At 56.4% G+C, this 71,376-nt stretch overlaps 1 protein-coding gene and 1 long non-coding RNA gene across 2 annotated transcripts; both read right to left on the bottom strand.

Moving 5' to 3' along the window:
- Positions 1-1,053: 1,053 nt before the first annotated feature.
- LOC149427397 (ATP-dependent chromatin remodeler CHD5-like) lies at positions 1,054-41,279 on the bottom strand (the record flags this gene model as incomplete). Its single annotated transcript, XM_089668080.1, has 8 exons — positions 41,163-41,279; positions 33,568-33,755; positions 32,748-32,881; positions 27,316-27,409; positions 26,259-26,450; positions 22,299-22,493; positions 5,043-5,180; positions 1,054-1,175 (listed from the first exon to the last, which is right to left on the bottom strand). Coding segments are annotated over exons 4-8 (734 nt in total), but the record flags the coding sequence as incomplete, so codon positions are not given.
- Positions 41,280-53,007: 11,728 nt separating this feature from the next.
- LOC149427398 (uncharacterized) lies at positions 53,008-56,324 on the bottom strand. The gene is made up of 2 exons (XR_016311291.1): positions 56,227-56,324; positions 53,008-53,398 (listed from the first exon to the last, which is right to left on the bottom strand). It is a non-coding gene; the product is annotated as an uncharacterized LOC149427398 (long non-coding RNA).
- Between the last annotated feature and the right edge of the window lie 15,052 nt (positions 56,325-71,376).

A 71,376-nucleotide genomic window follows, 5' to 3' on the forward strand; every position in this document is an offset into this window, starting at 1 on the left:
GCGGTCAGTTTGGAAGCCGCTAGTTGTGTGACTATGGAGCAGGAGCGGTCAGTTTGGAAGCCGCTAGTTGTGTGACTATGGAGCAGGAGCGGTCAGTTTGGAAGCCGCTAGTTGTGTGACTATGGAGCAGGAGCGGTCAGTTTGGAAGCCGCTAGTTGTGTGACTATGGTGCAGGAGCGGTCAGTTTGGAAGCCGCTAGTTGTGTGACTATGGAGCAGGAGCGGTCAGTTTGGAAGCCGCTAGTTGTGTGACTATGGAGCAGGGAGCGGTCAGTTTGGAAGCCGCTAGTTGTGTGACTATGGAGCAGGAGCGGTCAGTTTGGAAGCCGCTAGTTGTGTGACTATGGTGCAGGAGCGGTCAGTTTGGAAGCCGCTAGTTGTGTGAGTATGGTGCAGGAGCGGTCAGTTTGGAAGCCGCTAGTTGTGTGACTATGGAGCAGGAGCGGTCAGTTTGGAAGCCGCTAGTTGTGTGACTATGGTGCAGGAGCGGTCAGTTTGGAAGCCGCTAGTTGTGTGACTATGGTGCAGGAGCGGTCAGTTTGGAAGCCGCTAGTTGTGTGACTATGGTGCAGGAGCGGTCAGTTTGGAAGCCGCTAGTTGTGTGACTATGGTGCAGGAATGGTCAGTTTGGAAGCCGCTAGTTGTGTGACTATGGAGCAGGAGCGGTCAGTTTGGAAGCCGCTAGTTGTGTGACTATGGTGCAGGAGCGGTCAGTTTGGAAGCCGCTAGTTGTGTGACTATGGTGCAGGAGCGGTCAGTTTGGAAGCCGCTAGTTGTGTGACTATGGAGCAGGAGCGGTCAGTTTGGAAGCCGCTAGTTGTGTGACTATGGTGCAGGAGCGGTCAGTTTGGAAGCCGCTAGTTGTGTGACTATGGTGCAGGAGCGGTCAGTTTGGAAGCCGCTAGTTGTGTGACTATGGTGCAGGAGCGGTCAAGTTTGGAAGCCGCTAGTTGTGTGACTATGGTGCAGGAGCGGTCAGTTTGGAAGCCGCTAGTTGTGTGACTATGGTGCAGGAATGGTCAGTTTGGCAGTCAGTTAAGATGAAAGGACTCACCGGAATCTCTCGGGGTTCAGGAAGTGGAGGAGATGGAAGAGTTCCGGGAGGTTGTTCTGGAGAGGAGTTCCGGTCAGCAGAAGTTTGTAGCTGATCTTGTAGTCATTCAATACCCTAAAGAACTGAGAAAATCACATGATGGGGGGAAGTGATGGGGGGGGGGGGGTGATGGTGGGAGACGTGATGGGGGGGGGGGTGATGGAGGGAGACGTGATGGGGGGGAGTGATGGGGGGGGGGCGGTGATGGAGGGGGAAGTGATGGGGGGGAGTGATGGGGGGGGGGGGGGAGTGATGGAGGGGGAAGTGATGGGGGGGAGTGATGGGGGGGGGGGCGGTGATGGAGGGGGAAGTGATGGGGGGGGAGTGATAGAGGGGGAAGTGATGGGGGGGAGTGATGGAGGGGGGAGTGATAGAGGGGGAAGTGATGGGGGGAGTGATGGAGGGGGGAGTGATGGGGGGGGGAGTGATAGAGGGGGAAGTGATGGGGATTAATGGGGGGGGGAGTGATGGGGGGGAAGTGATGTGGGGGAGTGATGGAGGGGGAAGTGATGGGTGGGGGAGTGATGGGGGGGGGAGTGATGGAGGGGGAAGTGATGGGGGGGAGTGATGGGGGGGGGGAGTGATGGAGGGGGAAGTGATGGGGGGGGGGAGTGATGGAGGGGGAAGTGATGGGGGGGAGTGATGGGGGGGAGTGATAGAGGGGGAAGTGATGGGGGGGAGTGATGGGGGGGGGAGTGATGGAGGGGGAAGTGATGGGGGGGAGTGATGGGGGGGAGTGATAGAGGGGGAAGTGATGGGGGGGAGTGATGGAGGGGGAAGTGATGGGGGGGAGTGATGGGGGGGGAGTGATAGAGGGGGAAGTGATGGGGGGGAGTGATGGGGGGGAGTGATAGAGGGGGAAGTGATGGGGGGGAGTGATGGAGGGGGAAGTGATGGGGGGGGGGGAGTGATAGAGGGGGAAGTGATGGGGGGGGAGTGATGGGGAGTAATGGGGGGGGGAGTGATGGGGGGGAAGTGATGGGGGGGGGGAAGTGATGGGGGGGAGTGATGGGGAGTAATGGGGGGGGGGGAGTGATGGGGGGGAAGTGATGGGGGGAGGGGGAAGTGATGGGGGGGGAGTGATGGGGGGAGGGGGAAGTGATGGGGGGGAGTGATGGGGGGGAAGTGATGGGGGGGGGAAGTGATGGGGGGGAGTGATGGGGGGGGGGGGGAAGTGATGGGGGGGAGTGATGGGGAGTAATGGGGGGGGGAGTGATGGGGGGGAAGTGATGGGGGGGGGGAAGTGATGGGGGGGGGGAGTGATGGGGGGGGGGGAAGTGATGGGGGGGAGTGATGGGGAGTAATGGGGGGGGGAGTGATGGGGGGGAAGTGATGGGGGGAGGGGGAAGTGATGGGGGGGAGTGATGGGGGGGAAGTGATGGGGGGAGGGGGAAGTGATGGGGGGGAAGTGATAGAGGGGGAAGTGATGGGGGGGAGTGATGGAGGGGGAAGTGATGGGGGGGGGGAGTGATAGAGGGGGAAGTGATGGGGGGGGAGTGATGGGGAGTAATGGGGGGGGGAGTGATGGGGGGGAAGTGATGGGGGGGGGAAGTGATGGGGGGGAGTGATGGGGAGTAATGGGGGGGGGAGTGATGGGGGGGAAGTGATGGGGGGAGGGGGAAGTGATGGGGGGGAGTGATGGGGGGAGGGGGAAGTGATGGGGGGGAGTGATGGGGGGGAAGTGATGGGGGGGGAAGTGATGGGGGGGGAGTGATGGGGGGGGGGGGGGGGGGAAGTGATGGGGGGGAGTGATGGGGAGTAATGGGGGGGGGGAGTGATGGGGGGGAAGTGATGGGGGGGGGGAAGTGATGGGGGGGGGGGAGTGATGGGGGGGGGAAGTGATGGGGGGGAGTGATGGGGAGTAATGGGGGGGGGAGTGATGGGGGGGAAGTGATGGGGGGAGGGGGAAGTGATGGGGGGGAGTGATGGGGGGGAAGTGATGGGGGGGAAGTGATGGGGGGAGGGGGAAGTGATGGGGGGGAAGTGATAGAGGGGGAAGTGATGGGGGGGGGAGTGATGGGGGGGAAGTGATGGGGGGGAAGTGATGAGGGGGAAGTGATGGGGGGGGAGTGATAGGGGCCATTCTGTCTCTCAGTGTTACACCGAACTTTCGATTTTTAGACCGATCATTTCTGTGTGAGGGGCGAACATTCAGCATCGGGGGGGGGGGGGGGCAAATACACATTTCCTGCACTGTATTGGGATTGGATGTGATGGACCCAGGGGCGGACTGACCATTTGGAAACTCAGGCACTGCCCGAGGGCCCGGGGTCAGTAGGGGGCCCCATGAGATGCCCCTGGTACCTTTTTCATAGGCTTTTTTGAGTTTGGGCAAGGACACAGGGGCCCCATGATCCCCTATTGCCCGGGGGCCCCATGAGTTGTCAGTCCGCCCCTGGATGGACCGACACAAAATGGCCCATAATTGTGAAGTGGAAGGAAAATGAGAAATGGTTTCCAACATTTGTGACCAATAAATCTGTGAGATGTGTGGCGGCATTTGTATTCAGCCCCCTTTACTCTGATGACTAAAATCTAGTGGAACCAATTGACTTCACAATAGAGTCCCCCTGTGTGTCATGTGATCTCAGTATAAATCCAGCTGTTCTGTGAAGCCCTCAGAGGTTTGTTAGAGAACATTAATGAACAATCAGCATCATGAAGGCCAAGAAACACACCGGACAGGTCAGGGATAAAGTTGTGGATAAGTAGAAGGGTTAGGTTATAGAACAATCTCCCGAGCTTTGCCCATCTCACGGAGCGCTGTGTTCAATCCATCATCCGAACATGGGAGGAGTACGGCACAACTGCCAACCTACCAAGACATGGCTATCCATCTAAACTGACCGGCCGGGCAAGGAGGACATTCATCAGAGAAACAGCCAAGAGGCTCATGGGAACTGTGGAGGAGCTGCAGAGATCACAGCTCAGGGGGGGAATCTGTCCTCAGGACAACTATTAGTCATCCACAAATCTGCCTTTATGGAAGAGTGACAAGAAGAAGCCATTGTTGGAGGAAATCCATAAGAAGTCCCGTCTGCAGATTGTGAGAAGCCATGTGGGGGGGACAGCAAACATGTGGAAGAAGGGGCTCTGGTCAGAGGAGACCAACATGGGACTTTACGGCCTAAAAACAAAACGCAGAAAACTAACACTGCCCATCCCCCTGAACACACCATCCCCACCGTGAAACATGGTGGTGGCAGTATCATGTGGTGGGGATGCTTTCCTTCAGCAGGGACAGGGAAGCTGGTCAGAGTTGATGGGAAGATGGATGGAGCCAAATACAGGGCAATCTTAGAAGAAAACCTGTTAGAGTCTGCAGAAGACTTGAGACCGGGGCGGAGGTTCCCCTTCCAGCAGGACAACGACCCGAAACATCCAGCCAGACCTACAATGGAATGGTTCAGATCAAAGCCTCTTCATGTGTTAGAATGGACCAATCACAGTCCAGACCCAAATCCAATGGAGGATCTGTGGCCAGACCTGGAAATTGCTGTTCCCAGACGTCCTCCATCCAATCTGACAGCTTGAGGGATCCTGCAAAGAAGAACGGGCAGAAATGTCCCTCTCTAGATGTGCAAAGAGACATCCCCAAAAAGACTTGCAGCTGGAATGGCAGCCACAGGGGGTCCCTACAAAGTACTGACTCCGGGGGGCCGAATACAAATGTCTCCCACACTTCTCATGGATTTATTGTCACATTTCTCGTTTTCTCATTGCAGATTCTGAGCTGTGAGCTGACGCCGCCATTTCTGACACGTATGTTCCAGGCCATGACATGACCTCTGTAGTCCTTCATCCCACCATGAACAGGAAGGACGCAGTGTATGGATGGACTCTACTGGGACCAACAGACCTCCATGACGAGCCGGCGCCCCCATTACAGCCTCAGGAGGGCCTCTGGTGACCAATCCCCTTCAGTGGGCGAAGCTTCAACAATGACTTACCTTTGATTGGTTGTTCTTGAGGCGGTGAGCTTCATCCACCACCAGACACGCCCACTCGATGGAGTCCAGGGTGGCGTGGTCGATCGTAATGAGTTCGTATGATGTGAGCAGCACGTGGAATTTTATTTTAGCATCTTTCTAGAAAAAAAAAGAGGAAAATGTTAAATCCGAACGTCTCTCATTCACCACGGACTCTGTGCGATCCTTATTAGGAGGTACACCTTCCTGCATGCCTGAGCTAAGGCCAGATGGATTCTAGGAAGTAATAACTGCATGAATCATCTGACCTTACGCAAGATGGCCGCCGCCAGAAATACTAGGGGGGATCTTCTAAGTGATTTCTTAGCAAAATCAAGCATGGAGACATGGATGGATGGATGAATGGAGGGATGGATGGATGGATGAATGAATGGAGGGATGGAGGAATGGGTGGATGGAGACATGGAGGGATGGATGGATGGATGAATGGAGGGATGTATGGATGGATGAATGGAGGGATGTATGGATGGATGAATGGAGGGATGGATGGAGGAATGGGTCGATGGAGACATGGATGGATGGATGGAGACATGGAGGGATGGATGGAGACATGGAGGGATGGATGGAGGGATAGATGGTGGAATGGGTGAATGGAGGGATGGAGACATGGAGGGATGGATGGACACCTGTACAGATGGAAGGAGACATGGAGGGAGGGATAGATGGAAACATGGATGGATGGAGACATGGGGGGGTGGATGGATGGAGACATGGAGGGATGGATGGATGGAGACATGGGGGGATGGGGGAGTTTGCTTTGAATATCAAAAAATAAATAGCACTTCTGCATGTGGTGCTCGGATACAGTGTAGTTGCGTGTGGTGCTCGGATACAGTGTAGTTATGTGTGGTGCTCGGATACAGTGTAGTTATGTGTGGTGCTCGGATACAGTGTAGTTGTGTGTGGTGCTCGGATACAGTGTAGTTGTCTGTGGTGCTCGGATACAGTGTAGTTGTCTGTGGTGCTCGGATACAGTGTAGTTGTGTGTGGTGCTCTGATACAGTGTAGTTGTCTGTGGTGCTCGGATACAGTGTAGTTGTCTGTGGTGCTCGGATACAGTGTAGTGTCTGTGGTGCTCGGATACAGTGTAGTCTGTGGTGCTCGGATACAGTGTAGTTGTCTGTGGTGCTCGGATACAGTGTAGTTGTCTGTGGTGCTCGGATACAGTGTAGTTGTCTGTGGTGCTCGGATACAGTGTAGTTGCGTGTGGTGCTCTGATACAGTGTAGTTGCGTGTGGTGCTCGGATACAGTGTAGTTGCGTGTGGTGCTCGGATACAGTGTAGTTGCGTGTGGTGCTCGGATACAGTGTAGGTGTCTGTGGTGCTCGGATACAGTGCAGTTGTGTGTGGTGCTCGGATACAGTGCAGTTGTGTGTGGTGCTCGGATACAGTGCAGTTGTCTGTGGTGCTCGGATACAGTGTAGTTATGTGGGGCTCGGATACAGTGTAGTTGCGTGTGGTGCTCGGATACAGTGTAGTTGTGTGTGGTGCTCGGATACAGTGCAGTTGTGTGTGGTGCTCTGATACAGTGTAGTTGTCTGTGGTGCTCGGATACAGTGTAGTTGTGTGTGGTGCTCGGATACAGTGTAGTTGTGTGTGGTGCTCGGATACAGTGTAGTTGTCTGTGGTGCTCGGATACAGTGTAGTTGTCTGTGGTGCTCGGATACAGTGTAGTTGCGTGTGGTGCTCGGATACAGTGTAGTTGCGTGTGGTGCTCGGATACAGTGTAATTGTGTGTGGTGCTCGGATACAGTGTAGTTGCGTGTGGTGCTCGGATACAGTGCAGTTGTCTGTGGTGCTCGGATACAGTGTAGTTGTGTGTGGTGCTCGGATACAGTGTAGTTGTGTGGTGCTCGGATACAGTGCAGTTGTGTGTGGTGCTCGGATACAGTGCAGTTGTCTGTGGTGCTCGGATACAGTGTAGTTATGTGTGGTGCTCTGATACAGTGTAGTTGTGTGTGGTGCTCGGATACAGTGTAGTTATGTGTGGTGCTCTGATACAGTGCAGTTGCGTGTGGTGCTCGGATACAGTGTAGTTATGTGTGGTGCTCGGATACAGTGTAGTTGTGTGTGGTGCTCGGATACAGTGTAGTGTCTGTGGTGCTCGGATACAGTGTAGTTGCGTGTGGTGCTCGGATACAGTGTAGTTGTGTGTGGTGCTCGGATACAGTGTAGTTGCGTGTGGTGCTCGGATACAGTGTAGTTGTGTGTGGTGCTCTGATACAGTGTAGTTGTGTGTGGTGCTCGGATACAGTGTAGTTGTGTGTGGTGCTCGGATACAGTGTAGTTGTGTGTGGTGCTCGGATACAGTGTAGTTGTGTGTGGTGCTCTGATACAGTGTAGTTGCGTGTGGTGCTCGGATACAGTGTAGTTATGTGTGGTGCTCTGATACAGTGTAGTTGCGTGTGGTGCTCGGATACAGTGTAGTTATGTGTGGTGCTCGGATACAGTGTAGTTGCGTGTGGTGCTCGGATACAGTGTAGTTGCGTGTGGTGCTCGGATACAGTGTAGTTGTGTGTGGTGCTCGGATACAGTGTAGTTGTGTGTGGTGCTCGGATACAGTGTAGTTGTGTGTGGTGCTCTGATACAGTGTAGTTGTGTGTGGTGCTCGGATACAGTGTAGTTGTGTGTGGTGCTCGGATACAGTGTAGTTGTCTGTGGTGCTCGGATACAGTGTAGTTGTCTGTGGTGCTCGGATACAGTGTAGTTGTCTGTGGTGCTCGGATACAGTGTAGTTGTCTGTGGTGCTCGGATACAGTGTAGGTGTCTGTGGTGCTCGGATACAGTGTAGTTGTGTGTGGTGCTCGGATACAGTGTAGTTGTCTGTGGTGCTCGGATACAGTGTAGGTGTCTGTGGTGCTCGGATACAGTGTAGTTGTGTGTGGTGCTCGGATACAGTGTAGTTGTGTGTGGTGCTCGGATACAGTGTAGGTGTCTGTGGTGCTCGGATACAGTGTAGTTGTCTGTGGTGCTCGGATACAGTGTAGTTGTGTGTGGTGCTCGGATACAGTGTAGTTGTCTGTGGTGCTCGGATACAGTGTAGTTGTCTGTGGTGCTCGGATACAGTGTAGTTGTCTGTGGTGCTCGGATACAGTGTAGTTGTCTGTGGTGCTCGGATACAGTGTAGTTGTCTGTGGTGCTCGGATACAGTGTAGTTGTCTGTGGTGCTCGGATACAGTGTAGGTGTCTGTGGTGCTCGGATACAGTGTCAGGGATCGCGGCGTCCTGTCGGCCGGCGCATGCGCACTGGCGACGGCTCACGCCGGGACACAGGCACTAGGTCCCGGCGAGCCGTGGATGACAGGATGCCGCGCATGCGCAGTGGGACCCGCGGGAGCGCCTCGGGCGGCCAATGACAGCCGGGGGCGCGTCCCGAGCGGCCAATGACAGTGCAGGGCGCAATATTTAAAGATGCCCTGCACTGTCAGTAATCGCCGCAAGGTCTATCTGAGTTCCTGAGTCCTGTACCTGTGTTTTTGACCCTGATTACGCTGCCTACTCCTGTGTTGACCCGGATTGTCCTGACTACTCTGCCTTCTCCCATCCTGACCCTCGGCTTGTTTTGACCTCTCTACGGACTGACTTATCCTGCTGACCCTGCGTGTGACCTGACTACTCTCCGCCTGCCGATTCTGTACCTCGCCTACCCCACGGGACCCCCGCTCGTGATCCATCCTGCTAGGTCCTGCCGTCCTCCTCACATCTGGCTCTCCCGGTACCAATACATCCCCGGAGGTTGCCCCTGCCACTGGTGGGCCTGCTCGGAGGTCGTGACCTGGTCCCGGTCTGTTTCAAGTCCATCCCCACCATCAGGGGCCCTGGTGAAAGCACAGACCGGGACTTAGACTCCACGCTTTGGGTAGGTCTGTCAAGTGGGCAGCCAGGGGCACCAGCTGGCGGGTTCTAACAGTACCTTGCGGCCATGACAGAGCCAGGAAGAGGACCGGCGTCCCTAGAGGATATATGCCAGCACCTGGCGACTCTGACCCAGGCCTTCCAGAATTTTCACAGCCGCTGCACCCGGCTTGAGGACCGCATGGAGTCGTTTGCCACCCAGACTCCCCCTGCTCCAAGTTCCGCAACGGCGGAATCACCCGCTGCTCCAGCATCCGGAGCAGTTGCGGCACCCCTAGCTCCCGAACCCCGCGTTCCCCTGCCGGAACGATTCCGTGGAGACCGAAGCCGTTTTCGGGCCTTCCGGCACGCGTGCACTTTATTTTTTGACCTGCAGCCCCGCACGTTTTCCGTCGAGACCGTCAGGGTGGGGTTTATAATCTCTCTCCTTCAGGATGAGCCCCAGGATTGGGCTCACCGCCTGATGGAGAAGCGTGACCCCCATCTCGATTCCGTGACTGAGTTCTTTCAGGCCATGGCCGTCCTATATGACGACCCCCAGCGGGCTGCCTCTGCAGAGGCTACTCTATACTCTCTGCGGCAAGGCCGCCGGGCGGCCGAAGAGTATGCGTCTGATTTCAGGCGTTGGATGGGAGACACCAGATGGAACGATGCGGCATTATGTCACCAGTTCCGCATTGGGCTGTCTGAGTCTCTAAAAGACGAATTAGCACGAGTAGGACTACCGGACTCTCTTGAGAAACTGATAGAGTTGGCCATCCAAATTGACCGCAGACTGAGAGAGCGTCGCCTGGAAAGGAGTAGCCAGGGTCAAAGGGTGGCATGGATCCCACCGAGAGAAGCAGCTCCAACCCCAGGGAGCCATGCTCGGAGCACGGAAGCAGGGGACACCTCAGAACCCATGCAACTGGGACTGGCCCGTTCCACTTTATCGGCCGAGGAACGTCAGAGGAGACGATCGCAGAACCTATGTCTGTACTGTGGGGAAGCTGGTCACCAGGTGCGCTCCTGTCCTGCAAAGATGAGTAAGTCCGCTTCCTGTTTTCCTTTACCTACAGAAAGGGGTGACCTATCTAGTTACCTGGCAATACCTGTGTCGTTACAGCTTCCCGGAGGAACCCTGTCGGTGACCGCAATCATTGATTCGGGAGCATGTAGTTGTTTCATTGATCTTACTTTTGCTCACCGGCAAAAGATTCCCCTCCAGACCAAAGAAAGGGGGTTTAACATCTTCCTGGCAGACGGGTCTAGCATAAAGTCGGGAGTGGTGGATCAGGAGACTCCCCCTATTTTTACCACGATGGCTGACCATCATCAGGAGTTCCTCCGTCTGGATGCCATCGCATCCCCCCTTTTCCCAATCATTCTGGGGCTTCCTTGGCTGCGGGCCCATAACCCCCAGGTTGATTGGGAGAAGGGAACGGTTCAGTTTCGGTCACCATACTGCCAGGATCACTGCCACGTCCCAGGGCCCGTGCCTCCCCGGTTTCTCCTATGCATGGATGGTGATACGGATCTGTCTCAGGTTATCCCTCCGGCCTACCACGATTTCTTAGATGTGTTCAGTAAGCGAGGAGCAGACATTCTTCCCCCACACCGTTCCTACGATTGCCCCATAGACCTCCTACCCGGATCTGAGATTTCATTCGGTCGCATTTTTCCTTTATCGGAACTAGAATCAGGGGTTTTGAGGGAGTATATTGATGACAATCTGCGGAAGGGATTTATTCGCCCGTCCACGTCCCCGGCCGGGGCTGGGTTGTTTTTTGTAGAAAAGAAAGACAAATCGTTACGGCCCTGTATTGACTACCGAGACCTGAATAAAATCACAGTAAAAAATCGCTATCCGTTACCCCTAGTCCCTGAGCTCCTCCAGAGGTTAGGGTCAGCAGCGATTTTTACTAAATTAGACTTGCGGGGGGCATATAACCTTGTTCGTATCAGGGAGGGGGATGAATGGAAGACAGCCTTTCGTACGAGATTCGGTCATTTCGAATATTTGGTGATGCCGTTCGGGCTCTGTAACGCACCGGCCACCTTCCAACACTTTATTAACGATGTCTTTCGTGATTTCCTCGATGTCTTCGTGGTTGTCTACCTAGATGACATCCTGATATTTTCACCCTCACTGGAGGCTCATAGGGAGCATGTGGCAAGGGTCCTAACACGTTTACGCCAACACAGGCTATACGCCAAGGCAGAAAAATGCTGTTTTGAACAGTGTGAAATAACGTTCTTGGGACTGGTCCTCTCTCCCGCGGGGGTCGTGATGGATCCCCAGAAAGTCACGGCGATCTTAGATTGGCCAACACCCACTGATAAGAGGGGGGTACAGCGTTTCATTGGATTCGCAAACTTTTATAGAAAGTTTGTCAGGAACTTCTCAGGGCTGGTCTCCCCAATCACGCAACTGACTAAACAAGGGACTCGTTTTAAATGGACCCCTGAAGCCCAGACCGCGTTCGACGCGCTCAAAAAATTGTTTACTTCTGCTCCCATTCTCTGCCATCCAGATTCTTCTCTTCCATATGTTTTGGAGGTAGATGCCTCCGAAAACGCGGTAGGAGCGATTCTTTCCCAAAGGAGTGGTACCAAGGAATTACTGCATCCCGTGGCGTTTTTCTCCAGGAAGTTGACTCCGGCGGAGCGCAATTACGATATTGGAGATCGGGAACTCCTGGCCATCAAGTCCGCTCTAGAAGAATGGAGGTATCTCCTGGAAGGAGCCACGCACCCAATCCTAATATTCACGGATCACAAGAACCTCGAGTATTTAAGGACGGCGAAACGACTGAGACCACGCCAGGCGAGATGGGCTCTTTTCTTCTCTCGGTTTTCCTTTCATATAACGTACCGACCTGGGTCTAAAAATACAAAACCAGACGCTCTGTCCCGCATGTTTGAGGACCCCGACGATACAGTGTTACCTGACACAATTTTGCCATCCAGAAGCTTCCTCGTCCTGCAAACGGAACTTCGCTCCAGACTGATTGACGCTTCCGTTGGACTGCCAGTCCCGCCTGGGTCGCCTCTCCAGAACCGCGATGGTCTGCTTTGGAAGGAAAATCGGATCGTGGTGCCAGAAGGAGTTCAAACTTTCGTCCTGGGGCACTGTTAGGAATGGACTGGCCAGCAATGGTGGGACTCACCTGCCTTTTGATCTGCAGTACCAGGGCTGGCCAGCGGGTGCTCCCAGCAATCAGAGACTCAACCTTTCAGCCAGCTAACACCTGGAACTGATGATACTGGTGTATTTAAGGGATGACCAGACTTGCAGACTCTGCCTTGGTGTTGTGTTTGTCCTGGGCCCTGTATCTGTCCTGCATCCTGTTTCTGTTCCTTTGCTGACTTCTCCTGCTCTGATCCTGGCTTGTGACCCTGACCATCCCTCTGTCTGACCCTCTGTACTACGCTGCTTGCTACCTGTTCTGATCTCTGGCTTGTGACCCTGACCATCCCTCTGCCTGACCCTCTGTACTATGCTGCTTGCTACCTGCTGAACCTGGCCTGTGACCCCGACCATTCTCCGCTTGCTCCCCCTGTACCTACCTGCCCAATTGATATTGACCCGGCCTGCCTGACGACGCTTGCTTGTATGTACTGTTATCTGTGGGTGGTTTGGTTTGGTTTGTTTGCACTGTATTATGTTTTAGTATTGCACTGCGTTTATGTTTGTACTGTTAGTGTTAATAAATTATATTGTTTATCACATATCTGAAGTCTGCGTTTCCCTGCTTCAGTCACACACCTCTGGTCATACCTGGGAGCCCTGACATTACACCAAGGCCAATCCTGACCAGAAGTGGCTGCACAGGGAAGCCATCTTGGCTTGTTGATGGGAAGGATGGATCTTGATGAGGTTGAGTATTTATATCTGCTAGTGTTTGATGACAGGGAGTATGCTTATCAGACTCTGAAGGAGTATCCCTGGGATGAACTGCTAGAATGTATACGGCTCGCTCATGTTCTAGTAGATCAGGGCACAGAGTTCTCTGAGGTGCAGCCATTGATTGAGGTTTGTGCAGAGTTGGTTTCATCTGGTTCCCCCGAATGCAGGGATGAATTTTTGCCACCATTTAGTGCAGACCAGGTAGAGTCCCTGGTGTGGTTATTAGAGGATGATGGGGGTTACTTTCTGGAGCGTTATTCCACATGTTCACCACAGACACTAAGAGATTGTATAAACGCAGTGCAGTCATTGACCAGACAGGCTTTGTGTAAGCTCAGCTTTGTTCAACCCCTACTGCAGACATGGACAGATTTGTTGCACCCAGCCTCAGTCAGCTTACAAAAACCCAGTCCTGCTTCTAACTCTACTCCTGTATTCCCACCATCCTCCAGTTCTTCTCTGTCTCCAGCTGCTCCATTCGTTTGCAGACCTGCGTTTACTTGCAGTGCTCCAGTAGTTAAAACCAAAAAAAAGCGAAAATTCTTTCCAACCAATACCATCCTGCCAGTATCCAAACCGGTGAGCCTGCCTTCCATGGTTCAGACTGATGCCTGTACGCAGCCTGATGCCTCTCCTCGGCCTGAAGCCTCTCCTCGGCCTGATGCCTCTCCTCGGCCTGATGCCTCTCCTCGGCCTGATGCCTCTCCTCGGCCTGATGCCTCTCCTCGGCCTGATGCCTCTCCTCGGCCTGAAGCCTCTCCTCGGCCTGAAGCCTCTCCTCGGCCTGAAGCCTCTCCTCGGCCTGATGCCTCTACCCAGCATGATGAACTGATCCAGCCAGACGATCCTATTAGGCCAGTTGACTCGATGCCCGCTGTTGATCCAGATGATCCGGTACCTGATCCGGTGCCCGCTGTCGTGCCAATTGACTCAGAGCCCGCTGTCGTACCTGGTGACTCGGTGCCCACTGCCTTGCCAGATGACGCAGTGCCCGCTGGCAAGCCAAATGACCTGATGCCTGGTGACCTAGTGTCCGCTGTCATACCTGATGACCCGATGCCCGCTGTCGAGCCAGACAATCCGGTACCTGATGACCCGGTGCCCACTGTCATACCAGTTGACTCGGAGCCCACTGCCTTGCCAGATGACGCGGTGCCCACTGTCGAGCCAAATGACCTGATGCCTGGTGACCCGATGCCCGCTGTCCAGCCAGACCATCCAATGTCTGACCCAGTGCCTGCGGTCATACCAGTTGACTCGGAGCCCACTGTCGTGCCTGGTGACTCGGTGCCCGCCGCTCCGCCTGGGGGCCCGAGACCTGTTGCTCCGCTTGGGGGTCCAGCGCTCGCCGCTCCGCCTGGGGATCCGGCGCCCGCCGCCCCGCCTGAGGGCCCGAGACCTGTCGCTCCGCCTGGGGGTCCGGCACCTGCCACTCCGCTTGAGGGCCCGAGACCTGTCACTCCTCCTGGGGGTCCGGCGCCCGCCGCTCCGCCTGAGGGCCCGAGACCTGTCGCTCCACCTGGGGGTCCGGCGCCCGCCGCCCCGCCTGAGGGCCCGAGACCTGTCGCTCCGCCTGGGGGTCCGGCACCTGCCACTCCGCTTGAGGGCCCGAGACCTGTCACTCCTCCTGGGGGTCCGGCGCCCGCCGCTCCGCCTGAGGGCCCGAGACCTGTCGCTCCACCTGGGGGTCCGGCGCCCGCCGCTCCGCCTGACGGCCCGAGACCTGTCGCTGCATCTGGGGGTCCGGCGCCCGCCGCTCCGCCTGAGGGCCCGAGACCTGTCGCTCCTCCTGGGGGTCCGGCGCCCGCCGCTCCGCCCGAGGGCCCGAGACCTGTCGCTCCTCCTGGGGGTCCGGCGCCCGCCGCTTCGCCTGAGGGCCCGAGACCTGTCGCTCCACCTGGGGGTCCGGCGCCCGCCGCTCCGCCTGAGGGCCCGAGACCTGTCGCTCCATCTGGAGGTCCGGCGCCCGCCGCTCCGCCTGAGGGCCCGAGACCTGTCGCTCCGCCTGGGGGTCCGGCGCCCGCCGCTCCGCCTGGGGGCACGATGCCTGTCGCCCCGCCTGGGGGCACGATGCCTGTCGCCCCGCCTGGGGGCACGATGCCTGTCGCCCCGCCTGGGGGCACGATGCCTGCCGCCCCTCCTGGGGGCCCGATGCCTGCCGCCCCTCCGGGGGCCCGGTGCCTGCCGCTCCGCCCGGGGGCCCGGTGCCTGCCGCTCCGCCCGGGGGCCCGGTGCCTGTCGCCCCGCCCGGGGGCCCGGTGCCTGTCGCCCCGCCCGGGGGCCCGGTGCCTGTCGCCCCGCCCGGGGGCCCGGTGCCTGTCGCCCCGCCCGGGGGCCCGGTGCCTGCCGCCCCGCCTGGTGGCCCGCTGCCTGCTGCTTCGCCTGGTAGCCCGATGTGCCTCTGCCCGGAGTCCTGCCCGATGTGCCTCTGCCCGGAGTCCTGCCCGATGTGCCTCTGCCCGGAGTCCTGCCCGATGTGCCTCTGCCCGGAGTCCTGCCCGATGTGCCTCTGCCCGATGTGCCTCTGCCCGGAGTCCTGCCCGGTGTGCCAGTCTTTGATATCCCGCCAGTTGCCAGACCCGGGCGGTGGAACATTTTGCCCAGCTAGGACTGTTTGGAGCGTCCTGAGGCCGCTCCTTGAGGGGGGGGTACTGTTAGGAATGGACTGGCCAGCAATGGTGGGACTCACCTGCCTTTTGATCTGCAGTACCAGGGCTGGCCAGCGGGTGCTCCCAGCAATCAGAGACTCAACCTTTCAGCCAGCTAACACCTGGAACTGATGATACTGGGGTATTTAAGGGATGACCAGACTTGCAGACTCTGCCTTGGTGTTGTGTTTGTCCTGGGCCCTGTATCTGTCCTGCATCCTGTTTCTGTTCCTTTGCTGACTTCTCCTGCTCTGATCCTGGCTTGTGACCCTGACCATCCCTCTGCCTGACCCTCTGTACTATGCTGCTTGCTACCTGCTGAACCTGGCCTGTGACCCCGACCATTCTCCGCTTGCTCCCCCTGTACCTACCTGCCCAATTGATATTGACCCGGCCTGCCTGACGACGCTTGCTTGTATGTACTGTTATCTGTGGGTGGTTTGGTTTGGTTTGTTTGCACTGTATTATGTTTTAGTATTTCACTGCGTTTATGTTTGTACTGTTAGTGTTAATAAATTATATTGTTTATAACATATCTGAAGTCTGCGTTTCCCTGCTTCAGTCACACACCTCTGGTCATACCTGGGAGCCCTGACAGGCACTGCCACGACCATCCAATAGCAGGGCACTTTGGGGTGGCGAAGACTCTGGAGCTACTACGGCGCTCATTCTGGTGGCCAAACATGGTCAAAGACTGCGAGCGCTACGTCCAGACCTGTCCCACCTGCCAAAGGAACAAGCCCTCCAGAAGCAAGGCCTGGGGATTGTTGCGTCCATTGCCGATACCCAAACGGGCTTGGCAAATGATTGCCATGGATTTTGTAGTCGAACTCCCACCGTCTCAAGGCTACACTGCTATAATGGTGATCGTGGATCGCTTTTCAAAGATGGCTCATTTCGTGCCCTTGGAAAGAACCCCGTCGGCACCGGAGACTGCACGGATATTCATCAAGGAAGTAGTGAGGCTACATGGGATACCCGAGGACATAGTATCGGATCGGGGAGTCCAGTTCACATCTAGATTCTGGAAAGCCTTATGTGAAGCATTAGGAATCAAACTGTCATTGTCATCTGCTTACCATCCACAGACCAACGGGCAAACAGAAAGGACCAATCAAACATTGGAACAGTACCTCAGATGCTACACCTCCTATCTCCAGGACGACTGGCTAACACTGTTGCCTTCTGCAGAGTTCGCCTATAACAACTCGAGCCACTCAGCGACGGGACAATCACCGTTTTTTACCAATTTCGGATATCATCCTACGTTTCTCCCCGACCTAACGCCCGAAAGTCCGGTACCCGCATCTCAAGATGTCTTGCATTTCTTTTCTGTCAATAACAAAACGATTCAGGAGGCCATCACTAAGGCCCAAGAAGATAGTAAAAAGGCGTTCGACAGGAAGAGAAGAGGAGAGCTGTTGCTCCAGCCGGGGGATCAGGTTTGGTTGGCTACGACCAACTTGAAAATGCTGTGTCCTTCCAGGAAGTTAGGACCGAAGTACCTTGGACCGTTTCCAATTAAACGGGTGATCAATGAAGTGGCCTACGAACTTGAGCTCCCGGAGTCTTTCAAAATACACCCTGTGTTCCATGTCTCTCTCCTGAAACCATCCAGACCAGATTCCTTCCCGGATCGCCAATCCAGACCTCCTGAGGCAGTCGCCATAGGTGACCAGGAGGAATATGAGGTAGAAACTATTCTCAGTTGCCGAAAGAGGGGGGGCCAGACGCAGTTCCTGATAAAATGGAAGGGTTATGGCCCTGAGGAGAATTCTTGGGTACCCGTCCAGAATGTTCACGCCCCCAGGCTCATCCGGGAATTTTTTCGTGGCCACCCGCGGTGGAGAGATCAGTGGGGCTCCCGGAGGGTGCCCATAGGGGGGGGGCAATGTCAGGGATCGCGGCGTCCTGTCGGCCGGCGCATGCGCACTGGCGACGGCTCACGCCGGGACACAGGCACTAGGTCCCGGCGAGCCGTGGATGACACGATGCCGCGCACGCGCAGTGGGACCCGCGGGCGCGCCTCGGGCGGCCAATGACAGCCCGGGGGCGCGTCCCGAACGGCCAATGACAGTGCAGGGCGCAATATTTAAAGATGCCCTGCACTGTCAGTAATCGCCGCAAGGTCTATCTGAGTTCCTGAGTCCTGTACCTGTGTTTTTGACCCTGATTGACCCTGACTACGCTGCCTACTCCTGTGTTGACCCGGATTGTCCTGACTACTCTGCCTTCTCCCATCCTGACCCTCGGCTTGTTTTGACCTCTCTACGGACTGACTTATCCTGCTGACCCTGCGTGTGACCTGACTACTCTCCGCCTGCCGATTCTGTACCTCGCCTACCCCACGGGACCCCCGCTCGTGATCCATCCTGCTAGGTCCTGCCGTCCTCCTCACATCTGGCTCTCCCGGTACCAATACATCCCCGGAGGTTGCCCCTGCCACTGGTGGGCCTGCTCGGAGGTCGTGACCTGGTCCCGGTCTGTTTCAAGTCCATCCCCACCATCAGGGGCCCTGGTGAAAGCACAGACCGGGACTTAGACTCCACGCTTTGGGTAGGTCTGTCAAGTGGGCAGCCAGGGGCACCACCTGGCGGGTTCTAACATACAGTGTAGTTGTGTGTGGTGCTCTGATACAGTGTAGTTGCGTGTGGTGCTCGGATACAGTGCAGTTGCGTGCGGTGCTCGGATACAGTGCAGTTGCGTGCGGTGCTCGGATACAGTGCAGTTGCGTGCGGTGCTCGGATACAGTGTAGTTGTGTGTGGGGCTCGGATACAGTGTAGTTGTCTGTGGTGCTCGGATACAGTGTAGTTATGTGTGGTGCTCTGATACAGTGTAGTTATGTGTGGTGCTCTGATACAGTGTAGTTGCGTGTGGTGCTCGGATACAGTGTAGTGTCTGTGGTGCTCGGATACAGTGTAGTTGTCTGTGGTGCTCGGATACAGTGTAGTTATGTGTGGTGCTCGGATACAGTGTAGTTGTCTGTGGTGCTCGGATACAGTGTAGTTGTCTGTGGTGCTCGGATACAGTGTAGTTGCGTGTGGTGCTCGGATACAGTGTAGTTGTCTGTGGTGCTCGGATACAGTGTAGTTGTGTGTGGTGCTCGGATACAGTGTAGTTGTGTGTGGTGCTCGGATACAGTGTAGTTGTGTGTGGTGCTCGGATACAGTGTAGTTGTCTGTGGTGCTCGGATACAGTGTAGTTGTCTGTGGTGCTCGGATACAGTGTAGTTGTCTGTGGTGCTCGGATACAGTGTAGTTGTCTGTGGTGCTCGGATACAGTGTAGTTGTGTGGTGCTCGGATACAGTGTAGTTGTGTGTGGTGCTCGGATACAGTGTAGTTGTGTGTGGTGCTCGGATACAGTGTAGTTGTGTGTGGTGCTCTGATACAGTGTAGTTGTGTGTGGTGCTCTGATACAGTGTAGTTGTGTGTGGTGCTCGGATACAGTGTAGTTGTGTGTGGTGCTCGGATACAGTGTAGTTGTGTGTGGTGCTCTGATACAGTGTAGTTGTGTGTGGTGCTCTGATACAGTGTAGTTGTGTGTGGTGCTCGGATACAGTGTAGTTGTGTGTGGTGCTCTGATACAGTGTAGTTGTGTGTGGTGCTCTGATACAGTGTAGTTGCACTTGAAGCAGACAGGCATGGTGGGTGTCGGAGGTGAGGGTGGAGAATGATCATCCTTGTTGCACTGAATGAAGCTGGGTGGCCATGGTAGGTTAGTGATGAACAGAGTACAGATATGGAACACAATTCTCTGCTTCTTCTATTCAAATGCTAATTAACTTGTTGAACTGGTTCATATAGACTAGTGAAACAGGAAGTGACATTGCCAGGAAATGAAACAACACAGCCATGTGCTGAATGGAAGGAAAAGGGCGCCAAATCAAGAAGGATTAAGAAGGAGGTTTTCTGCCAGAGGGGGCGTCACAAGACCAAAGAAGGAAGTTCACCTGGGGGGCCACACCAAGGCCACTCTATGGGAGCTCCTGATTTCCTGCAACAATCATGTGATCGCCCGGATTACTGACTGGTGAGGAGATCACAACTGAAGGCCAAGTCAGTGAATTCCGATCGCATTCAGCCCATCGTCAATGCTGATTGGCTAGGAAGGTGAGGTAGCGTGTGTGTGATGTGTGCGTGTGTTGTGTGCGTGTGATGTGTGCGTGTGTTGTGTGATATGTGCGTGTGTTGTGTCCGTGTGATGTGTGCGTGTGTTGTGTGCGTGTGATGTGTGCGTGTGTTGTGTGCGTGTGTTGTGTGATATGTGCGTGTGTTGTGTGCGTGTGATGTGTGTGTTATGTGCGTGTGATGTGTGAATTGTGAGTGTGTTGTGTGCGTGTGATGTGTGCGTGTGATGTGTGCGCGTGTTGTGTGCGTGTGTTGTGTGATATGTGCGTGTGTTGTGTGCGTGTGATATGTGCGTGTGTTGTGTGCGTGTGATGTGTGCGTGTGTTGTGTGATATGTGCGTGTGTTGTGTGCGTGTGATGTGTGTGTGTGTTGTGTGCGTGTGTTGTGTGATATGTGCGTGTGTTGTGTGCGTGTGATGTGTGTGTGTGTTGTGTGTTGTGTGATATGTGCGTGTGATGTGTGCGTGTGTTGTGTGCGTGTGTTGTGTGATATGTGCGTGTGTTGTGTGCGTGTGATATGTGCGTGTGTTGTGTGCGTGTGATGTGTGTGTGTTGTGTGCGTGTGTTGTGTGATATGTGCGTGTGTTGTGTGCGTGTGATGTGTGTGTGTGTGTTGTGCCTATCTGTGAGACTCTGTATGTCCACCATTGTTGATTAGTAAAAGCATATTACCCCCCCCCTCCAGAGGATTTCCCTTCCCCCCCTCCAGAACATTCCCCCCCCCCCCCCCTCTAGAGGATTTCCCCTCGCCCTCCAGAGGATTCCCCCCCCACCCTCCAGAGGATTTCCCTTCCCCCCCTTGTCCTCCAGAGGAATCCCCCCCCCCAGAGGATTTGTCTCCCCCCCCCTGCTCCAGAGGATTCCCCCCCCAGCCCCTCCAGAGGATTCTCCGCCCCCCCCTCACCCACCAGAGGATTTCCCTTCCCTCCCCTCGCCCTCCAGAGGATTCCCCCCCTCCCCTCCACAGGATTTATCTTCCCCCCCTGCTCCAAAGGATTCTCCCCCCCCCCACCCTCCAGAGGATTTCCCTTCCCCCCCTTGTCCTCCAGAGGAATCCCCCCCCCAGAGGATTTGTCTTCCCCCCCCCCCTGCTCCAGAGGATTCCCCCCCCAGCCCCTCCAGAGGATTCTCCCCCCCCCCTCCAGAGGATTTCCCTTCCCTCCCCTCGCCCTCCAGAGGATTTCCCTTCCCTCCCCTCGCCCTCCAGAGGATTTCCCTTCCCTCCCCTCGCCCTCCAGAGGATTTCCCTTCCCTCCCCTCGCCCTCCAGAGGATTTCCCTTCCCTCCCCTCGCCCTCCAGAGGATTTCCCTTCCCTCCCCTCGCCCTCCAGAGGATTTCCCTTCCCCCCCCTTGCCCTCCAGAGGATTCCCCCCCCTCCCCTTGCCCTCCACAGGATTTATCTTCCCCCCCTGCTCCAAAGGATTCTCCCCCCCCCCCTCACCCACCAGAGGATTTCCCTTCCCTCCCCTCGCCCTCCAGATGATTCCCCCCCCCCCTCCCCTCGCCCTCCAGAAGATGACTTATCCCCCCCCCCCTCCAATTGCCCTCCGGAGGATTCCCCCTCCCCTCCAGATGATTTCCCCCCCTCCCCCTCCAGATGATTCCTGGCCCGGTGTGAAGAAGTAATCGCCCCCCCATACCTAATTATTGGTTGGGCCCCCCCATGGCGACAACAACTGCGGTCCGGCGTCTGCGATGACTGGCGATGAGTCTTTCCCGTCACTGTGGAGGAATTTCGGGCCCTCTTCTTTGCAGAATTTTCTCATTCAGCCACATTGGATGTTCTCCAGCATGAAGGGCCGGGTGAAGGTCCTGCCGCAGCATTTCCATCGGATTGAAGTCCGGACTGTGACTCGGCCAATCCAAATCCTTCATTTTGTGTTTTTCTCAACCACTCAGAGGTGGACTTGCTGCTGTGTTCATCATGTGATCATCAGCCTGCTGCACTTGAGGTCAGGAACTGATGGCCGGACATTCTCCTTCAGGATTTTCTGGTAGAGCACAGAATTCATGGTTTCAGCAATGATGGCGAGTCGTCCAGGTCCTGACCATCCAGACCATCATACTACCACCACCATGCTTCACAGTTGGGATGATGTTCTTTTCATGAAATGTTGTGTTAGTTTCACTCCAGGTGTAACAAGACGCACACCTTCCAAAGACATCAACTTTTGTCTCCTCAGTCCACAGAATGTTTGTCCAGCAGTCTTGGGGATATCCAGATGTTTTCGGCAAATGTGAGACGAGGCTTTGTGGTCTTTTTGGTCAGCATGTCTTTGGCCTTGGAGCTCTCCCATGGCGGCCATGTTTGCCTGGTCTCTTATTGGTGAACTCCGACTTTACTGGAGGCAGGTGAGGCCTGCAGCTCTGTAGATGATGTTCTGGCTTCTTCTATGACCTCCTGGATGAGTCCTTGTTGGGCTCTTGGAGTAATCTTGGTCGGCCGGTCCTGGGAAGGGTCACCACAGCTCCAAGTTTTCTCTCATCGTGGTTGGCTGGAGACCCAACGCCTTAGAAATGGCTTTGTAACCCTTTCCAGACCGATACACGGCAATGTTCCTCACCTGTTCTTGAACCGCTCTAGATCACGGCACGACGGTTTGCTTTTTTAGACCTTTTGGCGTGAAGGAGGGGAGCAAATACTTTTTCACAGCGCCGTATAAAGGCGTCATTCCTGGGCACACAGCGTCCTTACCTTCATCCTGGACACTCTCTTCCCTCCTCTGATGGCCTTGAAGGAGAATTCGTGTTCCCGAATGATCGCTCTGCTGTCCTTATCGCCAGTATATGTCACCACATAGAACTCCGGCGCCCACATTCGGAATTCTCGCTCCCAGTTGATGACGGTGGATAACGGAACGCTCACAAGGTACGGACCTTTAGAGTGACCCTGAGGAGACACAAGTCACATGACCACTAATGAAAGGCATACAGTCCGTGGGGAGGGGGAGGGGGACCATGACGGGATCAGGTGGGAGTAGCTGCCCACATTTACTACATAAAAGGAAAGATTTTGTATGAAATAATGGAGCGCCGAGCTGTGATAGTTCATACAAGGACAATGTCACCGAAATCATCGGGAAGTCTGACCAATCGGGTTCTGCTGAAAAGGAACATTCTAAGGGTCCGGGGCCCACCATGTGAACACGGAAATGGTCTGTCTCAGCCCTGCGCTGTGACTGCTCACTTACTGCTGCCACTGCTGGGCACTGACTGGTGGCACTGCTGGGCAGCACTGATGGGGGGCACTGATGAGGGGCACTGCTGGGCACAGGTAGGTGGCACTACTAGGCACTGCTGGGCACAGGTAGGTGGCACTACTAGGCACTGCTGGGCACAGGTGGGTGGCACTGCTAGGCACAGGTAGGTGGCACTGCTAGGCACTGATGGGCACAGGTGGGTGGCACTGCTAGGCACAGGTAGGTGGCACTACTAGGCACTGCTGGGCACAGGTGGGTGGCACTGCTAGGCACAGGTAGGTGGCACTGCTAGGCACTGATGGGCACAGGTGGGTGGCACTGCTAGGCACTGATGGGCACAGGTAGGTGGCACTGCTGGGTACAGGTGGGTGGCACTGCTAGGCATAGGTGGATGGCAATACTAGGCACTCCTGGGCACAGGTGGGTGGCACTACTAGGCACTGATGATCACAGGTAGGTGGCACTGCTGGGCACTTGTGGGCAGCATAGGTGGGCAGCACTGGTGGTTGGCACTACTAGGCACAGGTAGGTGGCACTACTAGGCACTTGTGGGCAGCATAGGTGGGCAGCACTGGCGGGCACGGGTGGGTGGCACTGCTAGGCACTGCTAGGCACAGGTAGGTGGCACTACTAGGCACTGCTGGGCACAGGTGGGTGGCACTGCTAGGCACAGGTAGGTGGCACTGCTAGGCACTGATGGGCACAGGTGGGTGGCACTGCTAGGCACAGGTAGGTGGCACTACTAGGCACTGCTGGGCACAGGTGGGTGGCACTGCTAGGCACAGGTAGGTGGCACTGCTAGGCACTGATGGGCACAGGTGGGTGGCACTGCTAGGCACAGGTAGGTGGCACTGCTGGGTACAGGTGGGTGGCACTGCTAGGCATAGGTGGATGGCAATACTAGGCACTCCTGGGCACAGGTGGGTGGCACTACTAGGCACTGATGATCACAGGTAGGTGGCACTGCTGGGCACTTGTGGGCAGCATAGGTGGGCAGCACTGGTGGTTGGCACTACTAGGCACAGGTAGGTGGCACTACTAGGCACTTGTGGGCAGCATAGGTGGGCAGCACTGGCGGGCACGGGTGGGTGGCACTGCTAGGCACTGCTAGGCACAGGTGGGTGGTACTACTAGGCACTGCTGGGTACAGGTTGGCAGCACTGGTGGGCACAAATGGGTGGCACTTCTAGGCACTGATGGGCACGGGTAGGTGGCACTGCTGGGCACTTGTGGGCGGCACAGATGGGTGACACAGATGGGCACTGATGATCAGTCCTCTCCTCATGCTGTGACAGTGCGAGGAAAGTGCAGCCGATGACCAGCAACTGCATTTACCTGGTGATCTGCTGTCATTGGACACGGCTGATCACATGGTAGGAGGCCGCTGTGATTGGCCTTTTACCACATCATGTGATCAGATCTGTCCATAGGACACAGCGATAACGGAGATCGCCGGGGGCGCTCAGGAAAGTGCGTTCTGTGTTTGAAAAAACAGCTAAACTGCAACTACCGTGCGACATAAAAACCTGCAACACCCGCCATGTTATTCTCCAGGGCCCCATAATAAATATATCATCTTCGGGGGTCCGAAGACATTTCCTAGCAGAAAAGTACTGATTGTTACAGGTGCAGGGCTGTTGTTAGTAACCATGGGGCCCCATACAACCAACCAGATAGGACCCTGCCCCCCCCAAAAAAAACGTTTTCTATGCTTCTGTTATGAATGAACACAGGAAGTGATCAGTACCGATCACTCATTGTGTTCATTCAGGGAAAGAAGGGCTGGTAAATGTGACATATTTCCCCCTCCTCCCCCACTTTCCAGGCTGAAGGAACCAATTGTGTGCTTGCAGCTGGCGGTGGGAAGAAGAGGAGGGAAGCCGGCAGCACCGCGGAGGTGGGGGCACACGGGGGGCCTGGGCAGCAGGGAGAAACATACGGTGCACAGGGAGGGTGATGGGAGCGTTGGGGGGGCAATTACTGGAACTGATCCCCTGTATGGCTCTCTCTGCAGCAGCTGAAAGCCAGCAGGAAGGAGAGGAGGGAAGCCAGCAGCACCGCGGGGGTGGGGGGCACACAGGGGGGCCTGGGCAGCAGGGAGAAAGGTAAGGTGCACAGCGAGGGTGATGGATGCTGCGGGGGGGGGGGGGGCAATTACTGGATCTGAACCTGTGTATGGCTCGTCTCTACAGCAGCTGAAAGCCAGGGGGAGAGGAGGGAAGCCGGCAGCACAGCGGGGTGGGGGGCACACAGGGGGGGCCTGGGCCGCAGGGAGAAAGGTAAGGTGCACAGGGAGGGTGATGGATGCTGCAGGGGGCAATTACTGGAACCGATCCCCTGTATGGCTCTTCTCTACAGCAGCTGAAAGCCGGGAGGGGGGGGGGGAGAGGAGAAGAAGCCGGCTTTCAGCTGCTGCAGAGATATCCATACAGGGGATCGGTTCCAGGAATTGCCCCCAATCCTGTACTGATCACCCTTCCTGCCCATATCTCATTCACCTACTGTAGTTGCCTGGGTCCCCCTGCTGGTCGGGGCCCCATACAGGAGGACTGGTGGTACCCCCTTATCCACGGCCCTGTACAGGTGAACAGAAAGTGTTGGACGTGGGCGGGGTGTGGAAGGGGGTGGTGCCATTGTGGGGGACACGTGACACAATCCCCCCGGAGCCCAGACAGGCGTACAGCCATGGTAGCGGGACACAGAAGGGCGTATTCGGGGGTCAGTCACGGCAGGGGGTGGTGCCATTGTGGGGGACACGTGACACGATCCCCCCGGAGCCCAGACAGGCGTACAGCCATGGTAGCGGGACATAGAAGGGCGTATTCGGGGGTCAGTCACGGCAGGGTGTGGAAGGGGGTGGTGCCATTGTGGGGGACACGTGACACGATCCCCCCGGAGCCCAGACAGGCGTACAGCCATGGTAGCGGGACATAGAAGGGCGTATTCGGGGGTCAGTCACGGCAGGGTGTGGAAGGGGGTGGTGCCATTGTGGGGGACACGTGACACGATCCCCCCGGAGCCCAGACAGGCGTACAGCCATGGTAGCGGGACATAGAAGGGCGTATTCGGGGGTCAGTCACGGCAGGGTGTGGAAGGGGGTGGTGCCATTGTGGGGGACACGTGACACGATCCCCCCGGAGCCCAGACAGGCGTACAGCCATGGTAGCGGGACATAGAAGGGCGTATTCGGGGGTCAGTCACGGCAGGGTGTGGAAGGGGGTGGTGCCATTGTGGGGGACACGTGACACGATCCCCCCGGAGCCCAGACAGGCGTACAGCCATGGTAGCGGGACATAGAAGGGCGTATTCGGGGGTCAGTCACGGCAGGGTGTGGAAGGGGGTGGTGCCATTGTGGGGGACACGTGACACGATCCCCCCGGAGCCCAGACAGGCGTACAGCCATGGTAGCGGGACATAGAAGGGCGTATTCGGGGGTCAGTCACGCAGCCACTCACCTCTTTGTACAGAGAGTAGAGGAAGGCGATGGTCTGAATGGTCTTCCCCAGCCCCATCTCATCTGCCAGGATGGTGTTCGTTCGCCTCGCCCAGGACAACCTCAGCCAGTTGAGTCCCTGCAGCTGGTAGGGGTGCAGAGTGCCGCCGGTGGCATCGATGTACCACGGCTGGTTGTCCCACGTCACTGCAGGCTGAAACAAAGACACGTTACGGTGCCACAGAGCAGGAGACATTCTTCACCATCAGGGCGACCCGCCATCATTCTGTACTGATGGCCCTTCAGGGTTCAGCTATTGAGCTCTGTGAACCGGCCACCCAACAATCACCAGGCCATTGGCTGCCATGCTGGAGCTCACGTCATCTACATCGATCACGTGGTTCTACAGGATCATTCCATGTATGAAGGTAAATGACCCTTCTGTGTGTAGCAGCCCCCCCAACACTTACCTGAGCCCCACTGTGATCCAGCGACGTGCATAGGAGCCTCAGCTGTCCCGGGTCTCTGCCTCATTATTGGCTGAGACAGCAGCAGGAGCCATTGGCAGCCACAGCCAGTGAGCCAATGAGGAGAGAGAGGGGCTGAGGCCGAGGTGCTGCGGCTCATGAGCGCGTGTGGCTCAGGTGCCCCCATAGCAAGCTGTTTGTTCTGGGGTCACCTGACAGGAGGGAGGGGCCAGGAGCGCCAGCAGGGGACCCCAGAAGAGGAGGATCTGGGCTGCTCTGTGCAAAACCATTTATCTATCGCAATCATGGAGGGGCCCCATGTGATAGTGTATGCAGGTGACAGGTACTCTTTATAGACCCCCCCCCCCCCAGTGCCTTTCAGTGCAGATGTTCAAACATAGATTGTGCTTGAATAGCTGCGTCCTCAGCTACACCAGCCGCCAGCAGGGGGTGTGCATTCTGATTGGCTCTGGAGCTGCCGGGATCACTTTTATCAGGAAGCGCTGTGCTGGTCCCGAGCTCATCATGTGGATTGAACCCCAAATCTACCCGGTAAGGAATATTCGGGGTCCTAGAGCCGGCACTCCATTCCCCGGGGCCCGTCTCACTTACATCCACTGAAAGTGTCCGCGGAGGTGTGTCCTTGGCTGGCCTGCTGCTCCTGAATTTGTCCGGAGTTCCTGCTTCTTCTCCCAGCATCAGCTCTCTGGAACAGATCAAACAAACAGATCCCAGACACGTGCAGATCCCAGACACGTGCAGATCCCAGACACGTGCAGATCCCAGACACGTGCAGATCCCAGACACGTGCAGATCCCAGACACGTGCAGATCCCAGACACGTGCAGATCCCAGACACGAGCAGATCCCAGACACGAGCAGATCCCAGACACGAGCAGATCCCAGACACGCGCAGATCCCAGACACGCGCAGATCCCCGACACGAGCAGATCCCCGACACGAGCAGATCCCCGACACGAGCAGATCCCAGACACGTGCAGATCCCAGACACGAGCAGATCCCAGACACGAGCAGATCCCAGACACGAGCAGATCCCAGACACGAGCAGATCCCAGACACGAGCAGATCCCAGACACGAGCAGATCCCAGACACGAGCAGATCCCAGACACGAGCAGATCCCAGACACGAGCAGATCCCAGACACGTGCAGATCCCAGACACGAGCAGACACGAGCAGATCCCAGACACGAGTAGATCCCCGACACGAGCAGATCCCCGACACGAGCAGATCCCCGACACGAGCAGATCCCCGACACGAGCAGATCCCCGACACGAGCAGATCCCCGACACGAGCAGATCCCCGACACGAGGAGATCCCCGACACGAGGAGATCCCCGACACGCGCAGATCCCAGACACCCGCAGATCCCAGACACGCGCAGATCCCAGACACGCGCAGATCCCAGACACGAGCAGATCCCAGACACGCGCAGATCCCCGACACGCGCAGATCCCAGACACGCGCAGATCCCAGACACGCGCAGATCCCAGACACGCGCAGATCCCAGACACGCGCAGATCCCAGACACGCGCAGATCCCAGACACGAGCAGATCCCCGACACGCGCAGATCCCCGACACGCGCAGATCCCCGACACGAGTAGATCCCCGACACGAGCAGATCCCAGACAGGAGCAGATCCCCGACACGAGCAGATCCCCGACACGAGCAGATCCCCGACACGCGCAGATCCCAGACACGCGCAGATCCCAGACACGAGCAGATCCCAGACACGCGCAGATCCCCGACACGCGCAGATCCCCGACACGAGCAGATCCCCGACACGCGCAGATCCCAGACACGCGCAGATCCCAGACACGAGCAGATCCCAGACACGAGCAGATCCCAGACACGCGCAGATCCCCGACACGCGCAGATCCCCGACACGCGCAGATCCCAGACACGCGCAGATCCCAGACACGCGCAGATCCCAGACACGCGCAGATCCCAGACACGCGCAGATCCCAGACACGAGCAGATCCCAGACACGAGCAGATCCCAGACACGAGCAGATCCCAGACACGTGCAGATCCCCGACACGTGCAGATCCCAGACACACGCAGATCCCAGACACGTGCAGATCCCCGACACAAGCAGATCCCAGACACACGCAGATCCCAGACACGAGCAGATCCCAGACACGAGCAGATCCCAGACACGAGCAGATCCCAGACACGCGCAGATCCCAGACACGCGCAGATCCCAGACACGCGCAGATCCCAGACACGAGCAGATCCCAGACACGAGCAGATCCAGACACGAGCAGATCCCAGACACGTGCAGATCCCCGACACACGCAGATCCCAGACACGTGCAGATCCCCGACACAAGCAGATCCCAGACACACGCAGATCCCAGACACGAGCAGATCCCAGACACGAGCAGATCCCAGACACGAGCAGATCCCAGACACGAGCAGATCCCAGACACGAGCAGATCCCAGACACGAGCAGATCCCAGACACGAGAACAAACAAAAAACAAAACAGATTCGTTATTTAAAGAAGCGGATTGTGATACAGCGCTGGTGCTTTAACTGACAATTGCGCGGTCATGCAGCGCTGCACCCAAATTACATTTATGTCCTTTTTTCCCCACGAATTGAGATTTCTTTCGGTGGTATTTGATCCCCTCTGCGGCTTTTATTTTTTGTGCTATAAAAAAAAAAAAAGACTGACAGTTTTGAGAAAAAAACAATATTTTGGACTTTTTGCTATGAAACATGTCCAGCAAAAAAATGTAAAAAATCGAATTTCCTCATAAGCCAAAATGTCTCCCACTCCGTGTCTTCCCTGTCACATCCCGCTCCGTGTCTTCCCTGTCACACCCCGCTCCGTGTCTTCCCTGTCACACCCCGCTCCGTGTCTTCGCTGTCACACCCCGCTCCGTGTCTTCCCTGTCACACCCCGCTCCGTGTCTTCCCTGTCACACCCCGCTCCGTGTCTTCCCTGTCACACCCCGCTCCGTGTCTTCGCTGTCACACCTCGCTCCGTGTCTTCCCTGTCACACCCCGCTCCGTGTCTTCCCTGTCACACCCCGCTCCGTGTCTTCCCTGTCACACCCCGCTCCGTGTCTTCGCTGTCACACCTCGCTCCGTGTCTTCCCTGTCACACCCCGCTCCGTGTCTTCCCTGTCACACCCCGCTCCGTGTCTTCCCTGTCACACCCCGCTCCGTGTCTTCCCTGTCACACCCCGCTCCGTGTCTTCCCTGTCACACCCCGCTCCGTGTCTTCCCTGTCACACCCCGCTCCGTGTCTTCCCTGTCACACCCCGCTCCGTGTCTTCGCTGTCACACCCCGCTCCGTGTCTTCCCTGTCGCACCCCGCTCCGTGTCTTCCCTGTCGCACCCCGCTCCGTGTCTTCCCTGTCGCATCCCGCTCCGTGTCTTCCCTGTGACACCCCGCTCCGTGTCTTCCCTGTCACATCCCGCTCCGTGTCTTCCCTGTCACATCCCGCTCCGTGTCTTCCCTGTCACACCCCGCTCCGTGTCTTCCCTGTCACACCCCGCTCCGTGTCTTCCCTGTCACACCCCGCTCCGTGTCTTCCCTGTCACACCCCGCTCCGTGTCTTCGCTGTCACACCCCGCTCCGTGTCTTCCCTGTCACACCCCGCTCCGTGTCTTCCCTGTCACACCCCGCTCCGTGTCTTCCCTGTCACACCCCGCTCCGTGTCTTCCCTGTCACATCCCGCTCCGTGTCTTCCCTGTCACATCCCGCTCCGTGTCTTCCCTGTCACATCCCGCTCCGTGTCTTCCCTGTGACACCCCGCTCCGTGTCTTCCCTGTCACATCCCGCTCCGTGTCTTCCCTGTCACATCCCGCTCCGTGTCTTCCCTGTCACATCCCGCTCCGTGTCTTCCCTGTCACATCCCGCTCCGTGTCTTCCCTGTCACATCCCGCTCCGTGTCTTTGCTGAAAAATCCCGATACGTGTAAATTAATTGGTTTATATTAAAGTTCTAGCGTCTACAAATGGCGGGAGAGATACGGGGATTTATTTTCTTTTTTATACTAGTAATGGCGGTGATCAGCAACTTATAGCGAGACTGTGGCGGACATTCTGACACTGGGGGGGGGGGATGGGAACTGACTTGGTGTCACTGACATCCCCAGTGACACCAATACAGTGATCAGTGCTAAAAAAAAAGCCCCGACACTGTACTAATGGCACTGGGCAGGAAGGGGTTAACATCTGGGGCAAGCAAAGGGTTACCTGTGTGCTGGGAGTGTTTTACTAGGGGGCGGGGTCTGTGTTACTAGGGGGCGGAGGGTGTTTTACTAGGGGGCAGTGTTACTAGGGGGTGGTGTATGTTACTAGGGAGTGGGGTCTGTGTTACTAGTGGGCGGTGTCTGTGTTATTAGGGGGCGGGGTCTGTTACTAGGGGGCAGGGGGTGTGCTTCACTGTAAGCACACTGCTCTGGATGGCTGTGCTCAGCCATCCTGAGCAGTGTGCACAAACTGACAGGGAGGAGGGATGTTGGTAAACAATGCAGTCCTCCCTCCCTGTCGGTGATTGCCGGTAATCACCGGGCGTAGGCGGGTAATCAGCAGCCGGGACCCAGTGATTGACTCCCGGGGCCACAATTGGTGGAGCAGGTAGGGCGGTTGCGTGCCCTCTACCCGGAAATGCAAACTCACGTGTATATACATGATTTTGCGCACAGGTCCCACCCTGCAGCAGTAACTGTCCTGTGGGCGGGCCTTAAGCCGTTCAATAATTTTTGTTTACTTAAATTCGATTATTGATTTTCAGAATTTGTTTAGTTTCGTTTATTCATTTTTGATTCGAATTTTCCGAATTCGGTCTAACTGAATTCAATTCAACTGAATCAAAATGTATGGAATCGGCATTTGCATTTGGAAAGGCGTCTATATTCTATTCTACTCTAATCTATTCTATGGTTTTATTCTTTCTAATCCTCATGTCTCCTCCAGGGAAGCTATTTAATGGGGGGGGGTTACTAATGGCAGACAGACGGCGCCCTCTGCAGGGGCATTGCTCCAGTGCTTCATAAATGAGGGGAGCTCTGCTGACTTCCATCATTCTATTTTCCTTGCAGCTGATTGGGTATTCTTGGCAAAGTGAAGCTTCCCCTCATGTACTGAGCTGTGGCGTGGGGCCCCTGCAGAGGGCGCCACCTCCTCCATACGCGGCCATATAGAATCCAGCTGCCTGGCAGTGACGGGGTGCGGGGCGGGCAGTGACGGGGTGCGGGGCGGACAGTGACGGGGTACGGGGCGGACAGTGACGGGGTGCGGGCAGTGACGGGGTGCGGGGCGGGCAGTGACGGGGGTGCAGGGCAGGGAGTGATGGGGTACAGGGCGGACAGTGACGGGGTACAGGGCGGGCAGTGATGGGGTACAGGGCGGGGAGTGACGGGGTACAGGGCGGGGAGTGACGGGGTACAGGGCGGGGAGTGACGGGGTACAGGACGGGCAGTGACGGGGTGCAGGGCGGGCAGTGACGGGGTGCAGGGCGGGCAGTGATGGGGTTCAGGGCGGGGAGTGACGGGGTACGGGGTGAGTAGTGAGGGGGTGCGGGGCGCGCAGTGACGGGGTGCGCAGTGACGAGGTGCGGGGCGGGCAGTGACGGGGTGCAGGGCGGGCAGTGATGGGGTGCAGGGCAGGGAGTGATGGGGTACAGGGCGGGCAGTGACGGGGTGCAGGGCGGGCAGTGACGGGGTGCAGGGCGGGCAGTGACGGGGTTCAGGGCGGGGAGTGACGGGGTGCTGGGCGGGCAGTGACGGGGTTCAGGGTGGGGAGTGACGGGGTGCTGGGCGGGCAGTGACGGGGTTCAGGGCGGGGAGTGACGGGGTACAGGGCGGGCAGTGATGGGGTACAGGGCGGGGAGTGACGGGGTGCTGGGCGGGCAGTGACGGGGTACAGGGCGGCCAGTGACGGGGTACAGGGCGGCCAGTGATGGGGTACAGGGCGGGGAGTGACGGGGTGCAGGGCGGGCAGTGACGGGGTGCTGGGCGGGCAGTGGCGGTGTGCTTGGCGCTGTCCCCTCCCCCGCAGACGATCGGTACCTGTGCTCCCAGTACGTTTGTTGGAAGGTGTCATAGTCAGGAATGTGGGTGTCATCGACCTCCCAGGTGCAGCGATCGTACGGCAAGGCCTTCCAACTTCACCCAGATAACGGAGGTCTCCTCTCTTGTCGAGGCTGCAAACAGACACACGGGAGGTCACTTCATGAGGGTCCCTTCCTCAGGATAGGCCGATCGTCCGGGTCAAGAGCCAATCATCAGCTCCGGGGGAGCTCCAAATCCCCCCAATGTGTGCTCCATGGGGCGGTCTGCTGCTGATATAACATTCACACAGCCGGCTTCTACCCAGATCACTGGATCTCCAGGGGCTGAGATGAGAGGAGGGCTCCAGTCCCATTCATGACGACTCCTCTCTCCTCGTCCATTCAGAAAAAAAAAGCTTTGCATTTTTTTTCAGGGAATACAATGCCTCATGTGAATGGAGGAGAAGAGATCATAGCACATACCCACCCTTCCTTTCCTCCATTCACAGAAAGCCTTGCTTTCTTTCCACAGAATACAATGTGTTGTGTGAATGGAGGCGGGCCTGTCCAATAGGGAGGATGGAAAACCAGCCAATGGTGTGGTGTGGTGTGTGTGTGTGGGGGGTCCCCTGTCAGAACACAATGGCTCAGTGGGAGATTGCTGTCCTATCATCGCACGATTAGCACATCGATCTCCTCAGTCGTTTTGTCGTTCAGCCTGTTGGGTTGACTGTATAAATGAACTGGCTGAGTGTAGCGGCTTCAGTGACAACGTCCACTTCCCATGTGACTGGAGCGGGGGTTGGGACACCCCAGTTGGATGGTCCCCGGCCACCTACCTGTGATTGGTTATTCGCTGGATCTTCATCCAATCCGGCTTTATACCATGGCGATAGAACGTCGCCTCCATCTCCGTATGCCGGAGGTCCCTCTTTCTTCTCATCTGATTCTTGCTGAATGGAGGCGGGTCTCTCCGATCTTCATGCCGGTCATAATTCCGGAGCATGGCCCTGTGGTAGAGCCTCATCTGAAAGATCAAACGCACCTGCTAAATACCAGGTTGGAAAATTCATAAAAAATGATCGATTTTCAACTCAATGATGGTCAAATGGTACGATCGTTTTTCCAGAAAGAATATGCGCATGAGCCGTGACCTGGAAGGAGAAGATTCGCCTGTTATATGGGGTGAACTTTATGACTCGGTCGGACGCTTTTCGAAATCATTGATGGCGCCATCGGATTACCGAGCGAATGACTTTTCAATTTACGAACAAAAAATCGTTCAGAATTCGACCCGTGTATGGCCTGCATTAGAAAGTCTCCCCCTGAAGGGTTGATTTACTAAACCTGGAGATCGCAGGATCCGGTGCAGCCGTGCGTGGGAGCCAATCAGCTTCTACCTTCAGCCTGGTCAGGGAAGCTTTGGCAATAAAACCTGGAAGCTGATTGGTTACCAACGACAACCGCACCGGATTCTGAGTGCTCCAGTTTTAGAAAGTCTCCCTCTAAGGGGCTGATTTACTAAGACTGGAGCACTCAGAATCCGGTGCGGTTGTCGTTGGTAACCAATCAGCTTCTACCTTCAGCTTGGTCAGGGAAGCTTTGGCAATAAAATCTGGAAGCTGATTGGTTACCAACGACAACCGCACCGGATTCTGAGTGCTCCAGTCTTAGTAAATCAGCCCCTTAGAGGGAGACTTTCTAAAACTGGAGCACTCAGAATCCGGTGCGGTTGTTGTTGGTAACCAATCAGCTTCCAGGATTTATTGCCAAAGCTTCCCTGACCAAGCTGAAGGTAGAAGCTGATTGGCTCCTGTGACGAACCGTCCCTTTTTTTCATAACATTTTGCCCTTTCTGTTCCGGTTTCCTCCCCTTTGTAAAGCTGGACATGTTTCACAGACATTCTACACTGTTTAGGGACATGTGACCTTGTAGTCCTTCCCTTCTATAGAGTTCATACTATATTGTTGGGTTTGTTGTGGGCGGGGAAAACCCGGCGCCGGGCTGTTTGCTGGGGGTGAAGCTGTATATACTGAGCTGTGTCTAATAAAGAGTCATTCATTTTTCACCCTACAGGAAGTTCCGACTCGTGGTTTGGGAGAGCAGGGAAGGGAGTGTTGTGAGCTCTAATACCTGCCTTGGCAGAGCACTGGAAGCCTTGCTGGAAAAGGGGACCATTGGCTGAGACACATCGCTCCCCACGAGGAAGCCCAGGCGGAACGGTTCCACCATAATTGGTTGGCAGCGGTGGGATCTTTCCTCATTGCAGAGAAAGTCCAAACCACCAACCGGGACCCCATCTTTTTCACAGAGTCGTCCCTGCTCAGCCAGGTGGATATACGGGACCTCCGGAAGCCAGCCCTCCAAAGCCTGCTTGTCACTCGGGGAGTTATCGCTGGCTCCAAGACCAGAGAGGAACTGTTGGACGAGATTATGGCCCTGGACCAAGCAGATGCACACCCCACTTCACCTGATGCGCACCCCACTTCACCTGATGCGCACCCCATTTCACCTGATGCGCACCCCACTTCACCTGATGCGCACCCCACTTCACCTGATGCGCACTCCACTACGCTTAAAGCGAACACTGCTCCACCAGAAGTGAACTCCGCTTCACAGGAGGAGTTGGAGGAACAGAGCAGCTCATTGGCCCCTGAAACGCCAGGCCCGCTTAGCACCGCACGGAGACCCCGATACCATTCGGATCTACGACAAGAGGTTGAGTGGCGTTTGGCTCTGTTTGGCAGCGCTCCCACCTCCGAACAGATTTCCAAGGCCCTGGATGATGCCACCCAACCCCGGCTTAGTCACTCCCGGTCATCAACCGAGGACTCGGTCTGGGAGGGGATTACCTCCCGCCTTCTCCAGACTGCAACCAAAGAAAATTCCCTACGCTGCTTTTAAAACTTGCTCGGAGGCGGATGGGGACATTGACAGCTTTCTTCAGGACTTTGAACGGTTGTGCACCATCCATGGTGTGGCAGCCCAAGGCCGGGTCCCCATTTTGAGCAGCAAGCTAACCGGTCGGGCTGCAGACGCATTCAGGACTGTACACAACAGCTACTGCTTGGATTAGGATTTTAAGGAACACTTGCTGGCCCGCTGCGCTCTCACCCCAGAGGGGTACCGCTTAAAGTTCCGGGCACTCAAAAAGAAACCCCAGGACACCTTCACTGAATGGGGACATCAGTAATAACACGCTGCCCGCAGCTGGGTCCGAGGGCGTCAGATCACCAAGCTGGAGGAACTGTTACAACTGCTGTTACTGGAGCAGTGTTACAATGGACTTCCAGGGGATGTTAGACATCGGGTCCGGGACATACACCCCCTAACCTAGTACCTGGACAACAGGAGGCTAACCAAGCCCGCCATTCCCCCTGCACCTCGTCCACAACCAGTGGTGCCCACTCCGGTCACCCGATAATGCCTCAGACCCCCCACACCTTCTGACCCAAAGCGGTCTGGCCCACGCTGTTATGGCTGCAATCAAACAGGGCACATCCGCATTCATTGTCCCCAGAATCCACCAAGGCCCCAGAGCAGTCAACCCCCTCGGGGCACTTCCACCCGACCCACCACTCCCTATGGCCGAGCCTCTGCCTACTCCCTACAGGACCACCTGAATGACACCGCCTCTTCATGGAGGAATTTTACCACCGAGGATGAGGACATCGGGGTCTTTCATGAGGCTGCCACCCCGGACAATCGCCGACATCACCAACAGGTTGTCCATGTTAACGGCTGTCAGCCCCAAGGATTACGGGACACTGGGGCCACACTCACCCTAGTCCAACCCCAACTGGTACCAGACTGGGCCAAGACTGGGCGGTCTGTGGCCGTACGGGCAGCGGGAGGCCATGTCTACCGGATTCCTACCGCAAGGCTTCATCTGGATTGAAGGGCCAGGGATGTTTAAATTGGAGTAATGCAGAACTTGCCAGCTGAGGTTCTCCTTAGAAATGATCTGGGAGTCCTGGTCTCCACTTTTGGCACTGAGACCCCTGCTGAAGCTCATCCAGTCACCACTCGCCACCAAGCTAAAGAGCATGCTGCAGCTCCACCTGCCGAGGTTCCGGTAAGAGTCGAGTACCCACCCCCTGCTGAGCTTGTCCCTGCCCTGACCTGGGATTCCCCCGCTGATTTTGCTAAAGAAACAGCCAGTGACCGGACCTTAGACCCCTATAGATGGAGGGCTGGAAGTGATCCTGGGGGATTGGGAGATGTGAAGTATGAGTGGGACCAGGGCAAGTTGTACAGGGTCCACAGGGGAGCAGGGGTGGGCGCTGCCCAAATACCTCACCGGCAGATGGTAGTACCGAGGAAGTATCGGCGTGACCTCCTCCAGATTGCGCATGATATTCCCCTTGCTGGGCATTTGGGCAAGCGACGGACCCTGCATCGCTTAACCCAAAGTTTCTTCTGGCCAGGAGTATCGGGGGACGTTCGGGACTACTGTCGGTCCTGTGAGGTCTGCCAAAAGGTAGGGAAGCAGGGAGACAGGCCCAGGGCCACTCTGAGGCCCCTACCCATAGTCGGGGAACCTTTCAGTCGTATCGCCGTGGACCTAGTGGGGCCCCTGAACCGGCCTAGTCCCACAGGCAAGAAGTATATTTTGACCATTGTCGACTACGCCACCCGGTACCCGGAGGGCGTAGCGCTGAGAGATGTGCAGACAGAAACCATTGCTCAAGCCCTGCTGCAGATCTTTACTCGGGTAGGATTTCCTCGGGAGACCCTGACCATCCAAGGCACGCAGTTCACGGACGAGCTTACCCAACAACTCTGGAAGTTGTGTGGGATCAGACCGCTGTACAGCTCTCCCTACCACCCCCAGACCAATGGGCTCTGCGAACGGTTTAACGGTACGCTGAAACAGCTCCTCCGAACGTTCACCATGTCCCATAAGGACTGGGCGTGGCATCTCCCCCACCTCATGTTCGCCTATCGAGAGGTACCGCAGGAGTCCACAGGGTTCTCTCCCTTCGAACTGCTGTACGGCCGGAGGGTTCGGGGACCCCTGGATCTCCTACGCGAACACTGGGAGGGAGCCATGGCCGAGGAGGGGACCTCGGTGGTAGCCTATGTGCTGGAGCTCAGGGAGAGGCTACAACGGTTGACGACCCTAGTACGGGACAACCTTGAGGCCGCCTAGAGCCGACATAAATGGTGGTACAACCAGTCTGCCCGAGACCGAATGTTTCACTTAGGACAGAAAGTGTTGGCCTTGAAACCAGTCAGGCATGACAAATTACAGGCTGCCTGGCAGGGCCCGTACCAAGTGGTGGAGCAACTCTGTGATCCCACATACATTGTAGCTCGCTGTTCGGATGGAAGGATCCGGCGAACCTTCCATGTGAATATGCTGAAACCGTTCATCGAATGACAGGAGGAGAGTGTAGCTGCTATTTGCACTCTGGCTACCGATGACTCAAACGCTTCTTCTGCCGGGGCTGCCGACGGACGGACAGTCCCAGCGGAGTGTAGCGGATGTAGATATCAGCACACGGCTGCCTCCCAAGGCCCAGGAACAGGCCCACCAACTGCTCCAAGAACACCGAGGGCTGTTCTCGTCTCTGCCCGGTTACACCACCACAACTGCCCACCGGGTAGACGCGCAGGGTCAGGCCCTCCTGAAGCAGGCGGCCTACCGAGTGCCCGAGTCCATCAGAGAAGGGATGAGAAGAGAGATTAAGGAAATGTTAGATTTAGGTGTGATAGAACCCTCCGACAGTCCCTGGGCCTCCCCAGTAGTCCTGGTACCCAAGAAGGATGGAACCGCCCGGTTCTGTGTGGACTACCGCAGGCTCAATGACCGGACCGCGACCGATGCATACCCCATGCCCCAGATAGATGAGCTGCTGGACCGGATGGTCAGAGGTAATTATCTTACCACCATCGATCTCTGCAAGCAGGACTGGCAGATTCCGCTGGATGCGGACGCGGTACCAAAGTCGGCATTCATCACCCCGTTCGGCTTGTACCAGTCCAGGGTCTTGCCGTTTGGGATGAAGAACGCCCCGGCTACCTTTCAGAGAATGGTAGATAAGCTGCTGGATGGGCTGCAGGACTTCTCCAGCGCCTATCTAGACGATATAGCTATCTACAGTGATAGTTGGGAGGATCATCTCCGACATCTCAGGGAAGTGCTTGATCGCATTGGGCAAGCAGGGCTGACCATCCGACCTGACAAATTCCATGTTGGGGTGTCCGAGGTCCAATATCTAGGACATCGGGTAGGACGTGGGAAGCAACGACCGACACCGGCAAAGGTGGAAGCAGTAGCAAATTGGCCCACTCCCTGAACCAAGACCCAGGTCCTTGTCTTCCTAGGCACTGCGGGGTACTACAGTAAATTCATCCCCAACTACAGCGCCATTTCTAAACCCCTAACGGACCTGACCCGGAAGAATCTGCCCCGACAGGTTGTGTGGTCCCCGGAGTGTGAAACGGCTTTCCAAAAGCTCAAACATGATCTGATCCATGTTCCCGTTTTGGCTGCTCCTGACCCTTCCAAACGGTTTTGTGTTCACACCGATGCCTCCATCTTTGGATTGGGCGCTGTTCTGAGCCATATCGGGGACGACGGGAACGACCATCCAGTGGCCTACCTAAGTAGAAAGTTGTTACCCCGGGAGGTGGCCTACGCTGCTGTGGAGAAAGAGTGTCTTGCCTTGGTATGGGCCCTCAAGAAATTGCAGCCCTACCTGTAGGGGCGCTCCTTCACCGTACTCACCAATCACAACCCCCTGGTATGGCTAAACCGGGTCTCCGGGGACAATGGTCGTCTGCTGCGGTGGAGCTTGGCCCTCCAACCCTATAACTTTACCATCCAGTACTGACCGGGGAAGCAAAATGCCAACGCGGATGGGTTGTCCCAGCAAGCCGAGTTGGAGAAGTAACCCTCTGAACCGACCAGCCCCAAGTGGACCCATCTGAAGGTCTCGCCGGGTCTGGTGGGTGTTACACAACAGGGGAGCCTTGTGACGAACCGTCCCTTTGTGATCACATTTTGCCCTTTCTGTTCCGGTTTCCTCCCCTTTGTAAAGCTGGACATGTTTCACAGACATTCTACACTGTTTGTTTGGGGAAATGTGACCTTATAGTCCTTCCCTTCTATAGAGTTCATACTGTATTGTTGGTTGTAGGGTTTGTTTTGGGTGGGGAACACGGTGCCAGGCTGTCTGGTGGGGGTGGGGTGAAGTTGTACATAATGAGCTGTGTTTAATAAAGAGTCATTAATTTTTCACCCTCGAAGTTCCGACTCGTGGTTTGGGAGAGCAGGGAAGGATTGTCTGTGAGCTTTAATACCCGCCTTGGCAGATCACTGGAAGACTTGCTGGAAAAGGGGACCATTGGCTGAGACGCATCGCTCCCCACGAGGAAGCCCAGGCAGAACGGTTCCACCACAGCTCCCACACACGGATCCTGCGATCTCCAGGTTAATAAATCAACCCTTCAGGGGGAGACTTTCTAATGCAGGCCATACACGGGTCGAATTCTGACCGATTTTTCATCCTAAAATCAAAAACATTGTTCATTCAGTAATCCAACAGTGCCATCGATGATTTCGAAAATCGGCCGACAGAGTCATAAAGTTCCCCCCATATAACAGGCGAATCTTCTGCTCCTTCCAGGTCACGGCTCATGCGCATATTCTTTTCGGAAAAACGATTGTACGATTTGACCATCATTGAGTCGAAAATCGGTCGTTTTTCACAAATCTTCCAACATTCCCTACATGTGCAGGAGAACTAAAACTGGAGCACTCAGAATCCGGTGCGGTTGTCGTTGGTGACCAATCAGCTTCCAGGTTTTATTGCCAAAGCTTCACAGACCAAGCTGAAGGTAGAAGCTGATTGGCCGCCATGCACGGCTGCACCGGATTCTGCAATCTCCAGGTTTAGTAAATCAACCTGTTTGTATTTTGTGAATGAGTTCTGTGATTGGGCAGGAGTAGGGGAGGGGCAGGAGTAGGGGAGGGTCAGGCACAGCAGAGTCAGAGCGCTGAAACTACAGCAACAGCTATGCTCCCGCTGCTCCCTAAAATGTCAATAAGATATGTCCACATGGTGGCCCGCCCCCCGTTGCACTTAGTAAACAAGACCACTGTGAAAAACGGGTGAGTTCCTGGAGTAAAGTGGGCGAGTTCCTGGAGTGAAGCGGGTGAGGTCCTGGAGTAAAGTGGGCGAGGTCTTGGAGTAAAGCGGGTGAGGTCCTGGAGTAAAGCGGGTGAGGTCCTGGAGTAAAGCGGGAGAGGTCTTGGATTAAAGCGGGCAAGGTTCTGGAGTAAAGCGGGTGAGTTCCCAGAGTAAAGCGGGGGAGTTCCTGGAGTAAAGCGGGTGAGGTCCTGGAGTTCAGTCATGTCACCACGCTGGGGGCGGAGGACACATTTTACGGCAGCTGCACTTTACAGCCAAGCAGAAGAAGTCTCACCTGTGATTCCTTCACCCAGGTGCATTGCCAGTAGGACAGCCCCGCCCACTTGACGAAGAACTCTCTCCCTGCCGTAGGGTTGGGTTCCCTCCACCTCCAGTCCAGGATTTGTTGGACTTTGCCCTTCATGGAAAATAAAAACAGGAATTATTCTACAATACGGAACTGGAACGTGTTTTGCAGCAGACATGTCAGAAGCGTGTTGGCAGATTTGTGGCCGGCGCACACACAGGAGTTGTGCTGTCCATGCCAACAAGGGAAATAGGAATGACAAGGCGGCGGCCATTGTAATATGTAAAGAAAAGAGCCGACACCACTACCACACCCATCACCTGGGGAACCGCACCCATCACCTGGGGAACCGCACCCATCACCCGGGGAACCGCACCCATCACCTGGGGAACCGCACCCATCACCCGGGGAACCGCACCCATCACCCGGGGAACCGCACCCATCACCTAGGGAACCACACCCATCACCTGGGGAACCGCACCCATCACCCGGGGAACCGCACCCATCACCCGGGGAACCGCACCCATCACCCGGGGAACCGCACCCATCACCTAGGGAACCGCACCGACTATGGCCAACCCTTGCAACTGGACCTTACCTGCACTTCAAGGGTTAATCCCTTGCTTGCTTAGACCAGGGGTCTCCAAACTATGGCCCTCCAGCTGTTGAAGTACTACAAGTCCCATCATGCCTCTGGGAGTCTTGCCTGTGGCTGTCAGTCTTGCAAGGCCTCATGGGACTTGCAGTTCCTCAACACCTGGAGGGCCATAGTTTGGAGACCCCCTGACCTAGGGGAACAAAAACAAAAGAATTCCCCGATCTTCGCTGCTCCCCCCAGCTTGTTCTCCCCCATATGGCAGCAGTCTGAGGTCCTGATGTCATCAAGACCAGAGCAGGGTCAATAGCCCTGCATTGGATGTGACGACACGGAGGGACAGTCCACTGCCAGAATGTGGGGGGGAGCGCGGATCAGGATTACTGTACCCCCCCCCCCCCCAAAATGTATATGTTTTCTGAAAGCAGAGGCCTTGCAGAATAAAATGGTGGTAGTTGCAGATTTTGATGTCGCATGATATTTGCAGTGTTATTTATGGTGAAATATAAATCATGGAGTTACGTCGAGTAAATGGATACCAAACATGTCAAGCTTCAGGACCTACAACTCTCCAGGCAAAGCTAGAAAACCCTTTACAGGTCGCCAGCTTAGAGTCACCTGTGAATTGTGCCCCCGGAATTGCCCTTCCAGCTCTGACGTTCATCATGACACCTGTGTTCATCAACTGGGGGGCTGCCAGAGGTCCTCAGGGGTGCCGCAGATCACTTTTCAGGGGAGTGTCAGGTTTAGAGGCATTTTGTGGGGGGAACTCAGTCCAGTAAGTGCAAGTTATGTGATTACCTTCATACAGCCTTCCTCCTCCTCCTCTCCATCCTCCTCCTCTTCCTCCTCCTCCTCTCCATCCGCTTTCTTTCTGCGCTGAGCTCTTTTCTCTCTCTTGTTGCTGATAGCGTTGTCACCTTCATTGTCCGACTTTTCCAGCAACATTTTATCCTCATCGCTGCCCTACAACACAGAGCCGAAGAGTGACACGGCGTGTCTGCGATGTGACCCCACCAATCAGGGGGAGCAACTGCACCGCATCCGAGCAACAAAAACAAAGAAACACTATTTAGTTCATTTTTAATATTCAAAGAAAACTCCCCCATCCATCCATCCCTGTCTCCATCACTCCATCCCTGTCTCCATCCCTCCCTCCATGTCTCCATCCCTCCCTCCATGTCTCCATCACTCCATTCATGTCTCCATCCCTCCCTCCATGTCTCCATCCCTCCATCCATGTCTCCATCCATCTCTGTCTCCATCACTCCATCCCTGTCTCCATCCCTCCCTCCATGTCTCCATCCATCTCTGTCTCCATCACTCCATCCCTGTCTCCATCCCTCCCTCCATGTCTCCATCCCTCCCTCCATGTCTCCATCACTCCATTCATGTCTCCATCCCTCCCTCCATGTCTCCATCCCTCCCTCCATGTCTCCACCCATCCCTCCATGTCTCCATCCATCTCTGTCTCCATCACTCCATCCCTGTCTCCATCCCTCCCTCCATGTCTCCATCCCTCCCTCCATGTCTCCATCCCTCCATCCATGTCTCCATCCCTCCCTCCATCCCTCCCTCCATGTCTCCATCCCTCCCTCCATGTCTCCATCCCTCCCTCCATGTCTCCATCCCTCCATCCATGTTTCCATCCCTCCATCCATGTCTCCATCCCTCCCTCCATCCATCCCTCCATCCATGTCTCCATCCCTCCCTCCATGTCTCCATCCATCCATCCATGTCTCCATCCCTCCATCCATGTCTCCATCCCTCCCCCCATGTCTCCATCCCTCCATCCATGTTTTCATCCCTCCATCCATATCTCCATCCCTGTCTCCATCACTCCATCCATGTCTCCATCCATCCATCTCTGTCTCCATCCCTCCCTCCATGTCTCCATCCCTCCATCCATGTCTCCATCCCTCCATCCATGTTTCCATCCCTCCATCCATATCTCCATCCCTGTCTCCATCACTCCATCCATGTCTCCATCCCTCCATCCATATCTCCATCCCTGTCTCCATCACTCCATCCATGTCTCCATCACTCCATCCATGTCTCCATCACTCCATCCATGTCTCCATCCCTCCATCCATATCTCCATCCCTCCATCCATATCTCCATCCCTGTCTCCATCCCTCCATCCATCACTCCATCCATGTCTCCATCACTCCATCCATGTCTCCATCACTCCATCCATGTCTCCATCACTCCATCCATGTCTCCATCCCTGTCTCCATCACTCCATCCATGTCTCCATCACTCCATCCATGTCTCCATCACTCCATCCATGTCTCCATCACTCCATCCATGTCTCCATCACTCCATCCATGTCTCCATCACTCCATCCATGTCTCCATCCCTGTCTCCATCACTCCATCCATGTCTCCATCACTCCATCCATGTCTCCATCACTCCATCCATGTCTCCATCACTCCATCCATGTCTCCATCACTCCATCCCTGTCTCCATCCCTCCATCCATGTCTCCATCCATGTCTCCATCCCTCCATCCATGTCTCCATCCCTCCATCCCTGTCTCCATCACTCCATCCATGTCTCCATCACTCCATCCATGTCTCCATCACTCCATCCATGTCTCCATCCCTCCATCCATATCTCCATCCCTGTCTCCATCACTCCATCCATGTTTCCATCACTCCATCCATGTCTCCATCACTCCATCCATGTCTCCATCCCTCCATCCATGTCTCCATCCCTCCATCCATGTCTCCATCCATCCATGTCTCCATCCCTCCATCCATGTCTCCATCCATCCATGTCTCCATCCATCCATGTCTCCATCCATCCATGTCTCCATCCATGTCTCCATCCCTCCCTCCATCCCTCCATCCATGTCTCCATCCCTCCATCCATGTCTCCATCCATCTATGTCTCCATCCCTCCATCCATGTCTCCATCCCTCCATCCATGTCTCCATCCCTCCATCCATGTCTCCATCCATCTATGTCTCCATCCCTCCATCCATGTCTCCATCCCTCCATCCATGTCTCCATCCCTCCATCCATGTCTCCATCCCTCCATCCATGTCTCCATCCCTCCATCCATGTCTCCATCCCTCCATCCATGTCTCCATCCCTCCATGCTTTATTTTGCTGATAAATCGTTTTGAAAAGCTCCCCCCTCACATTTCTGGCAGTGGCCATCTTGAGTAAGGGCAGATGATTCATGTAGCATTTAATTCCTGGAATCCATCTGCCCTTAGCTCAGGAATCAGCTGAGATGAGAACCCTCCCTCCTGAAGACTCCTGGGATGTATGACATCATTTGCCTAGGCATGGAAACCAGGAAGTAACTGAAGAAATGTAATAAATAAAACCAGTAAATCTGCAATGTGTGTATTTAGTATCTGTCCTATCTCTGTAGTAATGGCGGCAGGGCAAGGATCACAGAGTCTGCGGTGATAGAGAGACGATCGGCTTGACTGAACGACTCCGAACCATCCTGACGACTTCCTTCATGAAGATCCCCCCATCTCCTTCCTGGAATTCTGGGACACGGAGTCACTCTGCCCTGTGAGCAGGCACTGCCGTGTCCCACATTCCACAGAGCCCGGCTTCTGAGGGGAGGAGCTTCAGGAGGCGGGGTCAGTACAGGAGTCAGCAAGGTACCATGGGAGATGTAGTACTTAGAAATGGAGAAGCTGCAAAGCATGCTGGGAATCCAGGAAGTTGTGTAGAGAAGCGGCCGGCAGCGCTGACAGCGGGAGATTTTCTATTGGACGGTCAGTGATGAGGACTGTCTGTGTTGCAGTTACAGAAGGAGGAGTCCTGGGGGCGGAGCTCTTGTGCGCTCTCTATAAAGTTTGTTATATTCTATCACGGCGTGGAACTTCCCTGAGGAAGACGCGTAGGATTCCCCCCGGTGACAGGATGAGATGTGGGATGACATCCCCTGCAGAGGAATCCTGGATGTAGCACATTGTATAGAACGTCCTCCTTGCTGCACGAGGAGTCATGTGATCATATATATATACCGGCGCACCGCGGTCTACCAACGCCGCCGTTTACGTCATTTTCGGTTTACAGATGAAAATCCACTGAAAATAACATCTCGGTTTACCAACTTTTTTTGCAATGCGAAGCAAGTTTCCCCAGGATGCATTGCACCTGGGAGGTTTATAGCACCGCCCCCGTGCCTTTAACCGCCTCCCACCCGCCATATAAGGTGATGACGGGTGCAAGGCGGTTCTCTTGTTCTGGGAAGCAGTCATACGACGTCCGGGAGAGCGCAGCGCGGCGATCGGTGGTGCGCTGTGTCCTTCGGTTACAGCGGATCACCGATCACAGAAAGAGCCGAAGATGTCAGTCATGTGATCAGCTGTGTCCAATCACAGCGATCGCATGTAAATAGGGAAATGCCGGTTATCGGCATTTCTCTGCTCACGAGCCGTCACACTGACAGAGGAGAGGAGCGGAGAGACAGTAATCGGCATTCCTCGGAGGGGACATCTACCCCAGCAGTGCCACCTGCCAGTGTCCATCAGTGCTCATCAATGCCACCTATCAGTGCCCATCTGAGCTGCCTTTCAGTGCCACCTAACAATGCCAGTCAGTGCCACCTATCAGTGCTGCCAATCAGTGTTACCTATCAGTGCCAGTCAGTACCGCCTATCAGTGCCATATATAAGTGCTGCCTTTCAGTGCCCATCAGTGATGCCTGTCAATGCCCATCAGTGCCACCTACCAGTGTCTCCTCATCAGTGCCACCTATCAATGCCCATCAGTGCAGCCTATCAGTGCCCATCAGTGCAGCCTCATTAGCGCACATCAGTGAAGGAGAAAAACCACTTATTTACAAAATTTTATAGCAAAAACTAAGAAAAAAGGTTTGTTTTTTTTTTCAAAATTTTCAGTTGTTTTTGGTTTGTTTAGCAAAAAATAAAACCCCCCGAGGTGATGAAATACCACCAAAATAAAGCTCTATCTGTCTCCAAAAAATGATAAAAATGTCATATTGGTCCAGTGCTGCATGACCGCACAATTGCCATTCAAAGTGTGACAGCGCTGAAAGCTGAAAACAGGCCTAGACAGGAAGGGGGTAGAAGTGCCCTGTAGGCAGGAAGGAAGGGGGTAGAAGTGCCCTGTAGGCAGGAAGGGGGTAGAAGTGCCCTGTAGGCAGGAAGGGGGTAGAAGTGCCCTGTAGGCAGGAAGGGGGTAGAAGTGTCCTGTAGGCAGGAAGGGGGTAGAAGTGTCCTGTAGGCAGGAAGGGGGTAGAAGTGTCCTGTAGGCAGGAAGGGGGTAGAAGTGCCCGGTGGGCAGGAAGGGGGTAGAAGTGCCCGGTGGGCAGGAAGGGGGTAGAAGTGCCCTGTAGGCAGGAAGGGGGTAGAAGTGCCCTGTAGGCAGGAAGGGGGTAGAAGTGCCCTGTAGGCAGGAAGGGGGTAGAAGTGCCCGGTAGGCAGGAAGGGGGTAGAAGTGCCCGGTAGGCAGGAAGGGGGTAGAAGTGTCCTGTAGGCAGGAAGGGGGTAGAAGTGTCCTGTAGGCAGGAAGGGGGTAGAAGTGCCCTGTAGGCAGGAAGGGGGTAGAAGTGCCCGGTAGGCAGGAAGGGGGTAGAAGTGCCCGGTGGGCAGGAAGGGGGTAGAAGTGTCCTGTAGGCAGGAAGGGGGTAGAAGTGCCCGGTGGGCAGGGAGGGGGTAGAAGTGTCCGGTAGGCAGGAAGGGGGTAGAAGTGCCTGGTAGGCAGGGAGGGGGCATAAGTGCCCGGTAGGCAGGGAGGGGGCATAAGTGCCCGGTAGGCAGGGAGGGGGTAGAAGTGCCCGGTAGGCAGGGAGGGGGCATAAGTGCCCGGTAGGCAGGAAGGGGGTAGAAGTGCCCGGTAGGCAGGGAGGGGGCATAAGTGTCCTGTAGGCAGGGAGGGGGCATAAGTGCCCGGTAGGCAGGAAGGGGGTAGAAGTGCCCGGTAGGCAGGGAGGGGGCATAAGTGCCCGGTAGGCAGGAAGGGGGTAGAAGTGCCCGGTAGGCAGGGAGGGGGCATAAGTGCCCGGTAGGCAGGAAGGGGGTAGAAGTGCCCGGTAGGCAGGGAGGGGGCATAAGTGCCCTGTAGGCAGGGAGGGGGCATAAGTGCCCGGTAGGCAGGAAGGGGGAGAAGTGCCCGGTAGGCAGGGAGGGGGCATAAGTGTCCTGTAGGCAGGAAGGGGGAGAAGTGCCCGGTAGGCAGGGAGGGGGCATAAGTGCCCGGTAGGCAGGAAGGGGGTAGAAGTGCCCGGTAGGCAGGGAGGGGGCATAAGTGCCCGGTAGGCAGGAAGGGGGTAGAAGTGCCCGGTAGGCAGGGAGGGGGCATAAGTGCCCGGTAGGCAGGAAGGGGGTAGAAGTGCCCGGTAGGCAGGGAGGGGGCATAAGTGCCCTGTAGGCAGGGAGGGGGCATAAGTGCCCGGTAGGCAGGAAGGGGGAGAAGTGCCCGGTAGGCAGGGAGGGGGCATAAGTGCCCTGTAGGCAGGGAGGGGGTAGAAGTGCCCGGTAGGCAGGGAGGGGGCATAAGTGCCCTGTAGGCAGGGAGGGGGCATAAGTGCCCTGTAGGCAGAGAGGGGGCATAAGTGCCCGGTAGGCAGGGAGGGGGTAGAAGTGCCCTGTAGGCAGGAAGGGGGTAGAAGTGTCCTGTAGGCAGGGAGGGGGTAGAAGTGTCCTGTAGGCAGGGAGGGGGCATAAGTGCCCGGTAGGCAGGAAGGGGGTAGAAGTGCCCTGTAGGCAGGGAGGGGGTAGAAGTGCCCTGTAGGCAGGGAGGGGGCATAAGTGCCCGGTAGGCAGGGAGGGGGTAGAAGTGCCCTGTAGGCAGGGAGGGGGTAGAAGTGCCCGGTAGGCAGGGAGGGGGCATAAGTGCCCGGTAGGCAGGGAGGGGGCATAAGTGCCCGGTAGGCAGGGAGGGGGTAGAAGTGCCCTGTAGGCAGGGAGGGGGTAGAAGTGCCCTGTAGGCAGGGAGGGGGCATAAGTGCCCGGTAGGCAGGGAGGGGGTAGAAGTGCCCTGTAGGCAGGGAGGGGGTAGAAGTGCCCGGTAGGCAGGGAGGGGGCATAAGTGCCCGGTAGGCAGGGAGGGGGCATAAGTGCCCGGTAGGCAGGGAGGGGGCATAAGTGCCCGGTAGGCAGGGAGGGGGCATAAGTGCCCTGTAGGCAGGAAGGGGGTAGAAGTGCCCTGTAGGCAGGAAGGGGGTAGAAGTGTCCGGTAGGCAGGAAGGGGGTAGAAGTGCCCTGTAGGCAGGAAGGGGGTAGAAGTGCCCGGTAGGCAGGAAGGGGGTAGAAGTGCCCGGTGGGCAGGAAGGGGGTAGAAGTGCCCGGTGGGCAGGGAGGGGGTAGAAGTGTCCGGTAGGCAGGAAGGGGGTAGAAGTGCCTGGTAGGCAGGGAGGGGGCATAAGTGCCCGGTAGGCAGGGAGGGGGCATAAGTGCCCGGTAGGCAGGGAGGGGGTAGAAGTGCCCGGTAGGCAGGGAGGGGGCATAAGTGCCCGGTAGGCAGGAAGGGGGCAGAAGTGCCCGGTAGGCAGGGAGGGGGCATAAGTGTCCTGTAGGCAGGGAGGGGGCATAAGTGCCCGGTAGGCAGGAAGGGGGTAGAAGTGCCCGGTAGGCAGGGAGGGGGCATAAGTGCCCTGTAGGCAGGGAGGGGGTAGAAGTGCCTGGTAGGCAGGGAGGGGGTAGAAGTGCCCGGTAGGCAGGGAGGGGGCATAAGTGCCCTGTAGGCAGGGAGGGGGCATAAGTGCCCTGTAGGCAGAGAGGGGGCATAAGTGCCCGGTAGGCAGGGAGGGGGTAGAAGTGCCCTGTAGGCAGGGAGGGGGTAGAAGTGCCCTGTAGGCAGGGAGGGGGCATAAGTGCCCGGTAGGCAGGGAGGGGGTAGAAGTGCCCTGTAGGCAGGGAGGGGGTAGAAGTGCCCGGTAGGCAGGGAGGGGGCATAAGTGCCCGGTAGGCAGGGAGGGGGCATAAGTGCCCGGTAGGCAGGGAGGGGGCATAAGTGCCCGGTAGGCAGGGAGGGGGCATAAGTGCCCTGTAGGCAGGAAGGGGGTAGAAGTGTCCTGTAGGCAGGGAGGGGGTAGAAGTGCCCTGTAGGCAGGAAGGGGGTAGAAGTGCCCTGTAGGCAGGAAGGGGGTAGAAGTGCCCTGTAGGCAGGAAGGGGGTAGAAGTGCCCGGTAGGCAGGAAGGGGGTAGAAGTGCCCTGTAGGCAGGAAGGGGGTAGAAGTGCCCTGTAGGCAGGAAGGGGGTAGAAGTGCCCGGTAGGCAGGGAGGGGGTAGAAGTGCCCGGTAGGCGAGGGGATAAAGTGCACTTTATAAAGAGTTTTGAACAGAGAAGACTTTCTTTTTTCCTTTTCTCTGACCTCTGGAACGGTTTTATTGGTTTTCAATGGATTTACAAATTCTTTTCGCAATACAAAGCAAGTTTCCCCAGAATGCATTGTGCCTGGGAGGTTTATAGCGCCCCCCATGCATGCTGGAGTCTGTGGGTAGTACGCGGGTGGAGGTGTCGGAGGGGTTTTTGCATTGAGTTTTGGAGCCATTCCGGAAATGTGTTAATCACGTCCCCGTACAGTATTTATGCCTTCAAAGTGCACTTTATAGAGTGTTGAACGGATAAAATACTTTTTTGACTTTTCTCTGACCTCCGGAACGGATTAATTGGTTTTCAATGCATTACTATGGGAAACGGTTTTACGAATTTTTCACAATACGAAACGTCCCGCAGAACGAATTAAATTCGTAAACCGAGGTTACATAGTTAGTCTGGCTGAAAAAAAGACAAAAGTCCATCCAGTTCAACCATTAAAAAAAAAAAAAGTTATAATTCTACACCCAATAATTTATATAATGATCTCCAGCCCATCCTCACACCGATCTCATTTGTGTTCTTCATGTTTGCTTGGCTAGAAGTTACCTCACAATAGTTCATTAAGTCAGTTAAATTAATTTTACAAATCGTTTTTTTATACTGGAGGCACTGCGATTCAATCGATTTAGCTGACTAAATTAATCGTTCAGGCATTCACTGACCATACTCATCGTAGTTTTCTCTTCCACCTCCTTTTTTTGTCAGACTTGTGTGTTGTTATCCCGTGTGGAGTTACATACCGTATTTGCCGGCGTATAAGACGACCCCTCTTCCAACACACACCAAATAAAAATGAAAAAACATCAGATTTGATTTCAATATGGTATTCCAATGATGGGGCACTATTCCCCCCACTGACACCAATGATGGGGCACTATTCCCCCCACTGACACCAATGATGGGACACTATTCCTCCCACTGACACCAATGATGGGACACTATTCCCCCCACTGACACCAATGATGGGGCACTATTCCCCCCACTGACACCAATGATGGGGCACTATTCCCCCCACTGACACCAATGATGGGGCACTATTCCTCCCACTGACACCAATGATGGGCACTATTCCCCCCACTGACACCAATGATGGGGCATGATTCCTCCCATTGACACTAATAGTGCCCCATCATTGGTGTCAGTGGGAGGAATAGTGCCCCATCATTGGTGTCAGTGGGAGGAATAGTGCCCCATCATTGGTGTCAGTGGGAGGAATAGTGCCCCATCATTGGTGTCAGTGGGAGGAATAGTGCCCCATCATTGGTGTCAGTGGGAGGAATAGTGCCCCATCATTGGTGTCAGTGGGGAGGAGGAATAGTGCCCCATCGTTGGTGTCAGTGGGAGGAATAGTGCCCCATCATTGGTGTCAGTGGGGAGGAGGAATAGTGTCCCATTGTTGGTGTCAGTGGGGAGGAGGAATAGTGCCCCATCGTTGGTGTCAGTGGGGGAGGAATAGTGCCCCATCATTGGTGTCAGTGGGGGAGGAATAGTGCCCCATCATTGGTGTCGGTGGGGGAGGAATGGTGCCCCGTCACTGGTGTCAGTGGGGGAGGAATGGTGCCCCATCATTGGTGTCAGTGGGGGAGGAATGGTGCCCCATCATTGGTGTCAGTGGGGGAGGAATGGTGCCCCATCATTGGTGTCAGTGGGGGAGGAATGGTGCCCCATCATTGGTGTCAGTGGGGGAGGAATGGTGCCCCATCATTGGTGTCAGTGGGAGGAATAGTGCCCCATCATTGGTGTCAGTGGGGGAGGAATAGTGCCCCATCATTGGTGTCAGTGGGGAGGAGGAATGGTGCCCCATCATTGGTGTCAGTGGGGGAGGAATAGTGCCCCATCATTGGTGTCAGTGGGGGAGGAATAGTGCCCCATCATTGGTGTCTGTGGGAGGAATAGTGCCCCATCATTGGTGTCAGTGGGGGAGGAATAGTGCCCCATCATTGGTGTTTGTGGGAGGAATAGTGCCCCATCATTGGTGTCAGTGGGAGGAATAGTGCCCCATCATTGGTGTCAGTGGGAGGAATAGTGCCCCATCATTGGTGTCAGTGGGAGGAATAGTGCCCCATCATTGGTGTCAGTGGCAGGAATAGTGCCCCATCATTGGTGTCAGTGAGAGGAATAGTGCCCCATCATTGGTGTCAGTGGGAGGAATAGTGCCCCATCATTGGTGTCAGTGGCAGGAATAGTGCCCCATCATTGGTGTCAGTGGGGAGGAGGAATAGTGCCCCATCATTGGTGTCAGTGGGAAGGAGGAATAGTGCCCCATCATTGGTGTCAGTGGGAAGGAGGAATAGTGCCCCATCATTGGTGTCAGTGGGGAGGAGGAATAGTGCCCCATCGTTAGTGTCAGTGGGGGAGAGGAGTGGCTGCGCCTTCTTTCAGTTCGGCAGCTTGATTTTCGCGGGGCCGTTCGGCTCCGCCTCCTCGCCGGTGATTGGTCGCCTGTGTGCGCTGGCGCCCAATCACCGGTGAGGAGGCGGAGCCGAGCGGCCGCGCGACCATCGCGCGGCCGAACTGAACGAAGGAGCAGTCACGCTTCCTGGACCGGATCATCGTGGGACCGGAGCCAGGTAAGGTACAGCAGCCCCTCTGTCCACAGGACACCGCCCCTGGAAAAAGTGCCGCCCTGACACCGGCTCGCCGTATACCGGCGTATAAGACGACCCCCGACTTTTCAGAAGATTTTCAGGGGTTGAAAAGTCGTCTTATACGCCGGCAAATACGGTAAATAAAAAGCCACAATCCTCCCCCCACAGTGGATCCAGAGGAAGGCAGAAAACCCAGCAAAGCACGATCCGATCTCCTCCTGCAGGGGAAACGTTCCTTCCTGACCCCCCGAGAGGCGATCGGATATTCCCGGGAAGTACCAGAGGTACCACAGTATATATATATATACAGCAACAATGTTTTTAGTAGTCACATATGGGGATGTTTTTTATTTTTGAAATAAAATGTAAACTTTTTTATAACTTTTTTGTATAATTCCTTTCTTGGGTTGCCCCTAAATGTATATATAAGTAGGAGGGGCGAGGGCACCCCTTACCTAGAACTGATTTGGCAGATATTTGTGTGATGTCATCAAAGTCTGAGCGCGGATCCCGAGGAGGCGAGCTGCGTGGAACGCGTCGGTCCTGTGCGCGATGAATATTCCGCTGTATACTGACTGCAGAGAAGCAGATATACACCGGCCACTTTATAGGTCCACCTGTCCAATGGCTCCGTCACACAAATTGCTGATCAGCCAATCACCTGGCAGCACCTCAATGCATTTAGGCATCTAGACGTGGTGAAGACGACTTGCTGAAGTTCAAACTGAGAAGAAAGGGGATTTAAGTGACTGAACGTGGCTGTTGGTGCCAGACGGGCTGGTCTAAGTAGTTCAAAAACTGCTGATCTCCAGGGATTTTCCTGCACAACCATCTCTAGAGTTTACAGAGAATGGTCCGAAAAGGAGAAAATATCCAGTGAGTGGCAGTTGTGTGGAGGAAAATGCCTTGTTGATGTCAGAGGAGGATGGGCAGACTGGGTCCAGATGATAGAAAGACAACAGGAACTCCAATAACCCCTCGTTACACCCAAGGTATGCAGAATACCATCTCTGAACGCACAACACGTCCAACCTTGAAGCAGATGGGCTACAGCAGCAGAAGATCACACCGGGAGCCACTCCTGTCAGCAGAAGACCACACCGGGTGCCACTCCTGTCAGCAGAAGACCCCACCAGGGGCCATTCCTGTCAGCAGACCACACCGGGTGCAGTCCTGTCACAAGAAGACCACACCGGGTGCCACTCCTGTCAGCAGAAGACCACAACGGGTGCCACTCCTGTCAGCAGAAGACCACATCGGCTGCCACTCCTGTCAGCAGAAGACCACACCGGGTGCCACTACTGTCAGCAGAAGACCACACCGGGTGCCACTCCTGTCAGCAAAAGACCACACCGGGTGCCACTACTGTTAGCAGAAGACCACACCGGGTGCCACTACTGTCAGCAGAAGACCACACCGGCTGCCACTCCTGTCAGCAGAAACCCACGCCGGGTGCCACTCCTGTCAGCAGAAGACCACGCCGGGTGCCACTCCTGTCAGCAGAAGACCACGCCGGGTGCCACTCCTGTCAGCAGAAGACCACGCCGGGTGCCACTCCTGTCAGCAGAAGACCACGCCGGGTGCCACTCCTGTCAGCAGAAGACCACGCCGGGTGCCACTCCTGTCAGCAGAAGACCACGCCGGGTGCCACTCCTGTCAGCAGAAGACCACGCCGGGTGCCACTCCTGTCAGCAGAAGACCACGCCGGGTGCCACTCCTGTCAGCAGAAGACCACGCCGGGTGCCACTCCTGTCAGCAGAAGACCACGCCGGGTGCCACTCCTGTCAGCAGAAGACCACGCCGGGTGCCACTCCTGTCAGCAGAAGACCACGCCGGATGCCACTCCTGTCAGCAGACCACGCTGGATGCCACTCCTGTCAGCAGAAGATCACGCTGGATGCCACTCCTGTCAGCAGAAGACCACACCGGTGCCACTCCTGTCAGCTGAGAACAGGAAATGGAGGCTACAATTTGCACAAGCTCACCAAAATTAGACAATAGAAGATTGGAGCAACGTTGCCGGGTCTGAGGAGTCTGGATTTCAAATCAATTACAAATCCCCCCCAAATGTCAGGACGGTACAAATCCCCCCAAATGTCAGGACGGTACAAATCCCCCCAAATGTCAGGACGGTACAAATCCCCCCAGATGTCAGGACGGTACAAATCCCCCCAAATGTCAGGACGGTACAAATCCCCCCAAATGACCCCTCTTTTGAAAGTATGTGTTTAGTAAGAGGTGTGGTGAGTTTTTTGAAGTTGTATTTTTTTTAAAATTAAGAAATGTAATAAAATTAGCTTTTTTCCCATCCCGCCCCCAGCGCAGAACAGCGCCATCATATGACTGGTGTAGCCGTGATCAGGGACACCGACTTGTGACAGGAAGTAAAGAAAATAATTATTTATTTAAATAAAAATTAATATATTTTGGTCTTTTTTACATTTTTTTACATACTTTCATGAGAGTAGTCCAGTATCACCATAGTAACACCGTACTACTCTGGGGCGGGGATCAAGGAGTTTTTTTCACACTTTGCTGTTACAATGAAGATCACTGTAACAGCAAAGTTTTCAGCTGTCAGTCATGAATGGGTTAACCAGTCACGGCCGCAGTGATTGACACCAGCTAACCACATGGTACAGGGTGCTGTGACCGGCCTAGGTATCATGTGATAGCTGTGGGCCAATTACGGCCGCTGTGATTGACACCAGCTAACCACATGGTACAGGGTGCTGTGACCGGCCTAGGTATCATGTGATAGCTGTGGGCCAATTACGGCCGCAGTGATTGACACCAGCTAACCACATGGTACAGGGTGCTGTGACCGGCCTAGGTATCATGTGATAGCTGTGGGCCAATTACGGCCGCAGTGATTGACACCAGCTAACCACATGGTACAGGGTGCTGGGACCGGCCTAGGTATCATGTGATAGCTGTGGGCCAATTACGGCCGCAGTGATTGACACCAGCTAACCACATGGTACAGGATGCTGTAACTGGCCTAGGTAGCATGCGACAGCTGTGGGCCAATCACGGCTGTGTGATTGACACCAGCTAACCACATGGTACAGGGTGCTGTGACTGGCCTAGGTAGCATGTGATAGCTGTGGGCAAATCATGGCCGCTGTGATTAACTACAGATAACCACATGGTACAGGGTGCTGTGACTGGCCTAGGTAGCATGTGATAGCTGTGGGCAAATCATGGCCGCTGTGATTAACTACAGATAACCACATGGTACAGGGTGCTGTGACTGAACTAGGTAGCATGTGATAGCTGTGGGCCAATCACAGCATAGTCAACAATGAATTCATTCATAACAGCTTTGTTGACGTTGTGATCATGTGACCACATAGTGATCACATGATCGCTGGACCCCAAGTACCAGGATCTGCAATCCGCTGTGTCCGGTGGGGGAGGGGGGTGTGCACTGTGGCCCCTGAGCAGGTACAATGACGTACATGTGTGTGATTTCGCCGGCACGTGCCGACCTGTCGCACCGTAAGGACTGTGGCTGGAGAAGATACCCAGGCAGGAGCCCCCCCCCCTCACCTCTCTTTTCCTCGTCCTTGTTCTGGTCGCATTATTCCTCGTCCTCCTGGGTGGGGGGCCCCGCTCCTCCTCTCTGTCCGGATCTTCCATTGCTCGCCTGCGAACAGATCCAAGATGGTGGAGCATTAGCGCCATTCTCCCATCCCGTGTTCCCGTGTGCTTCCCGCACATATCAGAAGTTGTAACAGTGGGGGGAGGGAATCCCCCGCCCCCCAGGAGGGGAAGGGCCCGCCCCCAAAACTTGTCACGGCGACTATATCGCATACAAAGGACAACTCCATCTGAAAATCACAATTTGCAGCAGAGATCTCCGCCCCCCCCCCCCCCCCCCCCCGCAGCGCTCAGAATTCCCTGACACCGAGATCAGGCTGATGTCTGGGAAGGAGCACACCGCCCCCAACAACCAATCACAGCTCAGGAGGTTGCTCAGGGCAACGGGGAAACGATGTCTTCTCCAGGTTGTGTGTCCCCAGCAGCAGATTCTGCCATTTCCTCTTCGTGGTCTTCCCTGCCACCCCATAGGAGAAGTACACACGTGTGTGTGTACATATGTGACTTGGCATGTCCAGGTAGAGGGCACACACGTGTGAGCACACCCCGCCCTAACAGCGCTGCCATTGGTGGCTACAGCTGTCAATCACCGGGTCCCGGGTGGAGATTCCCCACTGGCATCCAGCGATCGCCGAGGAACACTGACAGGGAAGGGGGGGGGGCAGAATGTAAACAACACGGATCTCTCCCGTCAGCTCCGGCACACTGCTTTGTATGGCTCTGCATAGCAGCATGCGTACAGTGAAACACTCCCAGCACACAGGTAACCCTTCGATGGCCCCTCACTCATGTCCACCCCTTCCTGTAATACAGTGTCGGGGCTTTCTACTATCACTGTATTGGTGTCACTGGGATGTCAGCGACACCAAGTCCCCCCCCCCCATGTCAGAATGTTCCCCCCCCCAGTGTCAGGATGTCCCCCCCCCAGTGTCGGAATGTCCCCCCCCCAGTGTCAGAATGCCCCCCCCCCAGTGTCAGGATGTCCCCCCCCCCAGTGTCGGAATGCCCCCCCCCCCAGTGTCAGGATCTCCCCCCCCCCAGTGTCAGGATCTCCCCCCCCCCCCCCAGTGTCGGAATGCCCCCCCCCAGTGTCAGAATGCCCCCCCGCAGTCGGGTGTGACAGGGAAGACACGGAGCGGGGTGTGACAGGGAAGACACGGAGCGGGGTGTGACAGGGAAGACACGGAGCGGGGTGTGACAGGGAAGACACGGAGCGGGGTGTGACAGGGAAGACACGGAGCGGGGTGTGACAGGCAAGACACGGAGCGGGGTGTGACAGGCAAGACACGGAGCGGGGTGTGACAGGCAAGACACGGAGCGGGGTGTGACAGGCAAGACACGGAGCGGGGTGTGACAGGCAAGACACGGAGCGGGGTGTGACAGGCAAGACACGGAGCGGGGTGTGACAGGCAAGACACGGAGCGGGGTGTGACAGGCAAGACACGGAGCGGGGGGTGACAGGCAAGACACGGAGCTGGGTGTGACAGCGAAGACACGGAGCTGGGTGTGACAGCGAAGACACGGAGCTGGGTGTGACAGCGAAGACACGGAGCGGGGTGTGACAGCGAAGACACGGAGCGGGGTGTGACAGCGAAGACACGGAGCGGGGTGTGACAGGGAAGACACGGAGCGGGGTGTGACAGCGGAAGACACGGAGCGGGGTGTGACAGCGAAGACACGGAGGCGGGGTGGTGACAGGGAAGACACGGAGCGGGGTGTGACAGGGAAGACACGGAGCGGGTGTGACAGGGAAGACACGGAGCGGGGTGTGACAGGGAAGACACGGAGCGGGGTGTGACAGGGAAGACACGGAGCGGGGTGTGACAGGGAAGACACGGAGCGGGGTGTGACAGGGAAGACACGGAGCGGGGTGTGACAGGGAAGACACGGAGCGGGGTGTGACAGGGAAGACACGGAGCGGGGTGTGACAGGGAAGACACGGAGCGGGGTGTGACAGGGAAGACACGGAGCGGGGTGTGACAGGGAAGACACGGAGCGGGGTGTGACAGGGAAGACACGGAGCGGGGTGTGACAGGGAAGACACGGAGCGGGGTGTGACAGGGAAGACACGGAGCGGGATGTTAGAGGGAAGACACGGAGCGGGATGTGACAGGGAAGACACGGAGCGGGATGTTAGAGGGAAGACACGGAGCGGGATGTTAGAGGGAAGACACGGAGCGGGATGTTAGAGGGAAGACACGGAGCGGGATGTTAGAGGGAAGACACGGAGCGGGATGTTAGAGGGAAGACACGGAGCGGGGTGTGACAGGGAAGACACGGAGCGGGGTGTGACAGCGAAGACACGGAGCGGGGTGTGACAGCGAAGACACGGAGCGGGGTGTGACAGCGAAGACACGGAGCGGGGTGTGACAGGGAAGACACGGAGCGGGGTGTGACAGGGAAGACACGGAGCAGGATGTTAGAGGGAAGACACGTAGCGGGGTGTGACAGGGAAGACACGGAGCGGGGTGTGACAGGGAAGACACGGAGCGGGGTGTGACAGGGAAGACACGGAGCGGGGTGTGACAGGGAAGACACGGAGCGGGGTGTGACAGGGAAGACACGGAGCGGGGTGTGACAGGGAAGACACGGAGCGGGGTGTGACAGGGAAGACACGGAGCGGGGTGTGAGAGGGAAGACACGGAGCGGGGTGTGACAGCGAAGACACGGAGCGGGGTGTGACAGCGAAGACACGGAGCGGGGTGTGACAGCGAAGACACGGAGCGGGGTGTGACAGCGAAGACACGGAGCGGGGTGTGACAGCGAAGACACGGAGCGGGGTGTTAGAGGGAAGACACGGAGCGGGATGTGAGAGGGAAGACACGGAGCGGGATGTTAGAGGGAAGACACGGAGCGGGATGTGACAGGGAAGACACGGAGCGGGATGTTAGAGGGAAGACACGGAGCGGGATGTTAGAGGGAAGACACGGAGCGGGATGTTAGAGGGAAGACACGGAGCGGGATGTTAGAGGGAAGACACGGAGCGGGATGTTAGAGGGAAGACACGGAGCGGGATGTTAGAGGGAAGACACGGAGCGGGGTGTTAGAGGGAAGACACGGAGCGGGATGTGACAGGGAAGACACGGAGCGGGATGTTAGAGGGAAGACACGGAGCGGGATGTTAGAGGGAAGACACGGAGCGGGATGTTAGAGGGAAGACACGGAGCGGGAGACATTTATGATGAAATTAATTTTTTTTTACTGGACGTTTTATAGCAAAAAGTCAGAATTGTTGTCCTCGGCATTGCCGACATTATCTAATCATCATTGGTGGGGAATCGTCCAGGTGCAGCGCTGCACGACCGCGCAACTGTCAGAGCAACACAGCGCCGGGTCACAAACAAGGGCAGGAAGGGGGGATCCTCTGAGGGGGAGGGGGGGATCCTATGAGGGGGAGGGGGGAATCCTATGGAGGGGGAGGGGGGAATCCTATGGAGGGGGAGGGGGGGGAAATCCTATGGAGGGGGAGGGGGGATCCTCTGAGGGGGAATCCTATGGAGGGGGAGGGGAGGGGGGAATCCTCTGAGGGGGAATCCTATGGAGGGGGAGGGGAGGGGGGAATCCTCTGAGGGGGAATCCTTTGGGAGGGAGGGGAGGGGGAATCCCTATGGAGGGTTAGGGGGGGAATCCTCTGAGGGGGAATCCTATGAAGGGGGAGGGGTTAGAATTCATGTGTGTGGAAAGGGCAATATATATAATACATCCCCTCCCCCCATCCCCGCCATACCGCTCCTCAGAGTCCTCCTGCAGATGACGGCGGTCCCGGGGGAGGCGGGGCTTCCTGTTGAGCGGGAACTAAAAATGTCACAGCAATGGGCGGGGAATGTAAGAGGGTGGGCGGAGAATTTGAGGGCGGTGATTGTGGGACTGTGGGCGGAGATTGTGGGACTGTGGGCGGGGCTCCTCAAATATCTGCCGGCTGGGATGCGCGGAGGTGAGATTAGTACAATAGAAAAAACGTCATGGCGACCGCCCCCCCATAGCTACCACACCCCCTAATGCCGCCCTGCCCCCGCCCATAGCTACCACACCCCCTAATGCCGCCCTGTCCCCCCCCATAGCTACCACACCCCCTAATGCCGCCCTGTCCCCCCTCATACCGCCCTGTCCCCCCTCATACCCCCCTGTCCCCCCCCTCATATCTCCCTGCCCCCCCTCATACCGCCCTGTCCCCCCCTCATATCTCCCTGTCCCCCCCTCATATCTCCCTGTCCCCCCCTCATACCGCCCTGCCCCCCCTCATATCTCCCTGTCCCCCCTCATACCGCCCTGCCCCCCCTCATACCTCCCTGCCCCCCCTCATACCGCCCTGTCCCCCCCTCATATCTCCCTGTCCCCCCCTCATACCGCCCAGTCCCCCCTCATATCTCCCTGCCCCCCCTCATACCGCCCTGTCCCCCCCTCATTTCTCCCTGTCCCCCCTCATACCGCCCTCTCCCTCCCTCATATCTCCCTGTCCCCCCTCATATCTCCCTGTCCCCCCTCATACCGCCCTCTCCCCCCCTCATATCTCCCTGTCCCCCCTCATACCGCCCTGTCCCCCCCTCATTTCTCCCTGCCCCCCCTCATATCTCCCTGTCCCCCCTCATATCTCCCTGCCCCCCCTCATACCACCCTGTCCCCCCTCATACCGCCCTGTCCCCCCCTCATATCTCCCTGTCCCCCCCTCATACCGCCCTGTCCCCCCCTCATATCTCCCTGTCCCCCCTCATACCGCCCTGTCCCCCCTCATATCTCCCTGTCCCCCCTCATACCGCCCTGTCCCCCCTCATACCGCCCTGTCCCCCCTCATATCTCCCTGTCCCCCCCTCATACCGCCCTGTCCCCCCCTCATACCGCCCAGTCCCCCCTCATATCTCCCTGTCCCCCCTCATATCTCCCTGTCCCCCCTCATACCGCCCTGTCCCCCCTCATATCTCCCTGTCCCCCCTCATATCTCCCTGTCCCCCCTCATACCGCCCTGTCCCCCCCTCATATCTCCCTGTCCCCCCTCATATCTCCCTGTCCCCCCTCATATCTCCCTGTCCCCCTCATACCGCCCTGTCCCCCCTCATATCTCCCTGTCCCCCCCTCATTTCTCCCTGCCCCCCCTCATACCGCCCTGTCCCCCCTCATACCGGCCTGTCCCCCCTCATATCTCCTGTCCCCCCCTCATACCGCCCTGTCCCCCCCCCTCATTTCTCCCTGCCCCCCCTCATATCTCCCTGTCCCCCCTCATATCTCCCTGCCCCCCCTCATACCGCCCTGTCCCCCTCATACCGCCCTGTCCCCCCTCATACCGCCCTGTCCCCCCCTCATATCTCCCTGTCCCCCCCTCATACCGCCCTGTCCCCCCTCATACCGCCCTGTCCCCCCTCATATCTCCCTGTCCCCCCCTCATATCTCCCTGTCCCCCCTCATACCGCCCTGTCCCCCCCTCATTTCTCCCTGCCCCCTCTCATACCGCCCTGTCCCCCCTCATACCGCCCCTGTCCCCCCCTCATATCTCCCTGTCCCCCTCATACCGCCCTGTCCCCCCCTCATATCTCCCTGTCCCCCCCTCATATCTCCATGTCCCCCCCTCATATCTCCATGTCCCCCCTTATATCTCCCTGTCCCCCCTCATACCGCCCTGTCCCCCCCTCATATCTCCCTGTCCTCCCTCATACCGCCCTGTCCCCCCTCATACCGCCCTGTCCCCCCCTCATATCTCCCTGTCCCCCCTCATATCTCCCTGTCCCCCCTCATACCGCGCTGTCCCCCCCTCATTTCTCCCTGCCCCCCCTCATACCGCCCTGTCCCCCCTCATACCGCCCTGTCCCCCCTCATATCTCCCTGTCCCCCCCTCATATCTCCCTGTCCCCCCTCATACCGCCCTGTCCCCCCCTCATATCTCCCTGTCCCCCCCTCATATCTCCCTGTCCCCCCTCATATCTCCATGTCCCCCCCTCATATCTCCATGTCCCCCCCTCATATCTCCATGTCCCCCCCTTATATCTCCCTGTCCCCCCTCATATCTCCCTGTCCCCCTCATATCTCCATGTCCCCCCTCATATCTCCCTGTCCCCCCTCATATCTCCATGTCCCCCCCTTATATCTCCCTGTCCCCCCTCATACCGCCCTGTCCCCCCCTCATATCTCCCTATCCCCCCCCTCATACCGCCCTGTCCCCCCTCATATCTCCCCTGTCCCCCTCATATCTCCCTGTCCCCCCCTCATATCTCCCTGTCCCCCCTCATACCGCCCTGTCCCCCCTCATATCTCCATGTCCCCCCCTCATATCTCCCTGTCCCCCCTCATATCTCCCTGTCCCCCTCATATCTCCATGTCCCCCCCTCATATCTCCCTGTCCCCCCTCATATCTCCATGTCCCCCCCTCATATCTCCATGTCCCCCCCTTATATCTCCCTGTCCCCCCTCATACCGCCCTGTCCCCCCCTCATATCTCCCTGTCCCCCCCTCATATCTCTCTGTCCCCCCCTCATATCTCCATGTCCCCCCTCATATCTCCCTGTCCCCCCTCATATCTCCATGTCCCCCCTCATACCGCCCTATCCCCCCCTCATATCTCCCTGTCCCCCTCATATCTCCCTGCCCCCCTCATACCGCCCTGTCCCCCCCTCATACCGCCCTGTCCCCCCTCATATCTCCCTGTCCCCCCCTCATACCGCCCTGTCCCCCCTCATATCTCCCTGCCCCCCCTCATACCGCCCTGTCCCCCCCTCATATCTCCCTGTCCCCCCTCATATCTCCCTGCCCCCCCTCATACCGCCCTGTCCCCCCTCATATCTCCCTGTCCCCCCTCATATCTCCCTGTCCCCCCCTCATACCGCCCTGTCCCCCCTCATATCTCCCTGTCCCCCCTCATATCTCCCTGTCCCCCCCTCATACCGCCCTGTCCCCCCTCATATCTCCCTGTCCCCCCCTCATATCTCCCTGTCCCCCCCTCATACCGCCCTGTCCCCCCTCATATCTCCCTGTCCCCCCCTCATACCGCCCTGTCCCCCTCATATCTCCCTGTCCCGCCTCATATCTCCCTGTCCCCCCTCATACCGCCCTGTCCCCCCCTCATATCTCCCTGTCCCCCCTCATATCTCCCTGTCCCCCCCTCATACCTCCCTGTCCCCCCCTCATACTTCCCTGTCCCCCCTCATACCTCCCTGTCCCCCCTCATACCGCCCTGTCCCCCTCATACCGCCCTGTCCCCCCTCATATCTCCCTGTCCCCCCCCTCATATCTCCCTGTCCCCCCTCATACCGCCCTGTCCCCCCTCATATCTCCCTGTCCCCCCTCATATCTCCCTGTCCCCCCCTCATACCTCCCTGTCCCCCCCTCATACTTCCCTGTCCCCCCTCATATCTCCCTGTCCCCCTCATACCGCCCTGTCCCCCCCTCATATCGCCCTGTCTCCCCTCATACCGCCCTGTCCCCCCTCATATCTCCCTGTCCCCCCCTCATATCTCCCTGTCCCCCTCATATCTCCCTGTCCCCCCTCATACCGCCCTGTCCCCCCTCATATCTCCCTGTCCCCCCTCATACCGCCCTGTCCCCCCCTCATATCTCCCTGTCCCCCCCCTCATACCGCCCTGTCCCCCCCTCATACCGCCCTGTCCCCCCCTCATATCGCCCTGTCCCCCCTCATATCTCCCTGTCCCCCCCTCATACCGCCCCTGTCCCCCTCATATCTCCCTGTCCCCCCTCATATCTCCCTGCCCCCCCTCATACCGCCCTGTCCCCCTCATATCTCCCTGTCCCCCCCTCATATCTCCCTGTCCCCCCCTCATACCGCCCTGTCCCCCCTCATATCTCCCTGTCCCCCCTCATATCTCCCTGTCCCCCCCTCATACCGCCCTGTCCCCCCTCATATCTCCCTGTCCCCCCCTCATACCGCCCTGTCCCCCCCTCATATCTCCCCTGTCCCCCTCATATCTCCTGTCCCCCCTCATACCGCCCTGTCCCCCCCTCATATCTCCCTGTCCCCCTCATATCTCCCTGTCCCCCCTCATACCTCCCTGTCCCCCCTCATACTTCCCTGTCCCCCCTCATACCGCCCTGTCCCCCCCTCATACCGCCCTGTCCCCCCTCATATCTCCCTGTCCCCCCTCATATCTCCCTGTCCCCCTCATACCACCCTGTCCCCCCTCATATCTCCCTGTCCCCCCCTCATATCTCCCTGTCCCCCCCTCATACCTCCCTGTCCCCCCTCATACTTCCCTGTCCCCCCTCATATCTCCCTGTCCCCCCTCATATCGCCCTGTCTCCCCTCATACCGCCCTGTCCCCCCTCATATCTCCCTGTCCCCCCCTCATATCTCCCTGTCCCCCTCATATCTCCCTGTCCCCCCCTCATACCACCCTGTCCCCCCTCATATCTCCCTGTCCCCCCTCATACCGCCCTGTCCCCCCCCTCATATTCTCCCTGTCCCCCCCCTCATACCGCCCTGTCCCCCCCTCATATCTCCCTGTCCCCCCTCATACCGCCCTGTCCCCCCTCATATCTCCCTGTCCCCCCCTCATACCGCCCTGTCCCCCTCATATCTCCCTGTCCCCCCTCATACCGCCCTGTCCCCCCTCATACCGCCCTGTCCCCCCTCATATCTCCCTGTCCCCCCCTCATACCGCCCTGTCCCCCCTCATATCTCCCTGCCCCCCCTCATACCGCCCTGTCCCCCCCTCATATCTCCTTGTCCCCCCTCATATCTCCCTGCCCCCCCTCATACCGCCCTGTCCCCCCTCATATCTCCCTGTCCCCCCCTCATATCTCCCTGTCCCCCCCTCATATCTCCCTGTCCCCCCTCATACCGCCCTGTCCCCCCCTCATATCTCCCTGTCCCCCCCTCATATCTCCCTGTCCCCCCCTCATACCGCCCTGTCCCCCCTCATATCTCCCTGTCCCCCCCTCATACCGCCCTGTCCCCCCTCATATCTCCCTGTCCCGCCTCATATCTCCCTGTCCCCCCTCATACCGCCCTGTCCCCCCCTCATATCTCCCTGTCCCCCCTCATATCTCCCTGTCCCCCCCTCATACCTCCCTGTCCCCCCCTCATACTTCCCTGTCCCCCCTCATACCTCCCTGTCCCCCCTCATACCGCCCTGTCCCCCCTCATACCGCCCTGTCCCCCCCTCATATCTCCCTGTCCCCCCTCATACCGCCCTGTCCCCTCATATCTCCCTGTCCCCCCCTCATATCTCCCTGTCCCCCCCTCATACCTCCCTGTCCCCCCCTCATACTTCCCTGTCCCCCCTCATATCTCCCTGTCCCCCCTCATACCGCCCTGTCCCCCCCTCATATCGCCCTGTCTCCCCTCATACCGCCCTGTCCCCCCTCATATCTCCCTGTCCCCCCCTCATATCTCCCTGTCCCCCTCATATCTCCCTGTCCCCCCCTCATACCGCCCTGTCCCCCCTCATATCTCCCTGTCCCCCCTCATACCGCCCTGTCCCCCCCTCATATCTCCCCTGTCCCCCCCTCATACCGCCCTGTCCCCCCCTCATACCGCCCTGTCCCCCCCTCATATCGCCCTGTCCCCCTCATATCTCCCTGTCCCCCCTCATACCGCCCTGTCCCCCTCATATCTCCCTGTCCCCCCTCATATCTCCCTGCCCCCCCTCATACCGCCCTGTCCCCCTCATATCTCCCTGTCCCCCCCTCATATCTCCCTGTCCCCCCCTCATACCGCCTGTCCCCCCTCATATCTCCCTGTCCCCCCCTCATATCTCCCTGTCCCCCCCTCATACCGCCCTGTCCCCCCTCATATCTCCCTGTCCCCCCCTCATACCCCCTGTCCCCCCCTCATATCTCCCTGTCCCCCCTCATATCTCCCTGTCCCCCCTCATACCGCCCTGTCCCCCCCTCATATCTCCCTGTCCCCCCTCATATCTCCCTGTCCCCCCTCATACCTCCCTGTCCCCCCCTCATACTTCCCTGTCCCCCCTCATACCGCCCTGTCCCCCCCTCATACCGCCCTGTCCCCCTCATATCTCCCTGTCCCCCCCTCATATCTCCCTGTCCCCCTCATACCACCCTGTCCCCCTCATATCTCCCTGTCCCCCCCTCATACCTCCCTGTCCCCCCCTCATACTTCCCTGTCCCCCCTCATATCTCCCTGTCCCCCCTCATACCGCCCTGTCCCCCCTCATATCTCCCTGTCCCCCCCTCATATCTCCTGTCCCCCCCTCATACCTCCCTGTCCCCCCCTCATACTTCCCTGTCCCCCCTCATATCTCCCTGTCCCCCCTCATACCGCCCTGTCCCCCCCTCATATCGCCCTGTCTCCCCTCATATCGCCCTGTCCCCCTCATATCTCCCTGTCCCCCCTCATATCTCCCTGTCCCCCCCTCATATCTCCCTGTCCCCCCCCTCATACCGCCCTGTCCCCCCTCATATCTCCCTGTCCCCCTCATATCTCCCTGTCCCCCCTCATACCGCCCTGTCCCCCCTCATATCTCCCTGTCCCCCCCCTCATACCGCCCTGTCCCCCCCTCATATCTCCCTGTCCCCCCTCATACCGCCCTGTCCCCCCCTCATATCGCCCTGTCCCCCCTCATATCTCCCTGTCCCCCCCTCATACCGCCCTGTCCCCCCCATATCTCCCTGTCCCCCCTCATACCGCCCTGTCCCCCCTCATACCGCCCTGTCCCCCCTCATATCTCCCTGTCCCCCCCTCATACTGCCCTGTCCCCCCTCATATCTCCCTGTCCCCCCTCATACCGCCCTGTCCCCCCTCATATCTCCCTGTCCCCCCCTCATACCGCCCTGTCCCCCTCATATCTCCCTGTCCCCCCTCATACCGCCCTGCCCCCCCTCATATCTCCCTGTCCCCCCCTCATATCTCCCTGTCCCCCCCTCATACCACCCTGTCCCCCCTCATATCTCCCTGTCCCCCCCTCATACTGCCCTGTCCCCCCTCATATCTCCCTGTCCCCCCTCATACCGCCCTGTCCCCCCTCATATCTCCCTGTCCCCCCTCATACCGCCCTGTCCCCCTCATATCTCCCTGTCCCCCCTCATACCGCCCTGCCCCCCCTCATATCTCCCTGTCCCCCCCTCATATCTCCCTGTCCCCCCTCATACCACCCTGTCCCCCCTCATATCTCCCTGTCCCCCCCTCATACTGCCCTGTCCCCCCTCATATCTCCCTGTCCCCCCTCATACCGCCCTGTCCCCCCTCATATCTCCCTGTCCCCCCCTCATACCGCCCTGTCCCCCTCATATCTCCCTGTCCCCCCTCATACCGCCCTGCCCCCCCCTCATATCTCCCTGTCCCCCCTCATATCTCCCTGTCCCCCTCATATCTCCCTATTATTCCTGGTATGAAGGTCCAAGGAACTGTAGAGTGCTTTTTTTATCCTACCTAAAACCCTTGACCTTGACCTTTGACCTTGACCCTGACCTTTGACCTTGACCCTGACCTTTGACCCTGACTTAGAGAAAGCTTAAAAGTGACTTTATTATCATTTTCCCAATTGAGCCCCGAAAGCATTGCAGCCGCGATCAGCTGATGTCATCGCATGTACCTGAAGATGGGCGGAACCCACCAGCGTGCGCCGGGAGCCCAGAACGTGGCGTCAGCCTTCCGACCCCAACGAGATTATTATTTATTATCATCATTTTATTATGAATCTTATTATCATGTAATTATTATAACATTTCTGTCTTTACATCCTTCTGTCCCTCCAGGTTGGAGGAAATGGTACAAAGATGGAGAACGGGAGTCCAGGGTCGGGAGTCGTGGTGATTGGCTGTCACGGTGATCACATGACCGGGAGCTGGTCCTGTCAGTGACAGCTCGGTCTCCTTGCTGGCAGTGTTCATATATGCCGCTCCTCGGTAGGTCCTCCTCTGCGATGCGACCTGTGAGCGATGCCAGTGACGGCAGCTTCAGGTAAGAGCCGCTGGAAAAACGGTGTCAAATAACCGCAAATGTTGATTTTGTTTTTTTGCATATTTTTGCCCGTTAGTCTTTATAATAGAAAACTGAGCCGGGTATTTACTACAACAGAGGAGCATGTAAAGCACATGTATGTTGTGAAGGATGGGGAGCGTGATGTGAAGGATGGGGAGCGTGATATTGTGGGTATCAATCATGGAGGGATTGTACAGAGCGAGGGCGGCGCTGCGCCAATCCTCTAGAAGTGTATAAACACCATAATGGATACAACTGATGAAAAAACAAGGATAATGCTGAAAAAAACAGAAAAAACGTGAAGAAGTGACAGCAAATACGGGATCAGAAAATACATAAAAAGTGATATTCAATGTGCAGAAAATGAGAAACCCCCCCGGCAAGGTGGGGAACAATGACGTGGACAGGGGTGCCACGTCCCTCCTGTATAGAAGAAAAGGTGAGCAAGGCCAACAATGGTGAACAAAATGCTCCAAGAGAGCAAACAGATGATCGAGAAACATAGAGGTGAAAACGTGGCCACAAACACATGATCGTGGATATCATACCACATGGAGGACGTAATCCACGATAGATAACGAGTGTATCAAATGCAGACGTGAAATATATCATAAAAAAGACAAATGTGCCAAAAAAATGTCAACTAAACAAAAACAGTCCAAAAATAACTCCATCTATTTTTTGTTTTATTTTTTTATTGTAATTTTTTTTAATATTTATTTAAATATTTTATTACAAGTTTTTCAAATGATCAATTTATACAAACAAACATTAATATGACATTCAAAATATAAAATTCAGATTTTACCCGACGTAATATCAAAAAATATGAACTTTCCTCTTAATATCCTATATAACTCCGTGTATAATCCAGCAGTATGACTCCATGCAGACAATGGTGGGTGGCAGGTACGGGGACCCCCCTTATCGAACGTATCCACCCGCGGCTAGCATGCCCACTCACCTCCACGCTGTGGCCCCTAGGGACCAACTCAAAACGCCGCTCAGTGAAGTGGTCTCCATTCCTTTGAGACCTTTAGCAGTAATCCAACAGTGGTGGTATCCCCCTCCTACCGATGATGGACCGGATAGCCTCTCAAGCGATCCCTATAAAGAGGTAAGAAAAAAGGACTCCCGTAGTGTAGTAAATGAGGCTACTTACTAAGGCAACACACGCCAAATACCCACTTACAGGAAAATCCTACAGGGTGTACTTGCCTGGATGTAGCAAGATGGCGGCTGCAGTTCCATGCCTGGAAATTACGTCGCCCCGCCTCCGTCCTACGCGTTATGTCACAGGTCACGTGACTTCCTCAGGTATTGACATGTTTGGACAAATTAAGATTCCTCAATGATCGCGAATGAAGGGATGTAGTAGAAGAATGTCCAGACTGCAGATTGGACATTGATGGGGGGAGACCCGAGGGGCAGCCAGACTGCAGATTGGACATTGATGGGGGGAGACCCGAGGGGTGGCCAGACTGCAGATTGGAGATAGATGGGGGGGCGGGGGATTGGAGACCCGGTGGGGCGGCCAGACTGCAGATTGGATATTGATATGAGGGGGGGGGGGGGACCCGAGGGGTGGCCAGACTGCAGATTGGACATTGATGGGGGAGATCCGAGGGGTGGCCAGACTGCAGATTGGAGATAGATGGGGGGGGGGGCGGGGGATTGGAGACCCGGTGGGGCGGCCAGACTGCAGATTGGATATTGATATGGGGGGGGGGGGGACCCGAGGGGTGGCCAGACTGCAGATTGGACATTGATGGGGGGAGACCCGAGGGGTGGCCAGACTGCAGATTGGACATTGATGGGGGAGATCCGAGGGGTGGCCAGACTGCAGATTGGACATTGATGGGGGAGATCCGAGGGGCGGCCAGACTGCAGATTGGACATTGATGGGGGGGGAGACTCCAATCCAGCTGGTCGACCACACACTGGCAGATACAAATCTTACATACAATCTGGTACACTGATTAGAGTTGAGGACCAGCTTAGTAATCACACCCTTCTAGAGTCCCTCCAGCTATCCTACAGCTTGAACCCCGGTGTTATCACCCTTCCACTGTCCACCCCCCCCCCCCCCCCACACCACAAAAGGTAGCCTGTCACCACCCAACAGTTTATCCGCAGAGACACCCCACACACACAGATCTCCGTCTGGCAGATCTGTTACCTTTTACAATCTGCCCACACACAGTGCCATTGCATACAGATTGGAAATGAGCTTGACCGAGTGTTTAAAGACACTAAAATACGATACAATCTAATCTCTCCAATCTAATCTCTCCGGAGATATGAGTCTGAGCTTAAATACACAGAAGTCACTAATTATTTTTAAGCTGCAATTTCCCGAAAGTGGGCGGAGCATAAAATATATACAAAATATAAAAAGTTACAGAAATACAAGAAGACACACAAATGACTTCACTATAAAATAAAAGGGAATAAAACAGAATAAAACTTTTACCGAGATCTATCCTGCGCCTGGAGCAAGTCAGAGCGTCAGCCAAATTGAACCAGCTCCATACGAATCACAAATGTCCCAATGCCCGGGAACTCCTTTTATGGGGATATGGACGTAGGTGGGACATTAGTCCTCGGCCAATTGACCCTGGGGGGTGTTCCTGTACCCGCCCACAGGATGTTCTGGGTGTTGACCTGCCCAAGTTCAATCAGACCAAGACCGGCTTGAAACACCAAGTCGGGTATTGGATTTCAGACACCAGCGCATCAGTCCGATTGCGACAGTACCAAACACCATTCGACTGTCGCACTCCAGCGCCACCTAACCATTTCCTGCATTTTCCTGGCCTTCTACCTAAACCACAAATATGTTTTTTAGGTGTCGGTGTGACGCACAGGGTGCCCTATCAGGGGGAAGTATTTTCATCTCTCTGCAACTAATAATTTAGCTGTTATGAGAGATGAAACATTTCCTTTGATCTATGTATATACTTTAAAGCTCCCCAGACAGATCGAGACCCCTGGTCATCTGCAGCTGAACTGTCTCCAGCCATTTCTTTCAAAACCGGTTTCCCCAGAAGGTGACAAAATCTTATTAGCCCCAAGGTGTCACTTCCAGAGGAAGCCGGGCTTTTCACACGCTAATTGATGACCATCTGAGTTCCTATGACTGAATATTTGACTGAATACATCTTTAATAACAAGGAATGTCCCTCCAGTTACGATTACATATTACTACTGATCAC

This window comes from Staurois parvus, unplaced genomic scaffold (genome assembly GCF_062004578.1).
Source record: "Staurois parvus isolate SC_StPar_1 unplaced genomic scaffold, SC_StPar_1.0 ptg003808l, whole genome shotgun sequence".
NCBI classification, from domain to species: Eukaryota; Metazoa; Chordata; class Amphibia; order Anura; family Ranidae; genus Staurois; species Staurois parvus.